Consider the following 70,631-nt stretch of genomic DNA (forward strand, 5'->3'; position numbering starts at 1 on the left):
CTTTTGATGACGTAGGACGTAGCTCGGTAATCTTCGCAGAGTGCAGACACTATTAATCGATATCGAACGTTAATCGATACATTTCTATTTTATGTACATACACGGTCCCAAAAGCCATGTTTGTCGGTAGTTCATGTAATTGTATCAGCAATAGATAGTCCTGGAATATTTCGTCAACGTTGTATCTTCATAGATACTGACAGACTAGTGTCCCGCGCTCTATAAGCGATTAACATGCCTGCTCCTTGCTGTAACCTCGCCATGGCGTCGTGTCTCTACTCTCTCAGTAACAGAAAGTGGCCGCCTCTCTGCTGTTGCTGCCGACTCAAAGCTCACAGACTCGCTCGGCGCCTCAAACCGCCATTTTGGAGTCAGAGAACCGAGAGTCGGCAGCAGCGCCGAGAGAGACTGAAAGGGGCACACGGGGCCGAGGTGAGAGACTCCACAGTGGTTGTTATGGCGAAGGAGCAATGGGGAAGATGGCCAGAAGGGAGAAAGAATTAAAAGATGGGGATCACTCATTCACCAGGCTACCAAGCCTTTGCTTTTGCCCGCTACAGGGGTACGAAAGGCGCAGGCGGAGGGCCTCGCTGTTGCTGCATCGCAACGGCAAGCAAACTGAATTGCTATTAAACTGATATATAATACATTGTTTAGGCAAGGGAGGTGGTGGCCTTAAAGAGACAGAGCCGATTTCAATACCTTATATTTATGGCGTGAGACGACGTCTCTGTCAGAGCACCTTAGTGTTTGATAAGCTAACTGGCTAACAGTAATAATTAAAAAGCTATATTGAAGAAGATATTGCTAAGTAAGTCGTTCCGTAAAAAAGGCGGCATGTCTAATAAACCACCATTGTTACAGGACATAACCCGGGTGGTTAACGTAAACCAGACAGTTGTCAGTGCATGAGTGTACCAGCACCATGACCCCTTTTAACCACTATCTGTGATCGGAGGCAGCTAACGGTCGTTAGCTTGTATGCCGCAAGCAGGTTAGCTAGCAACCACTCACCAACATTAGCTTGGATTAGCTAGCTCGCTAATCATAATATAGTTACGAAGAACGACATGAAAATACATTTTATCCCTTAAAAAGTACTTTTCGGCTTTTATTCGTTATACAAAAAAATATGGGTAAACTCTTGTTTTCGTTCATTTTTAGTTTTTGGTATCTTTCCACAAGTAAAGCATAAAACTCCAATATAATCAATGGAATACATGTAACGATTATTTATTAGTAAATACTGTGATTTATTTCAGATTTACCATTAACTGACACAGTCAAAGTCAGCTTATATACGCCTAAATATGAAATGATGAGTATACAACAAGCAGGGCATTAGGTTCACAGGTAGCACAGTCCTGGCATCCCTGCATTGTTAAAACCATTTTGAATACAAATACTGTATAATGTATACATTTCAAGGAAATTAGGAAAGTTATTGAAAAGCAGCAGCACAAATAAACATAAAATGTGCCCTGAAAACAAAATGCACTCTGAATGGACAGGTGGTCAAAATGTGCCCCCTTTAAAAAAAAAAACTAAAAAAAAAACTGTGTTCCCCACACTTCTAGAAAGTGACTTGGAGAAGAAAACCATAGAAGTCTGCTGAGACTGGTGCAAACTGTGTAAATGTGCCACGACAATTTAGTTTCATGCTGACCTGGATCAGTCTGAAGAGGTGCTTTCGGCCTGTATCATATACTGCACACTTAACCACTGGAGCGCTGTGGTTCAAGGCCAAGAACATTTGAAACAAAAGCACAGAAAAACTCCATACAGTCTTTCTAGGAAAAATTTCTGTTGGCAAAGAGAAACCATAGTAGAGCTCTTTGGAAATGCAGTGGATCCGTTCATTTGTAAAAGACTCACCTGCCTATTGTAAAACACGGTTACGACTCTGTCATGCTGGCACAGCAGGTGTTGAATGTATGAAAGGAATAACGCCTTTGAAATATCAGACCATCACATTGCCAAGGCATTTTTCAGCTTTGTGTGCCATTAAATGTCAGAAAGTTACATTTTAGGTGACGGCTTTAGGCCTTTCGGCAGAACGCCGACATCCCACATTTACACTGAAAAACAAACCAAAAAATATTTTTAAAAAAGTGGAAAAAGGGAAGATGAGTGGTTTTAAACCTGGCCAGCAATGATTCCTGACCTAAATCCCATTCAAAAGCCTTTTTGAAGAGCTTAACATTTTGATTGCAAAAATATCTTTAGAGCTAGCTTTGATTAAATAGCAATGAAACACTGGTAGGGACAACTTTTAGACAGGAAGAAGGCTGCAAGAAGGCTCTTGATGGCTACAAGAAACACTGATGGGCTGCTAGTGGCGCCATATGTTCCAAATCTCAGTAACAAATGCAAAACAAATGTGTCCAGGTTACATTTTGTGCTTGTTTTTAATTTTATAAAGTGATTGTTGTTCAATAAATACATTTTACAAAAACATTTAGATCATACAAAATTGGCAAATAGGCATTTATTTCTTAAGACATTTTAAATTTTGCGTTAACAGTTCAGGGATGTTCAGTCGTTTGTAGAATCTAACCATTTTGAATTATACTGTTACATTCTAATATGTTGACTAACTAAAATAAGTTTTGTGAAACCAATATGTAGCATCGTCTCTCAACATAACTGTGTGGGGAAACGGAGAGGGCAATAGGTACAATTCCCTTAATGAAGTCTTTGCCCTAATAACACAGAAAATATGTGTGATTTAGATACATCTTGATGTACAGAAAGCTGCCTTTTCCTTTAATTGTTTACATTTTTGTGATATTTGTGAAGAAAATGCCCCATAAAACATGTTATTGTCCTTTAACATGAAAGTCGAATACTGTAAATCGAATGTTTCAAAAGTGACTTGTATTATTTCTTTTGCAGGCTCTTTCACTGTTGTCCGATCATTAATCTTGGAATACAGAACAATGCCATCTCTTACTGAGGAGGTAAGCATATAATGTGCTCAACAGTACTTTATACCTTGGTGGTGTTAAGAGTTGGATGGTTATGTGGACTAAATGGACATTTTGTTACCATGACAAATTTTTCAGTTATTTAGAGGCATTTTATGTTTTTTTTTTTTCAGTGGCAGAAATCATCATACCTCCAGTTTTTGGTAGGTAAATTACATTAAAACCGTAGTGCTGCACCTATTCCATCATTTCCTGTGCTGCTTATTCTGACCTCATCTTAATTTGCCCCTCCATTTCGTCCTATTCCTTTCATATCTCGTCCTCTGCAGTGAAAGATCCTGCTCTGCTGGACAGAGGAGTCTGTGTTGCATGGCGTCAGGGCAGGGTGGGCGGCTGGAGGTGGGGGCATCGGGGGCCTCTGGCCTGGCCAAACCTCTGTATCTGCAGCGCTTGGAAAGATCCCTGAAGCTGGACAGTTTTCTGCGCCAGACGGCTGCTATCTTTAATAGAGACACAACCAGGTACAGACAAAGGGGAGCTCAATGTGCAAGATCCGAAAAGTTAGCTTACAGCTACATGATTCTTTTTTCTTTTGTAGTGATGATAGTGATGACAGTGATGGTGCATTGGGACCAGGGCTTTCCTTGGATCTCTCCGCTCAACACACAGCTTTGACAGTGAAGAGTGAGCCATGTGAACCAGGGGACGGGCTCCCAGACGTCAAACCCCTTAACGGAGTGCTACTGCAAGGAAAAGGTACGGCAGACATTAGAAATGCCATTTTTTTATTTTATTTATGTTATTCACATGTTCTTGTTCAAGCACAACTTGACTGACATCATTTTCCCATTGATAGATTACTTAGTTCATACTCATTTATAAAGCGATCTCTTCCTCTCTGTTTCAATTCAACAGACCAAAAGGCAGACAAAACAAGCCTCTACAATTTTTCCAAGCTGAAGAAGAACAGGAAGTGGCTCAAGGTATTTACAATGATCAATTCTCCACTGTATCACGAGTTGGAGCAGTCTGTCGGACCACAGATTAAACAACCGAGTCAGATCTGCTTCCTGTTTGGACCATTTCAATGCTGTGTTTTACCTATTTCCTTACACACCCTCAGCCCCTCCTGGTTACGCTTTTTCCTCTGTCTCCCGCAGAATATCCTGTTGAGTGACGACACCACAGACTCGGACACAGACTCCGATGATGCCGACTTCAGCTTGTCTCGAGAGGAGCTGCACAACATGCTTAGGCTACATCGCTACACACGGCAGCATCAGAGCAAGTTCTACTCCGACCGAGAGGTACAAACACACTGACATGCAAAGGCATTCCCGACTGACATTCAGAGTACTCGTGACGTATGTTTTCCTGATGGAATCATTGTGTTTACTGTGTACATCTCTCCTTGCAGCTTTATCAGTATCAGTACTATAGCACCGGGCTCCTGTCCACTCACGACCCGTTCTATGAGCAACAGCGTCACCTACTGGGTCCAAAGAAAAAGAAAATTAAAGATGAAAAGAAATTTAAGGGTAAGCACATAAGAGGTCAAGATCGTGTCGATGCAGCAGTGGATAAAATGGTAAAAAAAATATATATATATGTATATATTTTATTTTTCTTCAGCCAAACTGAAAAAAGTGAAGAAGAAGAAGAAAAGGGGAGAAGGAGATTTTCTGGATGAAGAGCGTCCTTATGTCACCAAGGTCTTTGCTAAGTTCTCCCATGACGCCCCGCAGCCCGTGGTGAAAAAAAAGCATCTCACTGTTGAACAGCTGAACGCACGGCGACGCAAATTGTGGCTCACAATCGCCAAAAAGGAAATCCCGAAGGTTCGTACGCATATAGAAATGGACAAAAGTGGACATTCTGTTATGTTTTTCTTTAAAGGTTACATGGTATATGGTTGGCTTTATGTTTGATGGCATTCCCCAAGGTTTATTAACCGTTTTTTTTTTTAATTGCAGTCTGTCAAGCAGAAGACCTCGGCCAAGAACCTAGTGCTAACCAATGCTAAAAAGGTGAGTAAAACAATGAGACTACCGTACGATTTAAAAATTAGCTTTTACAAACATTGAGAAAATAGCTTCGTCAAACCAGCTCTTCGGGTCTGTCTTAAAGATTGCGATTGCCACTTCTGTTTGGTTTTCTCCAGCTGGCTCACCAGTGCATGCGAGAGGTCCGGCGTGCCGCTATTCAGGCTCAGAAAAACTGCAAAGAGACGCTGCCCCGTGCTCGGCGCCTCACGAAGGAGATGATGCTCTACTGGAAGAAATACGACAAAGTGGAAAAAGAGCACAGAAAGAGGGCAGAGAAGGAAGCTCTGGAGCAACGAAAACTAGATGAAGAGATGAGAGAGGTAGGTGATGATTGAGTTTACTACCTATGGAGAAAAAACCCTAAGTGGTGATACATTTGACCCATTGGCCTCTTTCTCTCTCTCTCTCTCTCTCTCTCTCTCTCTCTCTCTGTCTCTCTGTCTCTCTCTGTCTCTCAGGCCAAGCGTCAGCAACGGAAACTGAATTTCCTAATCACCCAGACGGAGCTGTATGCTCATTTTATGGGTGGCAAAGCCAGCATTGGGGGCCCGGTAGGAGACCCAGCTCAGGAGGAAATTCTGAGAAAGCTCGAAGACAATGCAGCCCAGAGACAAATAGACATTGGAGGAGGAGTTATGGTCAACATGGGACAGGAAGACTATGGTATGAATTGTATTATCAGAGCTAACTTGTTATTGATGACTGACATTTGTATAATTTGATTCCCCATTGAGGAATTGTTGGCCTAGTCTCCCAAACTGCGTCAGTATCTGCAGCTCATTCAATAAATATTCGTTAATACCTTCGTACAAATCTAGTCTTTCTCGTTTTGCTCTGGTTCGGCCATGCACTCTTGCCTCTGGCAAACAAAATGTCAGGATGAATTTGATTCACATGTTTTTTTTACGCACCAAATGATTGTATGTGATTACAGATAGTGAATACTACAAATCTCAGGCTTTGAGGAATGCCAAAGAGGCCTATGAGATTCATCAAGAGAGAGTAAGCTGATGGAAGATGCATGAATTCGACACACAGACCCTGCTATACTTTGCTAACCTCCAAATCTCTCTCTGTAGACGCGAATGTTTGATGAAGAGGCTAAAGACAGTCGCAGCGCCTCTCTGAATGCGGCCGGTAGTTTGTCCTCGGGCTCTGGGTTCGGAGAAAGCTACAGCCTCTCGAACCCCTCCATCCAAGCAGGAGATGACATTCCTCAGCCCACCATCTTCAACGGAAAACTCAAGGGTTACCAACTCAAAGGCATGAACTGGCTGGCCAACCTCTACGAACAGGTACCTTTGTTTGGCTCTGAAATGAAGGACTTTAAGGAACTATTTTGGAATCTTTGTGTTTAAAATGTACAGATCTTGGTGGCTAATGGCCAGCATTGCTAAAAAATGTTCATGTTTTCATTAGAGGATGAATGAAACAGCAGGGTAAAGCCACTAAGACAATGCAGTGGTCATGATGTGTGTGTTAAAGATCCTATGGCATGAAAATAAATGGAGGCTTTTATGTATTTTTATAGGCTTTAGTGGTCCACTAATACTGTATCTGAGTTTTTTTCCCCAAAATTCTGCCTTGGTGCAGAATTACAGCCAGTCCCAAAAATGAGCTTTCCTTAGGATCCTCAGAATGAGCTGTTTTGTGGGGGTGTGGCCTTACTTACGCCCTTGGTACCTTGCGCAAATGTTTTGTGAATCGCTATGGCACGTAGATGGCACGGCAGCCCTATGCCGTAAAACTAGCGAAACCTGTTGAAATGAGCTTACTTTAACAATATGACGAACTAGTTAGTGAACAACTCTCCTAACACAGTCAAACATCTAGCAAGTGCTACACAAGACACAGCAAAAAAGGCGTGCGTGAAGGGGAAAGCAGGAGTGAGGATTTTGACATTCTCAGCTGATTGCTCTGGTTTGCAAAGATGCACATAGCGCGAGTTATTTCAATCAGGGGAAAGGCAGATATCGTGCGCGCCATAACACCAACAGCTATTAGCTGCAGAGCTAACGACACAGACAGACTGACCGTTTTGACTCTGGAACCATGAATGAATCATTATCCTGATGAAATGCACTGAATTTGCGGATTCATTCTTCTTCAGGAAGCTTGAAGTAGGGTGTTTTGGTCTAAAATGAGCGAGCTAACCATCTCATGGGCATGCAAACACCTCCAACAGCCCAGTTGGCAGAGATACGAGCTTGCAGATGCTATTAGCTGCATAGCTAACCGTTAGCTAACATTAGCTGCTAACGATACAAACCCTTTCCTGTGGTAACAAGCTATGTAACTATACTGTACATACAGGAAAGCAACACAATAATAGAGCGTTAAATTACTTACTCTCGGGAATGAGATCCTTCCCCAAGTGAGGGGGCGAATGGAGCAGGAGATTGACAGGCGGATCGGTGCAGCGTCTGCAGTGATGCGGGCTCTGCACCGGCCCGTCGTGGTGAAGAAGGAGCTGAGCCAGAAGGCGAAGCTCTCGATTTACCGGTCAGTCTATTTTCCTACCCTCACCTATGGTCACGAGCTGTGGGTAGTGACCGAGAGAACGAGATCGCGAATACAAGCGGCTGAAATGAGTTTCCTCCGCAGGGTGTCTGGGCTCTCCCTTGGGCTCGGTATTGGCCCAAATTCTGGAAACATTCGTTGGAGAAATATTTGGCGCACACACAAATCTCTTCGGTTCTGTCGTCACTTTCCCAGAAAAAAACAAAATCTGTCCACTGGCTCTTTAGAGGTTCTGATGCAGGAGCTCTAAACAGATTTTTTACATCCATGTCCAGCGCAATGAGCTGGCCAAAGAGCTGTGGGCGGGGAAAGGCAGTTTATTGGCTCTGGGGGGAAACAACCTCCACGTCATAAGAGGCCCCACGTCATAAGAGATGTCTTTCCCGATCAGGCCATCTGCATGGTCACATTTCCAAAGGCGGAGAATAATTTCCAGTGCATGGTTTAGGTCTATCGTCATTTTTAGCCACTGGGGGACCGCAGGCAGGCTAGAGGAACTCATATTAATGTTAAACAACCTTAAAAAGTGAAAATTTCATGCCATGGGACCTTTAAGCATCAGTCGAAACATGCAACATCGTCTTTTTCTTTTTTTTTTTGTATTACTTTTAAAATCCTTGCTGAGTGTTTTTTTGGCAATCCGTGATGTTATGTGATTATTCATCCACATGGAATCATTTACTTTGTTTTGCTTTGTTTTCTTCCCATTTCTACAGGGGATTAATGGAATCTTGGCAGATGAAATGGGACTGGGGAAGACGGTTCAGAGTATCGCCCTGTTGGCCCACCTAGCTGAGGTGAGATAGAGGGCTGGGTCAAAAGGGTCTCATCCACCGCTCTTCTCCAAAACACGGGGGAATTTTCAATTGTCTCTGCTATTGTGTTTGACTCATGAAAACAGCTTCTTTGTGCACCTGCATCCTTTAAATAGTCCCTCGTTTCTGGCAGTTTTATTTTGCAGGTGCTGGAACGTTTCATTGCATGAGTAAGATGACAAATTTCATTGATGTTAATAGCTGATTTCCCAGCGTTTTAGGTCTTTCAGAGCACCAAACTGACCTTGTTTAGTGGTTTAAAGTGGAAATCAGTGGAAATAGGAGCTTTTCAGCCCACCGTCGCTGACAGAAAGATGCATGGCCTGTTCCTCCAGGGCTTCCTGTTATTGGGTGCTGCTCACACGGTCTTTGCTCACACATGAACAAAGACCACCTGTTGCATCGGCTGATGGTTTGTTCCCTCTTGTCTGTTCCTGCACAGCGAGACAACATCTGGGGCCCGTTCCTGATCATCTCTCCGGCGTCCACGCTCAACAACTGGCATCAGGAGTTCACCCGTTTCGTGCCCAAATTCAAGGTGAGGATCCCCAACACTGCTGAGTGAGCACACCAACGGAAACATCTGCCAAAGCATAAAGGAATCTTCACATCTTTTTTTCTTTTCTTCTACTGTTGTCTTTTGCTTGTTATTCCTGAGCTGTTTTACACCAGAAAACAGAGATAAAAACATGTCCAGAACTCTCCATTAGGGGGCAGTATTGCAGCATTGCATGTTTAAAACATGAGTACATGGCTGTTTCTGGTCTTTTGTTGAGAGGCTGTTTTCTGAAAATCTATTTGCATCCCCTAACTAGCATCTGACAGGCTTTGTGTGAGCTTCTAATCATTTATCAAGCACATCAATATGCCGGCTATGCTTGAGTGCACACATCCACATAGACCGTAGTATGTGCAACTAATTGTTGTGCTCAACATTCAACTATGTCCACTTTCTCAGCTAGTTTGGAAATAAATCAGTTCCAGTTTGTTTTGCTAATGAGGTGTGAAAAGACCCTATTACACAATTCGAAGATAAGCTTCCTGAGCACTCAAAGCAAGACTGACCGAAAACAATGGAATGCCAGCTTGTGTCGAGAGATATATTAATGCGATGTAGGTTTTTGTTTTTTTTACATCGGATTCTACATCAGTGAGCAACGAAGTGATTCATACGAGATGCTATGCCGAAATGTTTCCGCTGAGAACATCGCTGCGGTTCTGTTTTTCCTCACACTGATCAGTGGAACTGTGTGGGGGATTTTAGGAAAGTTTAGTCGGAATGCTCGGAGGCTTTAAGCGAATTAGGTTCCCACGGTGATGATTTCGGTGAAGTCACCGACAGAGCCGATACACTTTCTAACTCAATGTTTCTGACCCCGCCCATCAGGTGTTACCGTACTGGGGGAACCCTCACGATCGCAAAGTGATTCGGAAATTTTGGAGTCAGGTAAAGACGAGATAGTTTTCCTTGAAGATGTGTCACACTGTATTGTTTGATGAATGAGTGCTGCCCTGTTATCTTTTTTTCTTGGTCTGTAATCCTCCATCTTGTTCCCTTTGTTCTTTTTTCATAGAAAACCCTTTACACGCAAAATGCACCATTCCACGTGGTGATCACGAGCTACCAGCTCGTGGTCCAAGATGTCAAGTACTTCCAGAGGGTCAAGTGGCAGTACATGGTTTTAGATGAGGCTCAGGCACTGAAAAGCAGCACCAGGTAAAGCAGAAACACGACCGTCATGTCAGGCTGCATTCTCAAACACCGAGCATTACAATTCTATCCTATTATACAATTATGCTGACGTTACTCAAAGAGTTTCTTGCTCATAACATAGCTCTTTAACAATTAATAATGATTGATTTACTTTCCTACCGAATTTTGCCCAAACAAAACAGAGGAGAAATACACAGCATGATTTTCTAATCGCCGCCAGCCTCTACATGGCGCAAACGTGGGCGGCCTCCAGTAGCTCCTGTAGCGAAAAGTGTTATCAGAAACGCTAAACTGAACGCAGCTCGCGATAAATCAGCTTGGGATATGAAGAACAGTTAGACCGTTCTTAAACTCGTTTTAAAAAACAGCACAAAAAAAAAAAAAAAGGGTCTGGAAAAATGTTGTGGTCTGCCTCGGCAGCTGTATGACCATGTGTCATTTCTTAGTTGCTTTTGGAGACCGGCCAAAATCTACATATCCACCCGAAAAATGTTTTGAAAGATGTTTAATCTCGAAAACTCACATGGGTCAGTTTCAAACTGTCCTGGTAAGTCGTGCGATTGCCTCGCATCAAATGTTTGGGGCGGTGGTGATTAATGCTTGTAGCTGTCAGATGAGATCACAGTCTCACTTTGTGCCTTTTATTCAGTGTTCGATGGAAAATCCTCCTGCAGTTTCAGTGTCGAAACAGACTCCTGCTGACCGGGACGCCCATCCAGAACACGATGGCTGAGGTGAGCGCTGTGTATGTGTGTGTGTGTATTTTCAAATGTAAATGTGCAAATCAAAGCTGTTAACAGCTGTATGTTGTTGCTGTCTCTCAGCTGTGGGCCCTGCTGCACTTCATCATGCCTACGTTGTTTGATTCCCATGAAGAGTTCAACGAGTGGTTCTCTAAGGACATCGAGAGCCACGCCGAAAACAAGTCTGCCATCGACGAGAGTAAGTGCAACAGACGCGTTCCCCTCGGACGCCTTTTCTCACCCCCCCCCCCCCCCCCCCCCCCCCCACCCCCCTGTTTTCCAGCTGACAACACTCCATTTTGTATTTTTAATTTCCGTGCCAACACAGTTGTTTGATTTGTGCTCACTGTTGCATGTGATGTGTTTTGTCGCTGAACACGACGTATTGTTTTTCAGATCAGCTTTCCAGGCTGCACATGATCCTCAAGCCTTTCATGCTGCGCAGAATCAAGAAGGATGTGGAAAACGAGCTCTCGGACAAGGTAGAGGAGCAACTCCCTTCTTTGCATTTATTGAGCCGAGCCTCTTTATCAGAGTTGTATCTTTAAAATGGAACAAACTTTGAATGACTCACAAAGTGGTGTCCTAAAGCAAGGAATTTGGAATTTTTCTTGCACAACCTCACCCAATAATTTGAGCAAACGTATTATCATTTTAATTACTTTGATCCAACAAGCCTCAGTTGAAAATGAGATGTGATTATGTAAACTAGAAGCTATTTATTTCCTCTCTCCACTTGTGTTAAACCTGCACTCCTCCATCTTTCTGCTCGCACACCACACTGAGACAGAAAGTGTTGCAATAAGCCTGTGAGTGATGCTTGTGCTGGCAGATCCTCCTGACAGATGTTGGACCCGGGGTCCGCTGCTGTCACAGCCACCACACACACACTCGCTCATACACTGTGGGAGTCTCTATATGTTGAGGCAGAGGAATGGCAGAGTTCACCACTCCCCCACATCTGTCTTTTTCACTTTCCTCTGCACCCACATGTTATCCTGGCAGCCCCGCTTCCTTTGCTTCTTCACACTCGTTGGGTTTCTCGTGTTTTGCCAGCATACCAAAGCCAGCACTAACCGGTGAAGTTCACACACACACGGTTCAGCGTTGGTTTGGATTGTGTGGACTGCTGCTGTTCAGTTTCAGCACGTTTTTTAAAGCGGGACACTATATGCAGGGTTCCTAAACGTCTTGAAAAGGACGGGTTTGGTCTGAAAATGTTTGAAGCAAACATCATCTAACTGTTATAACAACAGTTAAAATGAATATTCTGCAGTCCCAAACCATGGACCTTATAGATACTTTTGGACTACAGAAACATTTCATTCTACAGTCTGCCTTCTTATAGCAAATCAGAGATGTCAGTCCCTGCTATCTGTTTGCATTGGCTTCATTTTTCAGACCTGGAAGCAGGCTGTTGTTACTTGAATTAAATGCTGTTTACTGGTTTGGTCGAAATTGATTTGTAAGCGCTGCAGACCCTTAAACTACACACCCTGGCATATTTTTGGCAAGAATGGTAAATCATAAATACCGAGAATGCTACATCTTCACAGTTGGGTTTCTAAACCATTTGATGTTCATCATTGTGATGTTTGTACTCGGATGTCAAAAACAGCCTGAAGAAATGACTGAGAATTCAGGAAAAGTCTGAACTGTAGGAACCCTGTAGATAACGCTGTAGTTCCTGTGTATTTAACAAATGCTGTCTGTGTGAAAACACACTTGAGTTTTATTCAACCCAGGTGAACGATTTTTAAAAGGAAATTGCTTTCGTTGCACGTTTTAATTACTCACCCACTGTGAGTGGCTGAAAAATCTTTTCAAAAAGTCGCTCCTGTCCACCTCTGCAGATTGAAATCTTGACCTACTGCCAGGTGACGTCCCGTCAGAGGTTGCTCTACCAGGCTCTGAGGAACAAGATCTCCATCGAGGACCTGCTGCAGTCCTCCATGGGCACCGCTCAGCAGTCCCACACCACCACCTCCTCTCTCATGAACCTGGTCATGCAGTTCAGGAAGGTATAAGCTTTGGCAGATATTTTGTTCGTCGGCGGCTACAAAGAGTTATGGCTTTTTTGCTCCATTTTTTTTTCAACCCTATATTTGATCAGTCGATTCTCTAATGGTATTGTCACGCTATATTTCGTTCGTAAAGATTTGAAAACATGTCAATTTTTACAATAATTTTGTACACCGAGTCCAACAAACTGGAGTCGCATTTTCGCGCATTTGGTTGACCGCGTGTGCGTTCGTGTACAGGTTTGCAACCACCCCGACTTGTTTGAGCGCCAGGAGACCCGCTCTCCGTTCCACATGTCCCTCAAGCCTTACATCATGTCAAAGTTTCTGTACCGTCACGGCCTCATCCGCACATACAGCCAGGCCAAGGACAAGTAAGTCGTTCCAGACTGCAACGATCACAGACACACTCGATCTTCACAAATATACCCGTAATCCATTTAAAGCAGGTCTGCTAACATTGTTTGAATAGGATGAGGTTCAAATATGAAATGACTGGGGAAAGGCAGTATGACTTCTTTTTCTCCAGCAAATCTTTGTCCTTGTGGACGTTTGCTGATTCTAGGCTCACTAAAGGCTATTATGCCAATTATAGCCATAACCGCAGGAATTCTGTCGGTTGAGCTGGGATCAGGTTATCGTCCCAGCTTCACTGCTGTCTGTTACATTTTGGAGCGTAACCTGATCTATCTCTCAACATCTTCTTCAGATCACTGCGGGTGCTCATGTCTCCCTTCTCTCCAGATCACATCCAGCAGTCTCTTTTTCACAGGAAAGGTAAGCACACATCCAGAACACTCTAAAGCTTTTCCCAGCTGATTTCACCAGTTCATCCCTTCCTCAGCTGATCTTTCCATCAACTGTCCCCTCGTGTAGTCTCATATTCTCTTTCGGCGCTCTGTTTTCAATGTTTCAGGGGATGACAATGGAAGCTGCTTCTCCTTCTTGCGCTTTATTGACGTGTCACCAGCAGAGATGTCCAATATGATGCTGCAAGGCACCTTAGCGAGGTGTTTTTTTTTTTTTCATCTTTAGATCGCTTGCACTTTTTCTGTTTGAAATATATAAAAAGGATTTAGGAGAAGATCAACCTCACACTGCCTATTATGGAAATGAGACATTTGATATGCAACAGTTTAGGCTTTGTTATGGCATAGTCAACTATTCTGTCTTTCCTGTAGAAAAATTCAAACAACAACATTTCCAGTGGCCGACTTTATTCGGTACTCATGGTGATGGTTATTCCATGATAATTGTTTTCTTGTAATTTGAGTTTCTCTCTCCTGCCTGTTGCAATTCTGTTTGGCAGATGGTTAGCCCTTTTTCTGTCCCTGAAAGCTGCATACCGGCTCCACTTTCAGCGCCTATTTGACTACGATGAAGAGGGCCCGAAAGATCCTGGAGATGGGGATGGAGACCAAGCGAAGTTATCGCCCAGGTGTCTGTCTCGCAAGGACTTGATTCTGTGGCTCAACAGACCCACTGCCTTCCCCAACACGCAAACCAGCCCCGTCCTGCAGGTGAGAAACATTCAGACCCGCCCGAGAAAGTCTGGAGTAGCCATCTGCAGCATACATTAATGCGTGACGGAAACGTGAAACACCAGCAGGGAGGCATGTGCTGCTGATGATACTGCAATTTTCCCCTGAGCATCCGTCAGTGTTTGGCCACACACAGTGCTCTCTGGCCCAGGCTTCGTCTGCCTCCTCTGGGATAAAGTGTGGAACCTAATCCCCTTGCAGCCCTTTGCAACCAATCATGCTGACTTCTCTCTCCGAGTCTGTATCTAGGGTCTGTGCAGAGCAGCAATTGTCTCCCCTCTGTTGTGAGTCGCAGAGGAGAGCCTCAGTAGCCAATAAAACACATTTAGCTTCTTTTAAAAGGATTAAAAATGCTGAAAAACAGCCACACATTTTTTTCCAGTTAGGATGGGATGATTTTGGTTTTTGTGTGCTATTGTAGTCTTTTTTTTTTTTTTTTTTTCCCCGAGCGCACACATATTATATAGCCCAATAAACAGCTTTCTGACTTCTCCTAAAAAAACTCCTATTAAATACAAACGTTTAGATTTTGAATGCAATTACAGTGCAAAGTGTTGAAGCTGCATTCAGTCTTGTGTAAATTGACTGCAAAAAATATGTAAAAAATATATTCAATCTTTCCAAACAGGAGTGGTTGCAACCCGTTTTTTTTTTTTTTCTGTACAGAATTGCGTCTGTGCAATTTCACTGCAGACGTAGTCTTTAAGTTACTTGAATAGGGACTCTTGTCAGATGATGCCGCAGTTAGAAAAATCAGGATTTTATTCGGACAGAGGGACAGTTTTGAAAAGCTTAAAGTGACGCTGAGTCAACATATACACAAAGGAGTGATTCGTGCCCCTACCACATTTTCTGGGTGCTAGTCTGGTTTTGAGAAGCTCGATGTCATCAGATTTCGCTCGGACTAACACGTTGACATCAATCTGTCCATCCGTTGTGCTCCCCTTATCCGGAGCAACTGGTTCAGGAGAGGAACCCAGACACCCCTTTCCCCACGTCGACATGCATTTTAAAAGTCCGTTTTTTGTTGGGCTTACACAATAATTAGTTGTTTTTGGGTTTATTTTTTGTGTAAACATGCTTTTACTGATCATGACAGTAACAACGTGCAGACCAAAAGAGACCGAATTCGTCAGTTACTTGGCAGCTTACTTGTTATCCCAATGTGTGTGGGCTGACATTAACAGTCCGCTTAAAAACAAAATAACCTAATTTCGTGTTTATCGGAAACTGCTTCACAGCCCCCGAGAGACAGTTTATCGCCATCCTTTCATGTTCTTGTACCTCACAGGCTTTTCCCCTGGGCTTTTCCCCTGGGAGAAATCGGTAGTTGCCACTCGAGTTCTCAAGGGTAAACACGCTGCTACTGGCAGTGGGAAAGGATTTAATCTGCTTGTTTTAGCTTCTACTTCTGGTGTAAAAACTGTATCGCTGTTTTTTTTTTTAGCAGTCTAGGGGACAAAAAATGTAGAACACCGCAGTACTTTTCAGACGCACTCGATTGGTTTCATATGTGTGGGATTCTGCAGCCGAGAGTCACGGTGTTACATTACGACAACGCGTATTCCTTTCTTTTTTGTCTTATTTAACAATGTGGGAATCTTATTCCACCGTCTCTTGTGCACTGCTAATATGTAGCTGCCGGTTCAAATGTACGGGCCACCTGGAAAAACACAACAGCATGCATCTGTTCTGTTATTCTGCTTGGCTCAAAAGCATTAAAACACATCTGATCAAATTCGCTCTAACAGTTAAGCGTGACACGATCTGTGTCACATGACCGCCCTCCATTAGTTCGGTCTAAACTTGGTATGTGGAAAATAATCAATCCCCCCCAACCCCCACCCCGGAGCGGCTCAAGGACCAGAAGAAAAATATAAAAAGCACACTCCAATATGAGCAAGAAACACAAACTAGTGGACACCTGGAGAGCCGGTACTGTATGTGTGCCGTGCTGACCTCAGGCTACTTGAGCTGCTAGAAATCACTCACTCCTACAGTTTTTCGTCGACTTCTTTCAGCTCCTCGTTTCTCTTTTTGAAGCCGTTTTTTAGCTGGCGCACGGTGGCACTGGTTGTGAGCCTAAAAGTGTGGTCAGTGTTGCAACTCAGCTTTCTTGGTTCCCCTGTTGAGAAATGGAAATAACAAGGGAACTGTGAATATAACACCCTGGATTTTACACGCATTTCTGTCCCGTGGTATCTGTTCCCAGTATGAAAGTACTGGGACCAGCTGCACTATGCAAATTAGGCGGTGTATATTGTTTATGTATTAAACCGATTAGGATCAGATGTTTGCTTGTATCCCCCTTTACAAAGTATAGTGCATAGCTTGCAATGGAAAACAAAGGTTTCAGGTTATAAGAGGCTGTTTTAAGCTCGTATTAAATCTAGTATTGTCACTGTTGCACAAGGTTTGCCATTCAACAAAGAAGAGCCTTTGATATTAAAGTTTTTGTTTGTCAACTTGCCATTAGAGGGCACTGTGTAACCACATTGACACTTTAGCCTACACGTCGCCGTACTTCTTTGAAACCTACCAAAGTGTGCATCTGTGTTTTTGCCCACATGCAAGATTATTTGACCAGGCAACCGGTTTTCCTCTGACATTTACAATTTAAGTCGTGGAAGCCGCAGTAATGATACATTTTATATAACTATTTAGGCATTTAGCTGGCATGTTATGTCATGCTTCAGGAATATAGCCAGTTGAACCTAAATGTCCTGGCAAAGCAATTTCCCAGAACATTCAGTTACCTCGGCATGATCTAATTTGTTTTCTCTTGTTTAGCCTTGCTTCTTTTTGCAACTCATAACATTTCCCATCATTTGTGGCTTTTTATTTTCACTCTTCGGCCTACGTTGTGGCAACTCAAAGGAAAAATGAGTCCGGGGGGGGGGGGGGGGGGGTCGGCAGTGTTTTTCCTCGCTCACCATTTGAACGGTTTTGTCCTAACTGAAACAGATGGCGTGGTTTATTTGCGTATGTCTTTGTCAGGATTTGGTGTTCACAGCCTTGAGGCCTGGCACGTTGGGACACACAGATGTGAAGATCCACAGCCGAAACTCCACATCGGCGCTCCGGCCCTGCCAACCCACGCTGCCTCCCAAGTTCCTGCTCGCCGCCACACCCAAGGTAAATGCGTGACATCAAGAACGGGTCCGAGGAAGACACCGCTGCAAGTTCTCCGAGTGCTTGTGTGGTCAGTCGGTGTGGTCCGTTTGACCGCGTAAGACAGGCACGCATTTGGGTGGTCGTGGCAGTTGACGAGGGAAGCGCTGCGAACTTTGCTTTTGTTGGTTTTAACAATGAGACGCTCTTATCTGTGAATTGTGTGGCTGGGGTTTGAGGGTGACCACGGTGCCTTCCAGCTGCACTTAAAACAAACAGGGCCTCTAAAAAAGAGCTCTTTGCACAGGTTGTTCGCCAGTTGTAAAGCTTCCTGTCGCCTTCCCCAGACACACACAGATGCAGAAAATGCTGATTCAGTCAAACCAGCCTGCATGTAGTGACCGCCCTCAATCTAGCGGCATAGATCTCTCACTGGTAAAGTTATCAGCCGCTGTTTTTTTAGCGTCATAACGCAGAGCCGATCTTTTAAATGTCAGCCGATTTGTTTAGATTACACTCATGAAAGAAAGTAACAAAAACCCTTGTCAACACACGGTGCTTATCTCTCCATCACGCAAGTTATCTTCTGTTTCCAAGGTGACAGCAGTTCCCATGGAGCGTTATTGTGATGACCGCAGTGCCGAGTACGAGTGGCGGGTGACACGCAGTGGAGGGGGCATGATCTTCAAGCAGTGTTTTCTGTACGGATCCCCCGAACTGGCCTCAGAATGGCGTATGAAGACCAATGTGTTCCACCCAGAAAGCCCCGGGGGCGTGATGGCCCTTTACCCTCGCCACGGATGGTCCTTCATACGCATACCCGGTAAGGCCTGTGTTTATGTGCAAGTTTGGTATTCTTTTGTCATTGCTTTTCCCTTTTCTCTTTCCAAGTCCATTCAAAAGCACCTTCAGTTGTGATTATCCACAGCAGCGGTTTGCATTGCCTCGAAAAACGAACTTCTCTTTTTTTTTTTTTTAAAAAACAATAATTTTAACCCCATTTTAACTGTTTCATCTACTGCAGATGCCCAGTTTTGTAGTGAAGGAAAAATAGAGACCCCCTCTCTACCTGCGTGTCTGCCAGGATAACAACCCCTTAAAATCTCACGTTAACTTCAGAGATAAAGGGCTTCTGGAGAAGCTCACTCTCACAAACACACTCGGCTTATTTCCACCGAGGTGCAAATACAGGATTGTGTCAGTTTGTGGGCTTTCCAGCCAATTTCTGGCTTACCGGCACTTTATCAGAAGAGCTGGGTTTGTTGAGGGAAGGGTCAGCTGGAGTGAAGTGGAAGGTGATTTGCTGGCAAGTTTCAGATGACTGATGGATGCCTAAGGTTAGCGAGGCCACTGCCTTCTTACAGACAACATGTCCGTTCTCACTGACCCGCTCAACCTCTCTTGCTCTGATAAAACTGTCTGTGTCGTGGATTCTGATGACCGCGCTCTTTTTGTTTTGCATGTGTCCTCAGCTGATAAGCCCCTGAACTCATTTTATGACCTTTAGTACTTTAAGGCACACCTTAACATGGTATAACAGTACATTTACGATCAATTGATTGACTCAATGGTGTCTTACAGATCATATTAAGTTCCTCTTATCATATCAGACTGCGCCTTACACGGCTTCTTTATTTACATTTACCCATCTGTGCATGCATGTACTGGTGAGAGCGTTTGTGTGCAAAAGTGCGAAACAAAACAAGTATTTTTGTGTCTGTGTGAGAACAGTCTGAAAGCTCTTGTGAAGTTATACGCAGGCAGACAAAGCGAGGAAGTTTAGCCACTGCTCATTGTTCAAGTGCTTAGTTAGGTAACACTAATAGATGGTCTGTCTGTGTGCGAGTGAGTGTGTACAAGTGTGTTGTTTTTGTACCATCGAAGCCCATTCAGGGAATTCTGCACAGCTCACACGAGGCCTGAGGTGTCTCTCAGCTCGCAGCACACACTCTCCCACGCTCGTTGGCGTTGCCCGTCCTCGCACACACACCGCGGGCGGGCCTCACCCCTGTCTCTCTGGCTAACGGACAGCACTGTGCGCTGCTCTGAAATCAGTATCTGGCTGCAGCCTCTGTCCGTCTGGCCTCCCACTTCTTTCTCAGCCTCAGTAGGAAGGAAGTGACCCAACACTCCGGCACCCGTCCTGCGCTGAACGCATTGTTGCCACATCAAGGCTCAGATATGTACAGTAGCTCAGCTGAAGTTTCCCACCCTCATGCTCCTCCGTACTCCCAGCCCCACACCTTAGGAACAAATGGCAGAGCTGAATAACTGTTTGTTTGGAGCGCCATGGCGTGAGTAGCGCTGCCCACTGGTATCGATGGTGGAATCTAATCAGAGGACTTATTAGGAATCAGGCCATGGAGGAGGAAAAAACAATTGAAGCTGTAATGTTTTGGGCCGCAGATTTGTTTGTTTTTGATGTCATTGTGTGGACAGGATTTCCCTGAAGGAAAGATGTGTTCCATGAAGAAAAAGAACGAATTATCTGTATTATTTAAAAAATTTGAACACCGCTGACGAGGATAAGATGCTGCTCCACCTCTCAGAGACACATCAATGGTAGTGAGAGAGAAAAGAAGCTTTCAGATATTATCAGCCATGCATTGAACCCATGCAGCCACCCATTCTTAACCACAGTTTGAGACGGAGGCATAAAAAAGAAGAAGCTTTTGTTGTGAACCCAAAACATGCAGCTAAAGGAAACCTCTGTTTTAAGTGAAACAAACAAACAAAACGAATGAGATGGTTAATGTGAGAGAACAAGAATTCACATGAGAGCTCTGCAACTTAAATCAGCCTGAATATCCTTTATATAACGACAGCAGTAATGGATGATCATCGGATCCCTTCCACAGTAAAGAAAAACCTCTTCCCAAGACCCACCCGAGGTAGGAAGTCTCTCCAGGAGGTAGACGCTTCATTATCCAAGTTTACCATAGATGGAAGTTCTCATGAGGGCAAATACAGAAGATTCCCCACAAGCTGTAAACCACTCAAAAGATTCGAGAATACGAAGGGCAGATTAGATTTGCCCAAAAACATCTGGTGAAGGTTGGACAGACTTAAACAATGTAAACAAAAAGTCAGTGAGACAAGTCAGTGCGCAGGAACACTATTATTATTTTCCCAAAAAACAAACAACAACTTAAAAAAGCCAGAGCTGCAATGGAAGAGAATTTTTCTGACTGATGAGATTAGGATCGGCCTGTACGAGAAAGACATACGGACGAGGCTCAGAATCCAAATGATACATCACCGATTGTAAGTCACGTGTGGGTGATGGCATGGGAATGCATGGCTTCCGATGGCTCTGGGCCACATGCGTGTGTTGGTGGAAAAAAAAAAAATGCAAAAAAACCCCAAAACATAAGAAAGCTTCCCAAAGAAGGAACCTAATTATCAGGCAAGGTCCATGTGTTCCAGACTTCGGTTGCTGCTTTCACAGGATTACCTACAATTATTATTATTTTTTATGCCGTCTTTATTCGTCCAGTTACATTTGAGCACCGAGAAAATGGGGTTCGGCATAAAAAGTTCAACACAAAAAGAAAGAGAGCTGTTATTTCTCAGCCCTTGCTCCTCCTTCGATGTCAACACCCTTGTATCAAAGCCCTCGTATATTAAAGTCCCTTCATTGAACGTCGGTAGCCTTCAATAAATGGCGAAGATAACAACTTTAGTGAAAGCGTGCAAATATTTCCAGACCTGACGAGTTTCTTTACTTTGCTCTCCTTTGGTCTCTGGAAATGTTGCACATGTCAACACCCGAATCACTTTAAATTCGTATGGAAGCGAACGTCAAGTTAAACATAAAAAAATCAGCACAAAAGGAAATTCTTTCAATTGGCATGGAAAAGGAATACTTGTAGAATGTTACATAGTGTGACTCAGGAATAACTTTCCTCGCTGCCTGTGTGGCCTCAGTCTCACAGTAATTAGAAGGAACCTCCCTACGAAATGATGGGCTTCTCACTATAGAACCAGCTCCTGACTCTTTTTCAAGCTTTATTGTGAACTGTGATTTGAGTGTGACCACAGCGAAGCGGCGTGTCTGTGAAAGACATGGTACAGATCGTGGTATTTCTGTGCAGAGCAGCCTTCTTTTTTTTTTTTTTTTTTTTTTTTTTTTTTAAATATGGCACTTGAATGCATATTTGTGTGCGAGTCCGTGTATCAATCAGACTACGAGAGGGAGAGAGAGGCATGTCGGTTCTGTCCCGGCAGCTCACATTAGACTGTGGGAAATGCAGTTCTGCCTTCCTGTCCCTTCAAAGAAACCCTGCTCTCCAGCAAAATGGCAGGAAGCTTCCCCCGGCCCTCTGATAGACGGGCACAAAACAACACAGACGGCCAGCCTCACCACATCACCCGTCTGACTCTGCCCTTCTCGATCTGCATTAAACTGGCTGTGGTATTTGGCTTTTTTTTTTCTTTTTTTTTTTTTTTTTCACCAGCGAAGAAAAAAACAAAACAGAACAGCCGGCCAAGTGTGCACAGGGACAGAGATTTCCTAGTCTAAATTTACGGCTATTAACGTGACCACAAGAAGGGGAAAAAATGAATTCACTCAAACTTCTAATGTAGACTGAAGGGGGAGACATTAGCCGCATTATTCTTCTCCTAATGTCTGGTTCACTCTGTTCTGATCCAGCAAGCTTTCGTCTGTGGCGTGTGTGTGTGTGTGTGTGTGTGTGTGTGTGTGTGTGTGTGTGTGTGTGTGTGTGTGTGTCGAGTCAGTGGAGGCCATGGGTAACTACCAGTGATCAGTCTCAATGATAGAGTTCGGAGTGGGTCGCTGTGGTGTGGTGAGGCTCCCCGACCAAACTCGGCGTCCTTATCAGACTGTCTGTCTCTTCCCTTGCGGAACAACTTTGAGGAAAAACCAGGAGAAGTGCTCCTCTTGCATGTTTGAGCATTGATGCAAGCGCAAACATGTCCCGTATGTGTACATCTCAGTGCAGCAACAAGACCTACTTCGGGAACTTTTTGGAATGCGCAATCTTTAATTTAGTTCCCCTCCAGAGATTCGGAAGGCCGAATTGTGGCTGGTCTCTGTAAAACTTCACTAGGTTCTAAGAAGACTTTTAATTTCTCCTATTTTCTTTCTTTTTTCTTCTGTCAGTCACTCGACTACCAGCTTCCAAAACCTCCCACTGGCATCTGGCTCTTAACTATCCTGATGCTGTTGCTGTTAGAAAATTAAGTTTAGATCTGATTTTGTCAATATGCACAGAAGCAGCAAAGTAGTGTCAGGCTAATATTTCCCTCATCAGCAGAGATGAACAAGTGTTGCCCATTGACTTATTGATTGCACAGTGTAATGTATCATTATACAGTGAGAGGCTGATGCCTGGTTCGATCGTTGATTCGACCTGTTCTGTGGCCCCCCATCTGTCTCTCTTTCTCACATAACCATCCATCCGTCTTGCTTAACCAAGCTCTTGCGCTGCAGTCACGCTGTTGTATGTCTCCTCTCTTTTGGTCGCATCTGTCTCGCCTCGCTCTGCTTGTGGCTTTGGCAGCAGAAGCGGAGGGGAAGGGGACAGGACAGGGCAGAAGACTGTAGCGGCGTATTAATGAAATTAGCACTGCGCTTGGTTGGGGAGTATCAGGCGCCAGGCACCAGGGCTGGGTTAGGGTTAATTAGCTGGCAGCACGCCTTTAATTGGGTCAGGACCATGTCAGGCCCCTGGCTCTGGCCCTACAGGGATTGAATTACAATATCAGGGGACAGACAGCAGGGGGGAAGGAGAGAGGGTGTGTGTTTGGGGGAGTGGGAGGGAGGGTCTGCAGTAGTGGAGGAGGGAAGGATGGAGAGGGTGCTGGAGGGTGTAGTAGGAGGAGGGACAGGGGAGTGTATCTTAATCTGCCAGCAGGCGCAGAGGATCGGAGGAGATGGGGAGGGCTGGCTGGGTGAGGACCACTGTTAGACTGGATTGGACTGAAGCGGAGGGGTGGGGAGTGTTATGAAAAGGGGGACGGGGCAGGTGGTGAAGCCTGATATGTGTATCCATAGCAACGGCAGAGTGGTGTGACACTGCATGCGTTTTGGTTGTGTTTCGGGGTGTGGTCTTAACACAGTCCTCATCTGTGGCAGTCCATGATTCTCAAAGTAGTTTTGTGTCTTTCTGAGGGCATATAAGTTATAAATCGCAGTTTAATGAAAAGGGGGAGCCAGGTGTGTCCTCCCGTGTTGTTTTACTGTCGGCTACTTAATGATGCCATCGCCATCGTGAGCTCATTTCAACTGAAGCACAAAGGCCAATGAACTACATTCATCGAATGTATAGAACTGTTCAATTTCTTATCCCTCTGAGCCTCTCTGAGCCTCCCTGAGTTCATTTTACATGCATGTTACTACATTTAGCGTGCTCACTTTTAGAAGCAGTGGTCATGCATTTCTCTGCAGCCACATGTCGCTCATAATGTAAGCCATAAGTGTTACATTGGAATGTCACAGGCCACCAAAGCCCTCCCAAATCGCAATTATTCATTTCCTTGGCCTGTCTTTACGGTGTATGGCAGCAATATTCAGAGAGCATACAGCCCTAAATGTTTTTGAACTCGGCCACCTCTCTCTCTAAGCCACATTGCTGGTATTTAGGGAGTCTGGATGGTTGCAGGGGTGTTTTTATTTTATTTAATTTTTTTTGGAACACCGCGTGATTGAATCTGTTTCCATTTGACTACTTCATATTTTCCCTTGTGCTTGTTTTTTCCTTGTTGCTTGAAGGCCTCTGACTATCATATATGTTGCTGATCAGATGATGTCGGTGCAAAAAGATGCAAACAAAATGACTACTAGTGTAGTCACCATCCGATTGGTGTTTTAAAAATCACAGTTTTATACCCTACAAAAATAAGTTTGGATTCATGCAACATTCAGTTCTGCTCAGCCGCTAAAGTACTCAGATAAGGGATCAGAGTCTGGAGGCTTAAATATAATCTGCTAAACAGAAACAGATGAATGGCAGTGGGTTGAGCCGTATTGCCTTATATGAGCATTTGCATATATGCCAAGTTGTGGTTTGCAGCTGGGTGCCTGTCGGTGCGGTCCGCGGGGTTAGCGGTTGCCCTTGACTGAGCAGCGACCATGGTTAGACTGGCACCTGCGGTGAGGAGGCCCTGTCTGATCCACACCGCGACATCACCGCCGCCACCACCGGTCTTCATACTGCCTCATTGCAGCCGGAGCCACCACAGACCCCCTTCTCCCTCTGTCTGGCCCCCTTTTTTTATTTTCTTGCGTGTCTAAACTGTTGCACGTCTCACTCTTTCCTCCTTCTCATCCTTTTTATTTTTCAAGTCATTCCGTTTCTTGATCCCAAGACTGGTTTGATAGAGAGGTACTAAAGGAGCGCACTGGGTGCACTGGGCTCTTTGTACACACAAACTTTTAGCCACAGCAATGAGTAACCGCATACCTTAGAGTAACTCTAGCGCTGTGCTGGATCTGCTTTAGATTCAGTTTATTGTCTCTTGTCATTAGTACACTGATTATTTTTTTATTATCGTCCTTAAACTGTTTTCCGTCTTCTTGTCCATCATCAGTATTTTTTGGCCGGTTTTAGACCTTTTTATTCCCTTTTAGAATGTAGTAAACATTCAATGTTCCTCACTACAAACGCTTCAGCTTGTCACGTGACATTCAAAATGACAGCCTTGCACTCAGTTTAGTCATTTCCAGGGTTTTTTTTTCATTTGGTGTTAGCCCATAGAGAACGCTCCATTCCACTGAATGGAACAGAGCTCGTCTCACCTGCAGCACGTGAGCTGTCGACAAGTGAAGTTAAAGTCGGAGCTAATCCTGTTTTTAATGAGCTTTGCCTGTGTGGCGGGGACTGAAAGCATTTGACGGGCTGACATCACTCCACAGTGACCTGTCAGTGAGCCCGTCGGTACCTCCCCAGAGTATTTTGCCTATTCATCTCTTCTATTAGTTCCTCTTTAACACTTCTACAGGACCTGACCTTGTTAAAAGGGCGATAATGACGAGGTCACAGGTCAGGGTTCAGCCTGAGTACAGATTAGCATACAATAATGCGGCTTAAAAGTCGAAAAGAAAGGCCCATTTACATTTGTGTGTCTTGTCGGATCATCAAGGGCATTGTAGTGCAGATGTTTATTTTATAGGAGTATTTTACAAATATGTGGCAGGACGTTGTCATATGAATGCAACATCGCAGCTCCCGTTTACATTTTTCTGGCCATGTGTTTTGAATTAATGAAACATGGTTATAACTTGCTTGGTTACGTTACATTGACAAAGCAAGGAAATAAGACTGGGAAATATTTATAAGCCCAGGTTTTCACTGCACAAAAGGCCTCGTGAGTAAGTGTCCAACTTGAGTGCAAGATGGCCAAGGCGGCCTCTCCCATGGGGACTTGCTAGTAACCCTGGCCCGACCCTGTCACCTGACCCCGGCCTGAGGTTCTTCCCACTCAGGGCCGTGACCTCGTGGTCAAACACCATAGTGTGCCTGTCACTGGGTCGATGGCAGCCCCGTCCTTTTTCCTCATTCTACCATTGTGACAGATGATGTTAATCCCTCATCAGCTGGACACGGAGAGAACCACTTCAGCGACAGACTCGGCGTCAGATTTCCCCCCGAAACTGCTCTCATTGGTCAATCGCGTGAAGGCCAGCGAACACCTAATGCGGCGTCAGCTGCAACCGACTGCCAGGCCTGTTTGCGCATCTTTTGTGCCATTGTGTGAAAAGGAGTGTAAATAACTTTTTCTCACAGTTTCTCTTTCTGCCTTGTTCCCTCCGGCATGTTCACTCTCTCGCACACTCTCTCTGCTCTCTGCAGTGCCGTCAATAAAGGCGCATGCTTTCTTTAAATAATCAGCAGACCAGGGGTAGATTTAGGAGGATAAATCCCCGGGCTGACCCACTCCAGTAACAGTGCCTTATCAGGGAGTTTTATTTCTTCAGTAAGGGCTGATAACTGTTCCATTTATTGGGCTGTTTTCTGTATTTCTGGGTGAGCATGTGTATTGCATTATCATGGTATTGTTAACTCTGAAAGAATTCACAAAAAGAAAAAAAAAATTCTTCATGGAAGCGCACATATTTGGTTTAAAATCCCCTACAAACCTGGTTTTGGGTTTGAATTATTTGCCTTTTCCTCTTCCAGATAAGGAAAGCCTGATCACTGAAAGTGGCAAGCTCCACACCTTGGATATCCTGCTGAATCGGCTAAAGGCCCAGGGACACAGAGTCCTCATCTACTCCCAGATGACACGCATGATAGACCTGCTTGAGGTACAAATACACACCCGACACACACACATTTCAGGCACATCTTATTCACACATTCCCTCCTTCATTAGCTCATGGATGTTTTTTTTATGGAAAGAAGGCTTGTTTATAAATTTTTCATTTATCAGCTTTGTTCAAAATTAGTTGTTTTACCGGGTCCACTCCCACTGGTGGGGTATTGTGCTCCAGTACCTGTAACAAGCCCGCCTGTCCCTCGTTAGTACAACCATTAGATGGCTTATTAACAGGTCAGGACTAATTAGAGGGGTCTCATCTGCAGCGGAGGCAGCCAGATGGAAGGGCTGACTTGGAAGTAGTCACGAACGAGAGGAGGTGGAGGGTAGAGGAGGAGAGAGGGGTGGCAAGGGGCTTGAGGTTAAAGAAGGAAGAAGCAAGACTGAAGACAAAAGCTGCTCAGAGGGAAAAAATTGGGAGCAAACAAAGGAAGATGTACACAAGTTGTGTTTTATTCCCACACTGAGGTCAAAGCCAGAAAGAAGGGTGACTGGGGTCAACAGCAACTGACCTGTGACTTTTATCAGCCAGGGATAAGTACCCTGAGCTGCTTAGTTGGGCACAGAGTCAGCACAGTTATGCTATTTTCCAATCTTGGTGAAGCAAGAGCTGTTTAGATTTAATTTGGAGGAAAGAAAAAAATGAAAGCGTTTTTTGTTTTTTTTCTCTCTCTCTCAGATTTTAAGCCTCTTAGTTAGCCGTAATCGGATTGCAGAACGGAGGCTATCAGGGTCAAAATTAAAATAAAGCTAAAAATGTGAAATCTGTACAACTGTTTTCTCAGTTGGGAGGGGAAAAATGGTGCAAAGCGGTTTTGACGGCAACAACCTTGATGCAGCGCTCTATTGTTGCCTCCATATTTTTTGCAAACATCACTATGGAGCCAAAGGCCTCTGGGATGATGTCATTGGGAATTCCTTCCCCTCTCACACAGCGCAGCGCTGCTTCCACTGCCAAATCTTTTGATGGCAGATAGACTCGACCCAGGTGGTTACGGACTGTCTTCCTGTGTGTCTGGAAAACGGTGGGAATGCCTTGTGTTTAAGGCCGTAGGAAGACGGCAGTGGCAAGAATGGCTGAGCTCATGCCGCCAGGCCATTCTGTTTTAATATTCTTCTCTGGTTGTCCCACCTATAGTTGTCCCCTTTAGCCATGGTTTCTTCGTCTAATGAGGCAATTTGACTGCGCCTTGTGTTTCACAGAAGTCATTGTTTATAAACTGCCTCATAATGTGATGGAAGGGAGCGCAGGGTGTGGAGGTATGTGACAGCATCTCCTCTACTAATGGAATGAAATCATGCCCAATCTGGCTTTAGTTTCCCTAAAAAAAAACTCTAGCAGATGAAGTGGATTTCCTTAAAACGGGACTTTGACGAAGAGACAGCAAAAGAGAAGCCGATGTTAATCTCCGTCATTAGCGTTGTTGTTTTCGCCGCCTGTCGCCTGCTGGTTGTCCTGGTGACGTCGCACCTTTGGGTGATGGATCGTTGACATCAGGATGGCCTGAAGACAAATTACGCTGTTTGCTTTCTTTGGCTGCAGCCAACAGTGGAGCGTGACTGCCAAGTCACTGCCCCTCCAACTTCGGCTGCGTGTCTGCTGCTGCTGAGAAGACGTTTTACTGCAGCTTTGATTGCAGGGGTGATATGCTTGCGCTCACTTTTTGCCACCCAGGAGGAGATTTTGTGAGGGATTTAAGGAATTAAGTTTGCCTTTCAGCTTTTCCGTTATCAACCAACATCAAGCGGGATACAGTTGTGCATACATTTCAACTTGCACACACGTATGTTACCCAGGGGAGTATTTAAGGCAGACAGATCAGGCAGGAAACAGGAAATTTTAACTTTTTTCTGTCTGTTTTTCCAACCGCTTCTCCTCCCAAGTATCACCTGAAACAGTTTTTCGGCTGAATTTTATTCGTAACGAGCTGTTGACAGTTGGATAAAAAAGATAAACACGGCATTCACTCAGGTCAACTCAAACGTGTACGTTGATTTATAATATTTGAAATGGAGTTGATTAGAAAACGAGTGAAACTTTACAGAAATATAGTCCGGTCACTTATGGCCTGCACAATCTGAAACAGGCTATTAGAGAAAACTGCCAGCTGTTTGGGCTTAGATTTCAGTGTGGCAGTACTCTTGGTGGAAGGCCACAGCTACACGTCTGGTGTGTGGCTCATAGACTAAAGCACATTAAGGTAGCAGGGGTTGTGACATCGCAGGTGATCCTTTCCTGAAACGTTTTATTCCGCTGATTTGGGTGCAGAATTGAAAGACCGAGTAACAATATCTGCAGTATCATGCTGGAGAGGTATCAGGACCCAATTCAAACAAGGTTAGCAGCATTTTGGAGAGCTCTGGCCTAATGGTCCCTAATGCAGTGTTCACTCGGAGCAGATGGGGTTGTTGGGAACCGAGCCAGACAGACAGAGGAGGGCAGGTCCTGGCGGGACTGAGGCCCCACGTGTCATGACAGGGGTGTGGGAGGGGTCATCGCAAACACGGTGTCAAATTATTGATATCGCTGGTAATGATTGCGTGAGGTGAGTTGTGATGTGCGTCAGTGATTGCGACTGCTTCCTTGGATTGGGGGCACCGAGATGCTTAATAGCTAAGGTCGCAAGTTCGGGGTAGTACTTAAAAAGAGATCAGGATGTCACACCCCCCACATATCAAGCCCACCACCCCCACACAAACACACACAGCAGCTTTGCAGACTTTGGGGGGGATAGAGTATCAACGTCTGAATTTCTCAGTGTCTCTCTGGGTTTGGATTGAGGTTTCAACTCCAGTAAATGCACATAAGAAATGTGGGATTGCGATATTTTGGACGAAAAGTTGTTATCGCAGAGATGTTCTCTCATTAGAGATCAATGTTTCTTTACTCTTGGAACTCAACAAACAGACCTGTAGGGTTTATTTGCTCCTCAGAGGAGAAAACTAAATCGGACTTGCATATTTGAAGACTTATTGAATTCAGTGTGTATAGCCGCTGTGACTGTTCCCTGTGGCTGAAAATGCTGAAAAACAGTTTTAAAAAAACTTTTCTTTTTTTTCTTTTTCTTTTTTTTTTTTGTGACTTGAATTTCAACAAGTTTGGATCCCAAAAGTTTGTAAGGTTCAAAATCAGCTTTAGATGTGATCCAGAAATGTTCAGTAGTTCGGCCACGTGAATGTGAGCTACTGTAAATTAAATGCAGGACTCCCATTTTATTCCCGAAGGTTTGAGAAGTAAAACCAAATGCAGTCCCCTTGGTTACCAGCAGACACTCAGCAATTTTTTCCCAGATTCTACTTGACATCTTTGCTCTGGCGAACATTTGCTACCACTTAGATTCCTGGACGTAGTCCTCCTAACGGGAACTGCACAAATCGTTTGTTCTGACAAACACTGCAATTACTGGGAAGCTACCCGCATTAGTTATAATGACTTCCTCCTTGAATCATTTTTTTTTCGTCCCCTCTTCCCAGGAGTACATGGTTTATCGCAAACACACCTACATTCGCCTCGATGGATCCTCCAAGATTTCTGAGCGTAGAGACATGGTGGCTGACTTCCAGAGCCGGTGGGTAAAGTTTGAATAAGATCCAGAGTGTGTGTGTGTGTGTGTGTGTGTGTGTGTGTGTGTGTGTGTGCTACAGAGAGGGAGAATATAAAATCCAAGCATCCGTTTTTGCTAATAATTTAATGTAAATCTGCCCTTTTTGTATATTGTAGCAATCAGTGAACAGTTTAATCTGACGTCCAAATATTGTAAGCATGTGTGCGCGTCAGAGTGTTTGTAATTCTTAGCGAGTCCCCTGCTCTGGATTGCATTATTGCATAGCTCTCAGGCGCCAGCGCTTCTCCAGTTTTTGTTGCAGGGCAGTGGTTCTCAAATTTGTGGTGGTGGTGTGGGGGGGGTGGGCGACCAGAGGAAAATGCTGAGCAGAATTAATGTGGAGAAAATAAACAAAACACGAGCTCACTCGCGCTAATGCGATGATTTTATGTCACTAAAATTCAGCTCGTTTCCCTTGGAGACGGTTGCTTCTCCTGTTTCTGTTAATGACTGGTAAATATTGTGGGGTGGGGGGGTCTTTTTCTTTTTTCTTCCCGTGTCCTGAGGGAAAACATGCCAGCCAAAGTTTAAGAGTTTCTCGAAGCAGCTTTATTGTTCAGGACTTTAATTTCCCGAAGCATTTCCTCTCTTTAAGTTTAAACTGGCTGTCTTAACTTACATTCTAACCTAATTTCATACCACGGACACAGCATATAGATATTTGTATTGTAACTGAAGTTGTAAATATAACTTCTCTCTCGGCCTTCCCATCTGCCTCACTCCTCCTCTCCTCCCCCTCTACCCTCCACAGAACGGATATCTTTGTGTTTCTGCTGAGCACAAGAGCGGGAGGACTTGGCATTAACCTCACTGCTGCGGACACCGTGAGTAACGTAGACTCGCTGGAAAAACACAAAGCTGATACAATATCAGAGTTTAAACAGCGCTAACATTTCCTGAATAGATCAAACGCCAGTGTGGCGCGCACACACTCTCAGAAAAGGAGTCCAAAAACCGTCTACATGATACGGGATGGCCAGGGTTTCAGCATTAATTACGTGTTGACATAGTGATTGATTAGTCTGAATTTGTGTGTAATAAATGGGGCTAAGCATCGATGCAAAAATGATATCTCTGTTTATGAACATGTTTCAGTATAATCGCCCTTTCTGTTCCTGTAGCCCTGTTCAAGCGAGATTAGGTTTAATAGCATTGAGTTAACCCAGGACATCTGTCATGTTAAAAGGCAGCTCACTTGGGATAACACTTGGCCGTAATTAGACTCAGAAGTAACAGAGAAAGGAGTGTCTGCTTCCCATTTTAGCTGTCGTCACATCAATTTGCACAATATGGTTAGGCAGATACTCAGGGTTTAAAAGTTGAACGGGGCATCTCGGCTTCATTAGGTGGAACGTGAATGTTATTTTCTTTTCTCCCCCCAGGTTATCTTCTACGACAGCGACTGGAACCCCACAGTGGACCAGCAGGCCATGGACAGGGCTCACAGGCTGGGTCAGACCAAGCAGGTCACCGTGTATCGCCTCATCTGTCAGGGCACGATCGAGGAGAGGATCCTGCAACGCGCCAAGGAGAAGAGCGAGGTCTGAAACGCAAGCACTTCCTCATTCGTGACATAAGATCAAACGGAAGAGAAAAAGCACTGAATTTAATTTAAAAAAAAAATGTTTGTGTGTTGTTAGGAGTAAAGGGATGATGTAATGTGTGTCCGTGAGAAAGAATTGAAGCGCTTCATGGAGCTCTGCAGTTGTAGATTTTACCACTTTGGCTTGTAAATAATATGTGAGTGGTTTGCTAAATATATTTGAGGATCTAGAATTTGTGACCGCTAATTTACCAAGACAAGGTTTGGTCTGGTCCATTCTCATGTAACACAGGGCTGCAGCTTTATTGGGCAGCACACAGTAATTGAGGAAAACTGTGAGAACCCTTGTGGAGTAAAAAACACTTCTCATTTACCCAAGATGTTGCTAAATGTAAGGGTAGTTGCTTTTTTATCAGTAATAAAACCTTTAAGTTGGCAACAATCAGAAAAAAAAAAAAAAAAAAAAAAAAAAATGTTTGTGCGATCTTTAAAAGGAAGATCTGTTTAGCACATTAACTGTGAAACAGTTTAGTTTTCAGCTGCTACGATATTCTTTCTCCTTGAAATTCACTGGCCATTTACGTCGGAGGATTAATGCTTCACTGTTCCCGTGTAACCAGATCCAAAGGGTGGTAATCTCCGGAGGCAACTTTAAACCAGACACGCTCAAACCTAAAGAGGTGGTCAGCCTGCTTTTGGACGACGACGAGCTGGAGAAGAAGCGTGAGTGCAGACCGTCCAGTTTTGCTGAGCGCATTGTTAATACAACTGTAGGTAGGGAGGGAAACCTGAAAGCATTGTGTCTCTTTCTGTAGTGCGTCAGAGACAGGAGGAGAAGCGGCAGCAGGAGGAGTGCAGCAAAGTGAAGGACCGCAAGAGGAAGAGGGAGAAGTACGCCGAGAAGGTAGAGTGCAACGTGTTGAGCGGAAGATTGAGCTGTCACCTGGGTTTGCAGAGCAAAGCAAAAGGAAAAAGGGAAGCGAGACTAAAGGAATTTAATTAAGATGAGAAAGAAAGAAATTATATGAGGGAAGAAAAGGAGATGTTGAAGAGGATGCAGGGAAAAACAGACATTTTGGAAGCCTTAGTCTTAAATGAGTAATTCATCCAGTCTTCAGAAAGTTGCTACTTCCACCAAACAGTTGTTCTCACCAGTTATCCACACCGTCGGCTCGTCTGCAGCGCACTATTAAGCCTGGCTTTTTCTGTGTCCAACCTGCAGAAGAAGAACGAGGAGTCGGAGAACAAGAAGAAGAAGGAGGTGAACCTGGTCATCTCGCACGCACCCTCAGCGGACAACTCGAACCTGTCTGCAGATGGAGACGACTCCTTCATCAGCGTTGAGATGGACTCAGCCATGCCCAGTCCCTTCAGCGAGGTGAGGAAATCCAGCGGGAAGCCGAAGTGATGAAGCTCAGAGTGAAAATTGTCAGTTTGTTAACGTGACAGATTTCTGTCACAGGTGACTGTGGCTTCTTTTAAATTCTCTCTTTTTTTCCAACCCGTATTCTCCTTTGTTGAACTTTTCCATAATTTTCCCACCCTTTCCTTTATATTTGCCTCCCTTCAACCCTCTGTCACCTCGTACTTACTATTATCCCGTCTTTTTTCTTTTTCTTTTCTTTCTTTCTTTACTTCCTTTCTTCACTCTTTGTCCCTTGCACTGGCCCCCTCTTGTTGCCCCATACTGTACTGACCCGGCTCCTGATCCCCTGTGGTGCTCAGACTGTGTATGTGTCTGTGTGTGCTCCTGTGCACGGGCAGATCTCGCTGAGCAGCGAGCTGCAGCCTGGTTCGTTGCCCCCGGACGCCGATGCGGATGAGAGCAGCAGCGACATGCTGGTCATCGTGGATGATCCGGTCTCGTCTGCTCATGCATCCCGTGCCACTAACTCCCCGGCATCCGTGTCGGGATCGGTCTCTGACAACATGAACGGTGAGGAAAAACATTAAGGAAGTGGATGGATGTTGCTTTAGAATGGCAGTTTGTTGGTATTACTCCTTCCTTACTCAAGATGTGGTCTTCTTATCAAAGCCTTAGAAGATCCTAAACGTCACTAATATTTGGTTTTAGGAATACATTGTCTATAAATCAGGCTACGACTGATACCTGAGTGCTGATGAACTGCAGGGAAATTTGATAAACAAATAGATTTCACAGTTAAACCTCCCCAGATGATTTTATTTTATTTTTTTGCCCAGTTTTTGGACACGTTAAGTTTAAATATGCAAATAAGGCATTATTGACTATTAAAATGTGCTGATTTGCACACATGTCCAGCTGAAAGTGTGTACTATGTGTGCATCTTAGACGTTTGTTTTTCACTGGTCTGAAAGAAGACACTTACGGGAGGAAAATCATCAAAAATCGTCACATTGTAAAACAGTGGTTTTGTCTGCTGCGGCTCACCTGAAATGCTGTGTGGTAATAATTGGAATAGAAAGGGAAAACGAAGTATCTGAAAGTATCTACGCCTCCCCGAACTAACGCCGTTTGGTCAGTTCACTCTTGAACTTTTAACCCACCTGGCCACTTTTCTGAGTCCCTGTACACACCAACAGGGGTATTTTCTCAACTCTGTGTGTGTGCGTGTGTTCAGCCTATCGTCCACGTGCAAAAAACACTGTTCTTTCCCCAGAAAATGTCATGTCTCCTTGGTTTGCCGTCAGCGCTGTCAGAAAACACAAAGCTGTCGACAGCTGAGGAAAGGTCACGTATGACCCTGAACGCCTTTGGATTGTCGAGACAAGTGGTTTGGACAGTAATGAGGCCTGCGCGACCAATGTGAACCCCGAGTACAGCTTTCTGTCCCCTGCTGAACTCGTGCAGTTCTGGCCGATCGTTGTGCATCCCTATGGAGTGACATTTTTGTGGGAAACTATACTAAGACAGAGGATTATAGCCCGTGTTCACGTGTACTGTGTCCGTGTCGTCTGTGAGATGGACTTTGCTGGAAAAGGATTTCATTCAGTCTGTTTACATGACGCCAATTGTTGTATCAGTCACCCTAAAACCAGACTTTAAAAACAGATGTTAACATCTCATGCGAAATCAGATTTCTTAAAAATTGTATTTACAGACGCAGAGAATATGGTTTGGACTCAAATCACTCCTGCGTGTATACATCTATCCATAGTTCCCGCACTGGGCTTCGACTCAAAAGTAAACAGAAGAAGCCAGTCCACAGAAAAAAGAAGCCAGTCACACAGCCAAAAAAATGAATCAGTGACGTTTACCAACTGTTTGTCAGTTGTAGGTCGACCCGAACAAGCCCAATTATAACAAGCTGAAAAGGGGCACGTCTCCACCTATCGTAATGGAGTCGGACGTGTTTTGGTTGATGAATTGATTTCTCTGCTGTGCTTTATTACTGGGACAAGGTCCATTTAAAATGGCCGGGTTAAGCGAGAACTGTAGCTCACTGTGCAGTAAACAGTACTGCACATAGAAGTCTTGCATTTCTGTTTACTTATTTATTTATTCATTCCTTTTTGCTATCATTCCTTATTCGAATCGGTTGGAGCCAGTTGAGGCAAGAATAAGTTTTAATGCAGCTGGGTTGTTTTTATTTTTTTTTATGAGGATTTAATGTAGCCTTGGCTGCAACACATCAGTATGTTCTGTACCCTGGAATCCAGATAGATGAGGACTATATGATGCTTCTGCCTCTATATCTGTCCTTTTGGATTTGCTCCTAAATCCCTCCTAAATATGTGGCGACTCGTTGAAACCCATTTGGGATTTTTTTGCTGCTGTGCTAAGAGGCTCCTGCCAGTAAGATTATTGATGCCCTCTGATAGCCGGCCCCAGTGAGCTGGGAGAAGGTCGGTGCCTTCAGAGAGCAGATGATGCTTTAATGAAAGCTTTGGAAGACTAAATGAGAGGCTATGAATGAATCGATCGGTGAACTCGGACAAATGAGTGAAAAAGCGGGGGGGGGGGGATTGAGGAAAGATGGCAGGGTAAGAAAGGAAGATTTTTTTTTATTTGTCAGGATAGTTCTGTGTACCGCAGCATTTGAGGCGAAACGACCTTCGGGGAGATGTGGGCAGTCGGAGAGACAAGAAGCTACTTGGGCATTAGGCACATTTACCACTGAGGGAAGCGCTGGCTCCAATTCTGCAGACAGTATGGAAAATGGGAGTAGTGTTCCCGTAATTGCTTGAGCCTATATTTATGCTAATGTTGAGTCATGTTAATGTTTAATACTTCTTTAAAGCAGTGAATTGACCTCAGTATCTTGAACAGAATTGATTCAAACAAGTCAGACAGACCCATCTCTCATACTGTGCAGTGTATTCTGGGTATCCTGGGTCTGTATTTCTTTCCAATCTGACCATAAAGTGAGACTGAGTATATGTACAGGTGAACCAGCCTGCCCAAGTCATTACTATTAAAAAAAAAAATCAAATATTGTTTCTGACTGGTTCTGCTCCTTTTGCTGCTTGCCGTCTTCAGGTGTTTCAGCCTCTGACGCAATCAGTCCCGGCAGAGGCAGGTCCGGGCGGAGTCGCGGGCGTCCTAAAGGATCGGGAGGTGGGGCCAAGTCTGGCGGGAAGGGACGCGGGCGCAAGTCCACGGCGGGGAGCGCAGCAGCTATGGCTGGAGCGATGGCGGGGGCAGCAGCCGCTTCAGCGGCGGCTTATGCCGCTTATGGCTACAGCGTTTCCAAAGGTGAGTAGATCTAGTGAAAATGTAAACGCACCGGCAGAGGCTCAAAGAATATTTGATTTTGTTTTTATGTTTGTACATTTGTTGATAGAAAAGTGTCCATTGCGATGGCTGATGTTGGGTACCACTACTGAGTGTTTGCTTCAAAGAAAAAACCCTGTTTTTGTGTCAACTACATCTGCGCTTTCGTTTTTTTGTTGTCGTTTTTTGTCAGGCACTTGCGACCTCACATCCGTGCAGCTATAATCTGATTCTAGAAAAAGAGACAAAATGAAGTGAGTAATTTAAAAAAAAGCAGAAATTGGCTAAAACGAATATTTCAAAGTCAGACAAACACATCCAGATAATTCTAATGTGATTCTAGTGATGATGCTAGTTCAGTTAAACGGTCTAGTCAGGCGGTAACTGTGACTTAACCCACCGGTTGGACTCTGGATCTTTGGGTGTGCTGTTGACACCATTTAGCAGCAATGCATTTAAAAGCAAAAGTTGCCAACTCTTGTTGTTCCCATGCAATGCCGACTGTAGAAGCGGAGATGTAACCGCGCTCTCTTCGTCTCTGCTTTCAGCCGGCCTTCCTGCGTCCACCCCCCTGCAGCCCTCCCTGGGCCGGTCGGGTACCAGCCCTGCCTTCAACACCAGCAGAAGCTCCTCTCCCCAGGCCAAAGGAGGCGCCGCCACCCCGAGCCCCCACAAACAGCTGGCCCACAGCCACCACCACAGCGGTCACGGCACAGTTAGGAAGGGCAAGGGCCCCGGCGGTCCTGGCGCTCGATGACGTACCCGTGCGTGTGGCGCCCTCACACACAGCAGAGTCTCAGTGCAGAACACATACAGACTAGTGACTTGCTCCTCACTGTGAAGCCCGCAGATGCCCTAAGCTCAAGCTATAGAGAGAGTTCCGTAGCTACAGTCGCTACCAGCCTTCCCCACTTGTTGTTTCGGTTTTATTTTGCCGCGTCCTCGGCCGGCGGACAAAATCAGCCTCGAGAGTTTTTGTTTGCGTTACTGCAGGAGTGTTTCCAAGTGCTTTTCGAGGGGACAGACTTTTCCTCCGGGCCACAGGAATCTCCTTTTGACTCGCTGCCCGGCAAGCGGCATGGACACGGATTTGAAACGGCACGCGTACCTTCAAAGGGCTTTTTTTCACAATTTTTGCGACAGGGTAGCGAGGCAAAGGAGTTTCTATCAGATGCACTGAGCCACGTCTTCCGTTTTCTGGTGTCACCGAGTCCCATAGATGTACGCTAGGTTATTTAATTGTTCCGTAGATGCGCTCAGTGCAAACTGGTGGATTATTCTGCATTTCACAGAGCTTAAATGTGAACCCTTACTTTTCCTACCCACACTTTACCAAACAATACGTCTACAGCTTTTGTACTAAAGCTCTTATTTTTCTAACAGAAGATTTAAGTGCACAGACCAACATGGCAAGTGTTAACAGTCTGACAGAAATGTGTCCATAAATATATTCAGATACAGAAGAAAATGGGAGTCAGTTGTATTTTTGCCCACTGGCGAAATGATGTAAAAATGATATTCCAAATTGCGGGTTTTCCGGTCGACACAGCAGTGCTGCTAACATAAATTGACTTCTGTTTCTAAGTTATTTGAGTTGTGTTTAAAAAACGGGCAGTCTATTATAATTGTGATCGTATTCACCTGTAAAAGTGTAAATTGTGAATTCTGAAGCTGGTTTTTATTTTTTCGGAAGTTGTTTTTCTGTGACGAGACGTCGGCGGTTCTCCTTGATGTCATTGATGTTTTAGAATAAGAACAAAAGCTCGCATCAGTGTCCTGAGTTGAGCACTACATCTGAGTTTGTTTTTGTGTTTATAGTGTGATTAAGAATATGAAGTTCTATATCGATGTACATAATGATGAGAGCCACGTTTCCTCTGGCTTTTTCCCCCTCACTTGCCCGTCTATTTTTATAGGACACCTGTACATACGAAGAAATGCATCTGTCGTTTTACTAACAGGAGGAGTCGAACGAGAATAAAAGTGCTTCATCGGAGTCAATTTGCCTGTATTGCTTTTTTGTCTTTTTTTTTCTTTTTTTTTTATGTCGTCGATGGCAACACCCACTTGATTTTAGTGGGTGTTTGAATGTAAATGTATTTTATTTATACAGCCCTTTACAGACAATCCTTACGGTGTACCAAAGTGCTTTACAGCAGGTAATAAATAAAGAGAAGAATAAGTTAAAACAATAAAAGAACAGTGAAAGCAATAAAATACAACAAAATCGAATAAGATAAAAGTGCCATCATACTGCTGGGTATTAAAAAAGTTTAAAATCAATTCTATAAAGGACAGGAAGCCAATGGAGGGAGTTAAGAACAGGAGTGATGTGCACACGTCTGTTGGTGTTAGTTAAAAGACGGGCAGCAGCGTTTTGCACAAGTTGAAGGCGACTGAGAGAAGACTGGGAGACGCCGACATAAAGTGCATTGCAATAGTCTAACCTTGAACTTATTAGGGCATGGATGGCTTTCTCAAGGTCATGACGACTTAAAAACATTTTAACTTTGGCCAGGAGACGCAACTGGAAAAAACTAGTCCTGACAACATTGTTAATTTGTTTGTCCAACCTCAGATCAAAGGTCAAAGGACAAAGGTCACTCCCAGATTTCTGACAATTGAACTAAGCTTTGAAGGCAAGTCTTAGTTGTTTTGGCTGCTGCTCGCATATTCCAGCTGAAAACCTCGGTTTGAATGCTAAGCCAATTATAAAATCTGGTGCCCTTCCAACCACTTGTCCAGAAGACACTGATACGAGCGGACATGTCCAGCAACAGGTCAGTTTATTTATTCATTTTATGTTGTTTTTTTTTTGGCCTTTCCAGCTCACATTTGCAATCAGGCCGAAAAAAGTGGTAGCTTTGTCTCAAACATACGACAGACTCACACCGTGGTGAAGTTGGTTTGATATAGGATATTCAACAGATATTCACAATAAGGAAATAAGGTGTCTTTTTTTTCCAATACCTCCCAAGCCATGTGACCTAGTGACTCCAAACCCATGCAGAATAGTTCTCCTATGTAGCACACTATTTTATATGATTTTTTTTAAAGGAAAAGGAAATAATTGCTTTTCACGGTTGGAGTTGGACTTTTGCTCTTAAGTTTCATGGAGCTGCCGTGTCTGTTCATTAAGAAGAGTCACAGAGTTGGTGTCCTCTGCAAAAGACTGCTTTATATATCACAGGACAACGCTGGGCAGTTCGAGGAGCTGGCTCTCCCAGGTCAAAATAAGTCCGCCTCCAAGCAGAGCAAAGGGGAGACTAAACTTTCAATAAGAACGTATTACTTTCAACAGTTTCTCTCAGGGGAATCAGTTTGTTCCAGCTGCTCTAAATCCATGATCTTGATATGCAATTCAGCAGTAACTCCTGACAACGAAACAACCAAAACTATTGCTTTTACAGTCCATACCTTGAAATGGATAGCCGAACCAGCAATTTGTCCCATATAAGTGGAGCAGAGTTCAACGCGTTAATAATATCGCAGAGGAAAACTGTTTTCCTGTAACTTTCCCTGCAAAGCCTCCATTCCGCCCACTCAATTTAATTCACGCCGTTGGACCACTTGTTGCAAAATACTGTGCAAAGTTTTCCAAATCAGACAATTGTCCATGTTTTGTTTTTCTGCAAAATTCAGCTGGTGTCTCTCCAGAAGTAATGTCCCTTGTCAATCAAAATGATTCACAGACCTCGCTGTGGTCAGTTTGTATTGGAACCACTTTCTGTTGAAAAAGCAAAAAAAAAAAACACACTACAGTTCTCCAAGATTAAGTATTTCGTGCCATGAGCGGCTCAAACAAACTTGTTGTTGCATCGGGGAGGAAACACAAACCTTAAAGAAATATTCAAAACCACTCTGAACAGAAACTATCAGATTTAGGTTACCGACCCTTTGGCAAAAAAAACCATTTTAACTTCTTAAACTTCGACGCAATTGAGCCACTGAAACGAGACAGTTCTTCCTGGTGCTCAGCGGTTTCAACCATGGAGCAGACTTATAAACACAGGACTTCCACGTCTGGATTTATCCCCGGCCAGCAGTTATACAAGCCTGTGCACTGAGATAGACTCTTGACTTGAATCTGATCCAAGGTACAATCTGCTCCGGTCAGTATTTGGGAGTGTCCTGATGCATGTTTGCATAGGTGTCCTCCTGCGGTCGGCTGTGAAAAACAACTTCACATGCTGCCGAGCCCAGTGTTCAACTGGCTCAAATCTGAAGGGACTGCGTTCCATAGAGGGCTCTTAGAACAAGCCACAGGTCACGTGGTGCCATTTTCTTGAGGTACATGAAGACAGCCTAGGATTTGACTTGTCATTTGTGGAAATGCTTCATCCAAAGCTCATTTCTGTCAACATTGCTTAATTCTGATACATTTAATGCTCCATGCGTGAAAATGTTCAGCATTACAATAAAACTGTCAATGCTCCTGGCTTTCAGCTCATGCCTCAATTTCTGGTTCCCATCAGGGGATTTAAGCCATGCGATGTATTTATAAGTTGTCTTCTAGACAGAAGACTTGAGCTCTGATGTCAGCCCATAAATGTGGTCTTAGATTTGAGCGGGACTTTGTTTACCATCACAGGAACACTGAAGACACCAAAACAAAATCAAATTTTTCAGCTTTTTATTAGCATTTTTACTTTAAACTGGACACAGTAGGAGAAACATCAAAGTAGCAGTTGGCTGGAAAACTAATTGCAATACCCTTTTTAATGGACTGGACGGAATCAGAACTGATCACATCTACAGTAGTGTGCATTTAAAAAATGTTTTAAAAAAAAAACAATGCAGTTTTTACAGTTAACAGTAACTGAACCTCTTGTAATGGTGTTAAAACACATGCAACAGGTTTATCATGCTTCCCTTTTTGTCACTTTAGTGGCTCTCATTAGATTCACACACACTGGATGGAAGTGTGAATTTACAGAACAGATTACAGGAGGACTGGAATTACAGAAAAGCCTGTGATGAATAGTGTATCAACTAGAAGGCAAGTGAAACTAAGGGTACGAGCTACTGAGCTGCCAACAGATAAACCACAGTCAGTGCCGCGGCCTCGATGGCGTACAGGTGATCGTCTTCCACATGTGGGCAGCTGCTCCTCATGAACTGTGCCAGCCGGAGCAGGTACTCCAGGTTGTGGCCCGTCTTCCCACTGCGCACAGCGATCTGGGCGCCGATTACCTCCGGGCTCGCCCGTCCCAGGTACAGGGGGTTTTCAGAGGTGGCGATGTACACCAACGCTTGAACAGGAGCTTGCTTCTCCCCGTTGGGAAAGAACTCCACCATCTTGGTGACGTAGCCGCCGCAGACAGTCTCACGAACGTTGAGGTACTTGAGGGACTCTTCCACCTGTGTGCCCGACACCTCGAAAGCTACACCCCAAGTGGTTGACTGTTTGGAGGGAAGAAAAAAAGTTTTAAAAAAGGGCATGTAAAGTCAGAAATTCGTGGGGACATGTTCCTCACGCCTGGAAACTCTACTACATCGCTAAACCAATAGGAAGTAGAGCTTTCCACTTACGTCATCGTCTTCGATCAGCGTCACGACTCTTCCGGGCTGAGGAGAGGAAGACAAGTAGGTCATCTTAAGGAACACACCTGATGCAATCTGAGCCAGGCAGTTACAAGCACAGCAGCTAATAAGCAATGTACAAATAAAATTCATCATCTTACCGACTCGTCGCTTCCACGGTGGAAGTTGTCCCCGTGCCAGAAACGTCTCTTGTAGCCTTGAATGTAACCGACCTCGCTCCTCTTGTACTTGAAGTCAGGCTTCCACACCAGTGACCCGTACCCGAAGATCCACAGGCTGGTCTTCCCGGCGATTATGTCTTGAGGCTTCATGTTGATCGGTAGTGTTGACGTTCAGATGAATTGATGGATAACTTGTTTCCCCTTTTTCAGTCGAGGCTACTGGTTAAGATGACTAGGTAGCTAGCGTTAGCTTCCTCCGGTCCAGGAGTAGCGGTACCGGTTGGCTCGCTGGTATACCGCGGACGGTATTTGAGCCCAACTGCTTGGCAGTTGCGAAGATGGAATTTCGCGGTTGATTTTGCCTTGCACTATGCATTGCCATTGCATTAGAGGTGCCGCATTATGCCTTAAAAATCCATGGCAGCCGCTTCGGCCTCCGACTCGACTGGAAGAAAAAAAGACAAAAACCGTTGTGGCCAGCTGCTATGCCGACCGATATTAGTCTGAATTTAGGTTAGTCGAATTGATCGAGGTTTTAGAGATATTACTGTTACAAACACGCCGTTGTTTGTCGTGTCCCCGTGAGGTTGTTAATGTCGTGTCTGACGCGTTTCCTCGATAACATGGCGCCGCCTTGTTCAAGGCTTTATAGAGTACAGGTTGATAAGGCGGGTCCCTGCAAGCGGCTTCTACCAATGATATTCGAGAAAGACTTGCCCTCGGTCACATTTTATCCAAACAGCTTTCGGTGCGCCGAATAAGGCGGGACTTAAGACAACAGTCTATCTACAATTGGCCCAAACATGATTTATGACGTAGTTCTATTTTTGAACGCGATTGGTTGCTTAACTGTCATTCCAAATGGCTCAATTCATGATTGGTCGTTCACATTGTCATTCTCTTGATGTTATCTGGCTGATGCAACGCACCACAGTATTTCGAGGCCCTGAAAACAACACAGCAAGATGCCAAGACATTGCATCAGCCTTCGGTTAAGATAGAGTCTTAAATGGGATGGATACATTTTTATCTAACTGCAAATGTCACGCTGAAAGCAAACGAATGTTTAACAGTAATACCAAAGTTAATCAAAGTGCCAAAAGTTATTTCAGTGTAAACAGATAATGTAAAATAACCCACGAATAAGGGAAATCAAAGCACACATGTTGGGAGCTAATCAGCGCTGGATATGGATGTTTACATGAGACCAAACATGTTAGACCTGTAAAGAAGTTTGACAGCTATGTTCATGGTAACAATCATGAACCTTGAGAGAAATTTATGAAAGCATAGGTAGTAGGCTATATCGCAGTTTGTGTATTTGTCAAATCTTTAAATCAGCAACGAGGGTCACCATGACACAGCACATGTGGCTGTGGCTATCCAGTGGGTCAGATTGTTATAAACAGGAAGGCTCTGGCAAAATTATTCTAGCTCTGTAAACACACACAGACATACAAACAGGCCCCTTTCCACATGCTGTACTCAACAGCCATTTGTAACTTGTCGCCAGGCCGCTGGATCAGTGGGTGATTTAGTAGTTTATGCCAGGTTTCAGCAGTATTTGGACAAATCAAACGCCTTTATGAAATACCAAATACTCAAAAACCCAAAGCTGCAAAAGTAACATATAAGTAGAGGTATTCTTTTTTTCTTCTTTTTTTTAAAAAAAAAAAAACCCAGAATTGATCACAATCTAGATACTGTTACACAGAGAGATGATTGGAGAGACGAAGAACCTGAGAAATGTGCGACCACCACCACTGGCAGATCTTATATGCAGCGATAAGCAGAGGCTCATTTGCGCTCAATAAATAGATTATCTATAAATAGCTGGCATTATCTGTCTTGATAAGAGGCCAGACAACTGTATCAGCGCCTCATAAATTTAAAGCAGCAAACAATCTAGGCATTTGAGTGACCCTCTGTCAGGGACAAGCTCTCCTCCCACTATTCATGTCCATCTACTTCTCAAGCCCTCTGCTTTATCGGTCTGTCTCAGAGAAGTTCTCACTAAAGCCGGTCAAAGGCTTCACTGACACCGACTGCTTTTGTCCTTTGACTGTTAAACATTGTTTTTTCCGTGCGCCCCAACCAATGTGAGATCATAGGCCGACCCCTGGATATGCAAGAAAACTACTTTGGCCAAAGAGCGAGGCAGCGCTCCTGCAGCAGTAAAAGTGGTGGTTGTTTTTAAGCTATGATGCACACATTCCTTTGTAGGCCAGCAGCTTCAGGTCAGGTTACCGAGACATGTCACTTGGATCTAAAAGTTGACTGCACTTACAGGGTAATGTCAACTAAATGCCAAAATACTCTAATCTTCCAGTGGGTTTGTGTCGTAAAGGAGGTATCGTGTTCTGATTTAAGCTCAGTTCAGTGTAATACAAAAATGTGCTCCGTTAGATTACAGTAAGTCAAACTTGTGAATGCACAAGGTTTCATTTTGGCATCTTATCACTTACTTCCTGTGTGTGGGTTTCTTACTGACACCTAGTGTTAATTAATGAGACGACTGCAAATGCAGGAAGGGCTGCTGCAGATCAGACGGTAGTGGACTTTTATCCACGACCGAGGCACACGTCAATCAGAAAACTCAGCGTTTAACAAAATGCAGCAACCAACAGGCCAAGATTTGCTTCCACCGAGGCTAATGCTGAATTTTGCAGTTTTGACGAGAGCGATTCCAGTCTGCACCGAAAATGAGACAGATTCCTTCTTTAACTACACTCTGATTCTCCACCAAGTTTCATGAAAAAACATGCAGTTTTGGCGTAACATTGCAATCAAAGACACAAACAAACAAATCAGTCGTCACGCATTTCTGTTTTGCCTTTCCCTTTGGTGGACAGGAATCACAACATTTCCAAAAACGACACAAACAACACAAAAGTGACCAACATTTTAGAAGACACAACAATAAAATAAAGTGTTGCGCTGTCTGAAATTTTGCAGTGCTTTATAAAATGTTGTGTTTGAATGACTTGTTGTGGGTCACTGCATTCGCAGATTGTTTTGAATCTACTACTTTGGATGCTGTTGTCGTGTCTTTGGATGCTGTTGAATTTTGCTGCGTTTTCTGATTTGTGGTTTATTTTTCCAGAATACTGTGTTTTGTTTTATTTTTTTCAATCGTTTGAGCTATTTTTTTTAATTTTCTTGTTGTGTTTTGCTAAAATCTCATCTTTTTGTGGTTTTTTTTCTGGTTTTGTTGTTGAGTTTAGCTGCGTTTGTTTTTTTCTGTTTTGCCCCTCATGGCCACTGTACTTTACACATGCATATTCAAAAGCCACCGTCGCTTTATTTGAATCCAGCAAAGCCTGGGCCAAGGACAAGTTTTAGACTCCTAATTGCAATTGAACAAGAATTTTAGAAAAGGTCAACAAAAACAGGTGGCAGAGAGGAGCTTCCACATTCCTCGATTGCATAGAAAATAGACTGGAGGTGGACATTTGCTTTGCCGACGGCAGAAAAATCACGAATTTCCTCAGCACAAATAGTGCTGATTAGGGTGCTCGTCTGTGCCCTCGCTTGTTTTGAGGCTGTTTCCTGAAAACCCAAATCATCTGTGTGAGTGAGCGCGGAATGAAGAAAGCGATGCGTGAGAAAAACTGTTGGCCCGCACCGGCATGTTCTGCATTTTTTAATCAGAGAGGAAACAGGAACTGATGTCACTGGGTCACAAACAGGATGCTGTGATTATAACACAATGAAAATGCCTGGCTATGTTATGGACACCCAGAGGCCAAAGAGCAGAGCCCTAGCATGCGCGATCAAGTGTGAATGAGGGTGTGTGTCTGCTGTTAGGTGTGACTATGATGACGGTGGGAAGAAACTCTTAAGTGCTATCGGACTGGGTCAGGTAACAGACCAAAGCACGAGGGGCTTCAACTGGATGATTAATCATTGTGGTAACATGTATGTTTTTCCTGAGCTTGGCCGGAAGCGTCCTTTCCCAAACTTTTTTCCCCAGTTTTTTTTCCAAATACACACACACACACACACACACACACACACACACACGTACACAAGCTTTTAGATGAGGATGCCCAGGTCAAGCAGCTGACAGGATGTGTGTGAGGGGAAAAAGGCATCCAGATTCTCTGCCGACTGTTGATTGCTGCTGATTAGGGGGTGTTGACTGTTGCAGGATTTCTGTTAATTGGAGGCATGAGACATTTTGATAATATGGATGACACATTGCCGCGAGTAAAAAAAAAAAAGAAAAGAAAAACAAGATTGGGATCTATTAAAACACAGATCCATGGGCGCTTTCTATTGTATGGAACCGTGAAGAAGGGCAGGGGGGCGGCGAGAGATTCACCAGCCTGTTCTGACAAGACAACTTTTCCGTGGTGAGGATCTTTTTAGGTTTATGTGGATTCCTTGCAGATCCACTTGCTCCCATCTGGTTTCGCCCTCCCCTCTAGTGACAGCCCCACTAGTGCCAGGTCCTCTCTGCAGCTTTGTTCGCTGGAGTGGGTGGTACAGAACCGGGCATTGAAATATTGCTCCTAACCCTGAGGGGGAGGCAGGCAGGCAGTTGGGGAGCTTGCGAGAGCCTGAGTGTATTTTTTTTTTTATGGGAGGAGGTCTGTGCACTCTGTGGGTCATGCACACAGGGTGAGAGGCCTGGCATATGCTGCTGTTTTTATGGCACCGCAGACTCACTCCGCGCTCCCCCACGGCATCTGTTTGGCTGGCTGTGTGTGTGCGCACGGATGCGTGTGCGAGCATTATGAGGGGTGAGGGGCTGAGGTTCCCCTTTGCCCTGCGCCTGGCTTTGTTTCACCATTTCCAGCTTGAGGGGGTGGTTTCCCTGGAAACGGATTTGAATTTCAAGCCAATTTAGGGCCGGAGAGAGAACAAGGGGTGGGTGAGCGGGGAGGGAGCCAACAGCGTTTCCAGGAATTACTCGAGGTGGTGATGCTACAAGCAAGGGAGCTTCATGTCTCAAAGTATACCATCCAAAACAAGACAGATGATGAAGTGCGAATGCAGGAGAGCGGCTGAATTTCACCCGCAAAAACCTACTCACAATCCAACCGAGCGCAGAGGATTTAAGCACAGAGGTCTAATTTGAGCTTGAAACCAGATGAAAATAAACACAGGACACACTTGATCACCATTCATCGTCGATGTCATCAGTCAGAAAACACCTCGAAAAAAATTTTCCTTTCCCATTTACCGACAAACAGTTTTCAAGGAAGTTTTATTCTTCAGAAGTTTGGTCCTTATAAATATGCATTATATACAAAATAATATTATAAAACATATAAAGAGCAGTGTGTCATATTTAAATTAAACTCTGGAAATAATCATTTAAAAAATTACATTATTGGTTCTGTACTTTTGAAATGTATTATAGGCAGGCAGTGGTGTGACAGTCTTTTCTCCTTGTTTGAGTCTCTTTGTTTTTCTCAGTTGGGTTGCATAAAAAAAACAAAACAAAACAAAAAACACTTTTCTATGCACACTTTCTCTTGGATCTTGCTGGCACTCCACTGACTATTGGGCTCCTGTGGTTTTCTCTTCAAATCCCTGTTGATTGAAAAGTATTTTCCCCCGCTGCTTTTTTTTTTTCTTTTTTTCTTTTTTTCCTCCCGCTTCTTCTTCTTCTTCTTTTAGTGCAAATGATCCAAGAACACACAAGGGCACAAATTTAGCATTTAAACCCCCTCTTTTAAGGCTTCTAGTGAATTTTGGGCTGCATACAATCTCCACCCTGGCGCTGACAAGTCCAACCAGTCTTTTTCACATGATTGACCGTTGAAGATTAGTTTCAGACATTCATATCTTTCAGTGTTGGTGAGGCTGGATTGCGACAGCGGGTGAGTTCACTCATCTCGACCCTGAGTCTTGCATAGCAGGCAAAGCTGGCAGGAGTGAGTGTTTGAGAGGGGGGGCGATTTGGAGGGATCAAATCTTAGGCACCTTTTTTCACCGATTGGTTGGCTGTCAGAGTCATTATGATTATCAAACAAGGCCGGGCCAGGTACGAAGGGCAACGATCCACCTTCGCCTCCTTTTACTGTCCAGGATGGCCGTGATTATAAATGAGCGTTTCACTGACGCCCTGTCAGTCTTCACACCTCGTGCAGTCATTGTATTCGCCAGTCTGTTTCAACTGAGAGAGGTCCTTCACTGTACAGGCTTTGCATACAAACACTCGGTCAACACAAAGTTCCTCAGTTCTGTTGGTTTGTTTCAATCTTCAGAGCAGAGGTCTGTGCCCTCTCCAGTTCTTAAGTGTTCCAGAGCAGCAGTGAGCATCGAAAACGATCTCCAGCCTCTTCTCAGCATTTGTAAACAATCCAGAATATCATATTCTGCCTCGATTGTGTCTCCGTTATCCTTCCCTTGCTTGCTGACCTCTCACAGTTTACACCTGTGGGAAAAACAAGAGGAGGGGGAGGGTAAAAAAAAATTGGGGTTACCAACTCAGCCCGTTGTTTGAACCATGTAAATAAAGCAGAAGCAACACGTTTTCCAAAGGGCGGTTCAGCTGTAACAGCTCATGAGCTCCAGTATCGCCGTTACATTTAGCTTGGAAACAAACGTCTTGAAAATTGCCACAGCAGTAAAACATAGCACCTCTGAGACCGAGCAGAGCCAAACATGTGTGAGGAATCAGTATAAGTTAGGATTTAGGTCATCATATGGCCAAGATAAAGAATAGCCAGCATAATTTATCGAATCCAATAATGCATAAAAACCGGTCAGTCTCCATCTTAGGTCTGAATACCAGACTACAACTTTTTTACAAATAGCCCCATCCCCAGTCGTAAATGTTGGTGCACTACTGAGGGACAACCCACTTGGGACAATATAATGCATGAGAAATCGAGCATCTGAGGAAATGCTGATGAAGATGTGTGTGTGAGTGCTTTTTCTTCTTTAATGTTGGCTTACCTCAGTTGCTATGACGCATTCCCTCCTCTCTTCTGCTATAACAAATACCGACTGGTACATGGAGTCTCTCGAGGAACATATTGTAGATATCCTACACTCTGGCTTTTCGCTGCAAACACAAATCACACATTGTGTTAATGCAAACAAGAAGCACATGGCAGAGCCATGCATCATATGCAACACAGGGGGCGAGCTGTTAAGCACGCACTCGATGGAAAGCATGCGGGTTCAAACAAACAATTCATTCACTGAGAGGGAACTCTTATTAACATTTTTACCCAGCTGGGCTCCATATATGTGCTCATGCATGCCAAAAATAAATAGCAGGAGATTTATGGAAAACACACGTGATCACAGCATGGCTAAATTGAGTGCAAGTGTGGTTCCGCTTACCTGTACATTCTACTCAAAGGCATTTTATCTTCTAAACACTTGTCATAAATAAGACTTTTATCCCCTTGTGATTTTTCATCCTTGAACTCTTTCGATTTAGAGTTGTAAGAGTCCAAGTGATAGTTTTTATGGATAAAGTTCGATTTCTCTGAGTCACAGTCCACCTCCAGGCTCACTTTCTGGTTGGTGTTTTTCAGCTGGGACGCTGGGATCAGGTTGTCCCTCTGAACGCTGGAAAAGTTGTTCATAGTCTCCGTTTCTGCCTCCTGTCTTCGCGACTGCCTGTGGATGTGCCTCAAAGCCAAGCCCACCATGCACAGCAGCACAAGCAGCGCAACCAGCCCCACGGCCAGAGAAACTGCCGCCCACTGGAAGCCGTCTTCGCACCGAGGCCCGCTGAAGCCAGAGGGACAGATGCAGGCCGGCGGAGGCTTGCCTGGCCCGCCGCCTCCAGTGCAAAGGCCCCCGTTGAGGCAGGGCCGAAGGGAACACTCATCTAAGACTCTGTCGCAGTTGCGCCCGCCGTAGCCCACTGGACAAGTGCAGGTGTAGTCGTTGATTCGGTCTTGACAGGTGCCTCCGTTGAGGCAGGGGCTACCAGCACATTCATTGATGTTGATTTCGCAGCGCTGGCCGGTGAATCCCGCGCGGCAGCTACACATGCGCATGCCGCCTTGGAGGAGACATAGACCACCTACAGGGGAAGAGGACACTGAATATCAACAAATGCAGATTCTGAAAGTGAGAAACATTTCAACATGGAGGCATTTCAAAACGAGAGAAAACGCAATCATAATAAAACCCTCCTGCGAGGGCCCTTGAGTTCACACATCTTCATCAGATCCAGTGTAACCACAGCACTGCGTATTGTTCTCCACACACAGAACAATCCCGGAGCCCTCCATGTTTACAAGAAGACAGAAACTGAACTGTGCTTGGATATTTGTCCCCTTTCATCAACAACTGCAGCAAGCTGTGGTGACATTTACAAGCCGCTACTCTGAGCTGCCGAATGTTTATATGGAGGACAATAGACACCAAGTTCCCACCAATTCCTGTTGTTCCACACTGCTTCCAGTTGCAGGAATTTAAGGGGCGGGGGGGGGTTTCAAAAAAGGGGGGGGGCAAAGAGGAGAGGAAGACCGTACCATTAGCGCAGGGAAGCGACGTGCACTTGTCCACTCTCTTCTCGCAGTTGAGTCCAGTGTAGCCGCGGGGACACTCGCACATATAGCTGCGGCCATTGTCCTTCTCCCAGCATTTGCCGCCGTGGAAGCACGGGGAGTCGGCACATGTCAGCAAACTGTGCTCGCAGTGGGAGCCCTCGAAACCTTGGAGACACGTGCACATGTAGCCGCTTTCCAGATTCTTAGGAAATGAACAGAGAGAGCGAAAAATGAGCCCGCATATAAGAAAGGAAAAGAAGAAAGAATTCAACAAGTACCGTTTGCTTTTCCTACTTACCGTGCATATCCCTCCATTCCTGCAGGGGTTGCTGTCACACTCCTGCATCTCCAGCTCACAGTTAACCCCTGTGAATCCAGGCAAGCAAGTACACGTATAGCTCCCTTGGCCCGTGTTCATACAGGTGGCGCCGTTGGCACAGGGACGGTGATGGGTGCAGAAGTTCAGGTCTGTGGGGTAGAGGAGAGTGTTTGTTTACAGGGTGCCTGCGGGAGGAAAAAAAGAGCCATCTACCCCGGATGTGTGTGTAAAGCTATGAATACACTTCAGAGGAAACCTAATTTACTAATGCTTTGAAGTTAATTCCAACAAAAACAGCGGGTAAGTAATACGAGAGAATCTTTTGAAAAGGAACAGGAGCAGTGGTCCAAGTTGTGTGGCGTACCTTGGTCACAGAAGAGGCCTCCCCAGCCCTCCTGGCAGTTGCACTGCCACGGCAGCTGGCAGGTGCCGTGCTTACAGGCCGGGTACTTCTTACACTCGTCACAGAACGCGCCTTGCCAGCCTTCTCTGCAACTGAAAAACGACAACATATTTTTTCACGATTACTCACTTTTTCCTCTTATCTCGCAGGTCTCGTGGTAACAACTGAACATGACAAACTCAAACCGGTTGCGTTTTCAGCTCTCACCTCGGACTGTGGCTAATTGAGAGCAACAGCTCACAGAAACACAAAGAGTTGCAAGGCGAGCTATTCATTAGGAAGTGAACCTTTATTGTACATAATCAAGATTCATATTTGTTTTTCTATAAACATGGTGCAACATAATGTAAGCACTTGAAATGAATACTGACAGTAATCCTTGCCATAAAGATGTTTTTTCTAATATTTGTCATCAATCTGTTTCCCTGCACCCTGATGAAAACGTGAGACTGCCGGATTTAGCGGAGCACGACCGAGGTTCCAACATGGAGAGGATCTGTGGAAGCAGCTTTACCGTGTTTGGTATCTCAAGGATTTATCCCCAATTTGGGTCAGTTTTCGTGCCGTGAGTGATGGTTTTAAGTCTTAAACGAGGGCAAACTAGACTTCAGGAGGAATTTCTCCCAGCGAGTGGATGAGTGTGTGTGTGAGTTATACCCGCTGGTGAGTGAGTGAATGAGACTGGGTAGTGACAGGAAGGGAACATGGGAAGCAGAGAAGTCAGTGAGTGATGCAGGGAAACCAGAGAGGGCACGGACTCTCTATTTTTGTGGATTTAGTCCACTTCAGTCTGTCTTAATGACTCATATAGGCACAAAATAGCAACTTTACAAAAAAAAAAAATTCAGCTGATTAAGCTGCAATTAGGTGTGTGTCATCGCCTTTTTGCAGAGGACCGAGTTCCTGTTGTTGAAATATACATTTAGAAAAACAAGCGAGGCTTTTCACAGGAAAGTAACCAACACCGTTCCCATATGCGTTCCCAACACTTATTTCAACACTTCATAATTACTGATACTTACACACACTCCCCAGGTTTGGAGCAGTTTCCATTTCTCTCGCTGCAACCCTCAAGGCAGATAGCTGCAGCAAAAAGAAAAAACACGGAGACACAATGAGTCAGTTTGCTGGCTGTTGGAACTGAACAGTCTCTTTAAACGCGGTCTCTAAGACGCGTGACAATTTCAGAAATTTCAAATGGTTAAAAATAACTGTAAACTGGCAAAAATGTCTGCTAATCCCCTCGCACCCCCAAAATAAGAGCCAAGGCTAAAGAGCTGTTGTTTTCTTGAAATAGCCAACTATGAGCGTGCCGTGTAAGTAGGGAGTGCAAAGAGGCTTCAGTCTGTCTCAACTTTCGTCATTTGATCTGAACCTGTCCGCCACACCCCCCAGATGCCCGTTGAGGGGACGCGAGGGGAGGGCAGCGTTGAGAGTTTGTTTGTCCTGTTTTAAGTGTACCGGTCTTGCATGACACTGATTCGCGGGGCAACATATCAGGCGGCTGACAGTAAGCGACCGCTTTAGTCCAGAACAGATGCTTGCTCTCAATAGCAGACAGCTGTCACTATTGTTGTTTGTGGTCTGCCAGAACCATATTTGCAGCTGCTACTACCGCGCGCCCAACAATGGAAGGGGCTAAACATCGGTGGCGCGTGGCGGATAATAATGCCGCGATTAACCTTGGCGCGTGCAGTCGCCCGGGCTCCTCCTATCGATTGCCGCGTACCCGCCCACCCCCAATCCCCCCACCCCCACCCCCCCCCCCATGCCTCCGGATTATGCTACCGGGCACGCGCGTACAGTGCTCCCTGAAGACGCAAAATATGGTTTAATTAAGCACAAATTGGTTGTCCACACTTGACTGTGACCTTCCTTGGACACAAACGGCACCAGTGGCAGGTAAATGCTCACCTGTGTAAACTAACTGCAACATGCAAGAAGTGGTTATTTGTCTCACATTTAATTGGCACTACGTTCGCTGCTCCAGTCGTTGCGTGTTTTTGCATTAAAAAAAAAAAAAAGTTAACAACAACTCACGCCGTCTTCTTAAATGTTTACTGAACCCAAATGACCTCGTTCAGATTTATGTATGGGAGTGTGAGAGTGGAGGGAAATTATGGTGTCTGAAAGATGCTCAATCTGTCTCTCTCATGTATATTTTCTGGAGTCACCAGCGATTGATGTGTGTGTAATTGCAACACGTGAGCCCATCTGGTTAGAATTTGGCGCCACAGTCAAAATAGCACATGCCAATTTCTCTTTCACCACCATGTGACGTGGATGACAGATCCGCTGTCATCCATGTGGTCGCATATCCAGCACATGGTAACTATTACTCTCTTGGTGCCTCCTTCCAATCTACTCTTTGATTAATTTGTTTTTGGTGAGAGGGGCCCTTTGGTATTGAGGAGCCAAATGGCATCGGCCTCCCTATTGGCTTACGGAGAGCTTTCCAAATCATGGGAGTGTTGGTTTATGATTTTGCCAAGTGGGTTCACACAGCTATAATGTTGTCATTCTAAACTGTCTTACTGTTCACAAACCCACAACCAATTACACGTCAGAATCATTTAACTTCAAATTACATGAGGGGATATGTCTGCGCATTCTATACCAAAACTGCCTGTCAGACTTGTGCTAAGTCACGTCTGGTTCATGTACCCAATATCCTGCAGCTTTGATGATGATGACGACTTACGGGTTGCATCTTAAAAACTGCTGATATCTGTAACCTTTCTATTTAGACACAAGTCATGACAATGATGGGCAAAGGCCGCACGCAATAACGGAGACTGACTCGTCTCGGAAGGCTAACAAGTGTTTCAAGGTCAGTAGTATCCACTAACACCTGGACATTGCACGCTTAAAACAAGAGTGGTCCACAGTGACAAAAGCTCATGCAACTATGGGCCTCATGAGTAACAAGAAAAGAAAAAAAACCCCGCATGAACTGGCTGCTAACAGAAAGTCAACCAGCCGGGCAAGAAAAATCACGTTTCTTCAGTATATTGCTTACGTTCTTCACAGTATTTTCCCTTCCAGCCAGGCAGACAGGATAAATCCCCATTTCGGGTGCAGGTGTAGTGGCCAAACCGGTCATCCCTGGGCGAGCATTTTTTGGAACAACTTTCTCCATAGTAACTGTCGTTGCAGATGAACCGGTAGGCATATCTCAGCTCAGTTTGTTGTACACTCAGTGTATCCTGCAGCCAGTCATTTCCTGCACCCAGCTGTCTTTGGATGGCAAACATGCTAATCAGAAGGTCTTGGTTGGTATCTGAAAGCAAAAAAAGAAGGGGAAAAAAAAACAGGAGTAGGAAGTTAGTTAAAAAACTTGCTTCTGTCTTTGGATGATTGTGGGTTTTTTATCTCAAGAACTGCACCATAAATGGCTTGCGGGTTCAAAAGTTATCCACTTTCACTTTAATAATCTGCCCAGTACCAAGCTGCATCCCTTATCAAATCCCATACAGCTGAGATGAAAGATAAACTCAGGTTGAAATTTCCTCTTTCTTTCCGTCAGCAAAAACATTCCCAGGCCCAGTCCCCTCTTCCAAAGGGCAGAACAGAGTAAGGTGTAAAATACAGGAAGATGCAGTCAGGGGTTTTTTGGCAGGCACTGTGTATTCTCACCAAAGCCCACAGCTCTTTCCCACGCCAAAAATAAACGAGAGGAAGTTCAATTGTATTGGGTATAAGAATGAGAAAGGTGTTCTGAAGTTCATAACAAAGGAATGAATAGGCGTGAAAATTGTCTGAAATTATGAACAATTAACAGGAGGCGAAGAGGGAAAAATATTTAGTGTCTGAGCTGTGTTAAAGAGCCCAAAGTTGGCTTTTTGTGTAACTGTGCAAAAGACGGAGCTCAATGCCTGTTACATGTACAGACAGAGCTCCCTCCTGTGGTTATATATGTTGCACTTACCTACAGGTAGATTTCCATAAGGTGAATGCCAGGCTTCAATTATTAATGAAAATGACCCCTGAGGAGAAAACACACCGCAGTTAATAAAAACCAGCAGCTGCAGCTTATATTTTTGACACAGAGCTCGTCGTTTTTGCGGGTGGAACTCCTGCGTGTTTGCCTGGTGTATTTATTGGGCTGCTGCTTCTTGCAAGGATGCACGAGGAGACGTGAGTTACAGTGAGTGCATGGCCCCTCTGGACTTTGAAGTGAACGACGTCGCAGCAGCCCAATCTGTTTGTCGGCAGAGCATTACCTAATGATATGGATTATGGGAGCTGACCAATAACCTGTGCGCTCCCAAAATGCACAGCAGTTCTCCCCGCAAAAACAACATAATAAATAGCCGTGTTCTGCAATAAGAGAAAAAATCAAGTGGATGTGGTGCTCCACGCCCTTACCGGCCATCCAAACTTGAAGGGGATTTGAATCGGTCTAGGAAAAGTGCCACTGTCCTTGGCGCTGAAAGAGTTTGTCCCCAGCACTGGTGTCATTGTACTCCCAAAGATGCAGTCACCTGGCGAGACCACAGCCTGATAGTTCTTCAAGCAAATACTGAAATAAGTCCTGCAGTTGGGTTTGCAGGCGTTTCCGTTTGCCAGCAAACCCTTGTGGTTTTTAAATTCGTGGAGATCCACCTCAAAAACTCCCCACCCGAATACCTAAAAGAGAAGGAAATATTATTTAAGATTGTGCCGCATAGCTTACAGCTTATTCTGTGAAAAGGAAAAAAAAGAGAGAGGGGGGGGGGGGGGGGCATAAAAGAATAAAAGAAGCGGCTCTCCATCTGTTTTCACCGAGGTCTCAGGACCACCGTGGAGATGTACAGTATATCCTCCTTCATACCTGTGATATCAACGTGGTGCTGAATGCGATGGTAAAGGTGAACCAGGCTGCCATCCTTCTCGTTTCTCCAGGGCAGCCGCGTCACCAGCCAATAAAATTGCAAAACCTTCTTATTCCGAAGTGTTTACACCGGGGGAAACAAACGGCCAGAAAACAGATCTAAAACACAAATAAATCCTCCACTCCGAGTGAGTTCTCAGTAGCTCCTTGTTGCCGTGCGTCAAAACCGTCCGGATGAAGCGTTCCCAATCTCCAAGTTATCCAAAGGTGAGGGAAGACCCAATATCCACAGCCGCGCGTCTTTCTGTCAGCAGGCGTCCTCTCCTTGCATGGCACTGTACTCCACAATATGTCACTCCGCTGACTGTGTAAGGCTCAGAGCTTGTTTTGGTGCTGAACTCTGTGCGTCAGTGCGCCACGGATGTTCATCACTCTCCTTATTACTAGTGAATGAACCGTGGTGTGTCTCCTCCCAGATATATAGACTTGCACTGCGCCGCTCATTACATAAACTGTCACTCACCCAGCCGACACCGCCCACTTTACATATTCAACCCCCTTCCCTTCCACCCCAACAACAATTATCCAGATTTAATACCCACTGGCACTGAGATGACTGACCACCATGGATACTGGGCGATTATTAACAAGCCCTAACATCTGTTGGCTTATTTTTAGCGCACAATATGCCGGACGCACATTTGAGCACAATGATAGGAGACAATGTATGAGCCGAAACTTAGAGAGCAGAAATTCAATTACTGCCTTACTCCATGCACCCTTTTGCCCTCGGTTCCGCTCAATTGCACGCCTAATTAGCCCTCACTCCAGCGTTGGAGCCCATGCTCTCAGAGCCTCCGCTCTCTGTGGGGTCACACGTGTGTCTCCCACGGGATGGACCTCAAACAATGACGGCAGAGATGCGATTAAAGAAATGTATATTTTGTTAGGCCTATTTAAACTGCTGTCGGCGTCGAACATCACCAGATTTGAATGGTTTCCTTTTTTATGCCTGGATAGGCGAATGAGACAGCAAAGCAAAAATACCCTCCTGAATGCTTTACAAAAGAAAATGTATTTTGGTTTCTTTTACGCACGAATACACAGCATCGTGCCCCCCCCCCCCCCCCCCCCCCCCAATTTCCAACGTGTAATTTTGAGCGTGTTTCATCTCGTTGGTGGCGTGTGCCCCTCCATGCCCACCCATGTATTTTACGGTTAATGGCAGCGTGCCTCCTATTGTTGCGGCGCGTGTCCCTCTCTCGCCCTCATGCGGGTGTAATGTGCGGAACGGGAGATACAGGCCCAACTATTCAGCTGTATGCAAATCAGCTCTCGCGGCCTCTCTGTCTCACACGCGTAGCCTTTAAGAGAATTTAGGCTGTAACAGGGGCCGGGCTTCCCGGGATGGAGATAAAACACTCGTTTTTTTTAATGTCCTCATTTAAAGACGAGGAAACCATTTTTTTAATGTGGAAAGGTCAATTCCCCCCTATAGCTCATGTGTTCTTTCCGTTTAACTTATAAATAGGTGACCGAAGAAGAAAAGATAATGGATTATTTAGTGATTAAATTCACCCCTTAAGGGTTTCCTGAGCACAGATCTTGTTTTTGAAACTGTGATTGGTTGTATTTGTTACTCGGTCGTTCGTGTCTCTCTCATTTACCATCTGGTGGGAGACTGGCAGCCCGATGCACCGTTTTCCAATCGTCTGTTCACGGAGGGGACAAGCCAGTTTTTTCCTCCAACCTGTTCATCTTAACGCTGTTTGGCATCAGTTGTGCGCGTGAGAAAAGGAACTACAATCATCATGTAACAGCATTATCTCGCCGTGTCGTCAACACTGCGCACATGACGACCGGGAAAGCAGCAGCACCATTTGCACATATTAGGAAATGCTTAACACTTCAGTGATGATCAGGTTATCATATATAAATACACTGTGGAATGGTGCATTTTTTTTCAAAAACAAGATAACACCCAAAAAGCTAGAAGCTTTCATAAATGTATGGTTTGAATTGCTATTCGTTTGACCTAAAGACAGATATTAAACCCCCGGTTGCCATGTCCCCTGAACTCTGCTTGATCTTAGCCTGTTTATGTTTCATCTGTCATTTTCCTACGGTCACTGTGCACTACTGAGAGTGAAAATGGAGAGCGTCTATATTTATTGTTCGTGAGGCAGATGTGGCGGATTGGCTGAATGCTTGTCATATTGACACACCTGTTGTGTCTGCAATGGGTCCACAGAGACACAATGGCATTGTTGGCGATCTGCGCGCCGCGCAGCTCCCCTCTGTGTCCATATGCCCTCAGCTGCTCATTCTGCTACTTGTTGACATAACATGCTTGATGATTCTTTGTGATTGTGATTTGTTTCTCCAAAGAAGGAATCTGTTGCTGTTTGTGTGCTTTACAGGAGGGTTATTCGATTGCACTTACATTTTCTTCTGGCTGCAATTCCAGCCTGGTGCTCGTTATTGCCTCAAATCTCCTGCCAGTAATGGGTTCTAATCATGAATATTACTTTCCTTATCTCCCTTTATAGCCATATGTTTTCAGCCCAGCTAAAATGAAGCGGCCATAAAATGTGTGACAATTGCTGTTTATGGCAGGTTTAACAGGTGAGCACAGCTGTCAACACAAAGCTCTCCTAGCTATGAGGCGAGGAAGATGACATGGGGCCGTATGTTCTTTTTCACATGGCTTAAACAAACCTTTATTATAATGTGAGATGGCTTGCTTTTATTGTAGTGCTTGCACTAGGCACACAGTGATTTACTTGCAAATTTACCTTGGCATTGTTAGTAGACAATGCATTCTACAGCAAAAAAAATGAAGGACTTACGGGAGAATAGTTTAGAATAAACCAAATTTACAACAGTGGGGTCACATGTTGCTTGATGTCTACAGTCACAAACGCACTGAGGCAGTTAAACCTTTGTCAGCCAATACTCTGCAGTTTTATTTATAACATGCCTATCTGAAAAGCATTGTATTCTTCCACTCTTATGCAATGACAGGCAGCAACTTGAGCCTGCAACAAACCAACTGCTCTGGCTGAGGCTCACACCGAAACTATTTGGACCCACTCTCCGAACCGCAAGCCGGGACCCTGCATTTATTAAGATGTTGCATCAAAGTCATTTGCTTTCCATTAACTCAGCGAGGGTCTGACTGACCAGACTTTAGTTTATGTTCAAAACTTCATCCAGACGCTTTGATGTTTTCAAGTGCATGTGCGACTGCAAGCTTGCATGTGGGCGTCATGGAAGTTGAGCGAAACACATAAGCTCGTGCCCCCTTTCCGTTCCTTCGCTCCTCACTCGCACACGTCGTGGGTTTGCTTGTCCGCCTCAGATTGTTCCGTCTGTCGCTCGGATTCTTTCCAGTTGTTTGCAGATTCGAGGGACAGTGTGGAGAACGCCACAGTTCCTGTTCTCACCACTCTGGCCAGCTCTCATGAATAAACCATGATCTGACAAGGAAGCGTAAACAGGTTGATTGGCCAGAGAGCGGATGCGAGAATATCTATTGTTGTCGGTGGAATGTGAAGAATGCTGTATTAAAAATGAAGCAAGAATGCGGCCATGATGTCAGCCACATGCTTTTTATGAGTGATCTGAAAATGAGTTTGCTTCTCTATGTGTGAATTCCACTGTAATGAAACTTGAATTTAGTAACACAAAGATGGTTCCTCGTGTTCTTCCTCTTTGTCTGGATAAGTCAACTTTATTTATATTGCCACGAATTTGCCTCAAAAGGCACTCTGTGCAGCAGGCAGCTTTGTCAGTCCTCTGGCCCTGGATTACAAAATACCGAGGTGACATTAAACCACAGCAGGCTTGAAACTAGTGAAAACCAATATGAAGGGATAAATATTCCGAATAATTCCCCAGAAATGGCTGGAGATTTGGGGAAGCAGGTTGTAGGTTTCGAGGCCAACGGCAGCCTCGATGGTGTTTGATGTTTGATACGGCTCCTAAATTTAAGATAACATGAATTATGTAGGAAAAAAACATATGGATACGACAGCACATAGTCTGTCGAATCAAGAAAAGGAAGGAAAAACTGGCATATTTGGGTTTTAATATAATTCATTTTTCTGCAAAAGGAAATCTAATCTCCTGTGCAACAAGTCTTGACTGGTTGTCTGGTTGAAATCCAACAGCTGTCAAAGAGATTTCAGCATTCACTTAAACTATAGTTTCTTGCATTACTCCTCATTTGTAATGCAAAATTAAATTTGCAACACAAATTCTACTGTTTCTGACACGGCCAGAAAGCGAAAAAATGTCCAGTTTTACTCTTGTAGGCAGCATAGAGTGAGGAGAAGAACAGAACAGACCCTGTTGGTATAAAATATCACACACGTTTATCTAAGGCTTTGGCAGTTGTGATTTTATGCATGCAGAAAAGTAACAGTATCAGCAGAAATCACAATATCTGTATATGACGGCAGACTGAGTAGGTTTTATACACTACATGTGTATGAGTTGGGTCATATTAATATGAGCCTGTTAAGCGGGCTGATGGGACAGCTGTTTTATTGATCCTGAGGCCCTGGCCATATTTGATGTCCTCAGTGCTGCTCATGTTTGAAGCCCAGCTGGGCTGTATCGTAAATGTGTTATAAATCTTGATTTAAGTGAAAAGAGGCCAATATGTTGCAGCAGATTGACAGTGACGTCGGCAGTAAGACCAGAGGAGGGAGGCAGATTTATGACCCGCTCTTTAGAGGCGCAGGTTCAGTGCCCGGTTGGATGCTCGAGCTGTCTGAGCCACACCTGAAAGAGCTCCTTTAAGGAAGTGGCTGGTGACGTGCGTAAAAAGAAAGTCAGGCATTCGAGTTGTTCCTCGCTGGATTTCTCGTTTTCTCCGGTTGCAGGTGAAGGAAGTGCCCTGCAGCAGTCCAGAGGTGAAGATTTGATGGATTCTTTGATGATAGGCTAATAAGTTTGGAACTTTTTTGGATATTAGCCTGTAAAAAGCATGGTTTTTCAACTTTCTTTTGCACAGACTGAAAAAATAAAATAGTGTTTGTTTTATTTTTTTTTATTTGAGAAATGTAAGCCATGCATTATAAGGCTAAAACAAATACATAGTTGTATGGCCACGCATCAGTACAGACAACGGAACTGTTGTCAAGTTCATCAGTTTCCTTTTGACATTTGGACTTCACAGGAGTACAATTACTTTCCTTTCTCTGACTTTTCGGTGTTTACTACAAACAGCGCTGTACCAGCACTGACCTGGCCTTTTGATGAGTACAGTGGCAACACGAACCAGCTGGCTTCTTCAGCTGTGTTGCAGAGTATACAGGGAGAGTTTCGTCATCATCCTCAGAGCTCGCCTCCTTCTGAGAACATCATGATCTGAGATAGAGGAGCTGGGGTCAACTTCAACCGCTTCACACGTAGATGAAGTTTTGTGGTTAGCTTTCAGGTTGATAATGGAAATGACGGAAAGAAAAACCGAGCACTTGCATTATTATAGGGATTACATTTGATATTCAGTGTTTAGGGGTTTCGATTAAACAGCGCTTAGATCAAACAAACTTTTCTTTTTTTTCCTGAAAACTGTTAAAAGTCGACTCACAGTGTTTTGGAAAGTGTTCTTTAAATGAGATGCAGGCAGGAGGTGGGTGGAAATCTATTATGGGACGCGGGTGGATATAATTCTTTAGTCTGACACATACTGACAAGGTTTCACAGTATGTAGATTGTATAGGTTTGCGGTCTTCACCACACTTTAACTGATGTAGCCATGGAAACACAGGCTTTATAGGCTAAATATAGTGACAGCAGCTCCTGAAGTTGATAAAAACACTGGATATCATTCAGAGCGATACAGAGAGCATTCATTTATCATTCAGATGAGTGGAGGGACTCGTACCTCTCAAAATGAATTCATGAAATTGTGTTCCAGTTTGGAGGCCCATAGTTTTGTAAGAAATCCTGCAGTAAAGTTACATTGTAAATACGCTACCACAGCAACAAGTTAAATGGGTTAAATTTAGTTTTTCAGGGATTCATAAATCAGCTGTTTGAAATCCAATCAAACCACCCATGAGATGAGCAATGAGCGAGAGAATGAGCTTCACAAATCCCTCCTCGGATATGAACGTCCCAGCGGATTGGTGCCACAAATGCGAGTGTTTGGGAGTGAGAGTGAAGTGGGTACACACGGAGTCTCTCCAAAGCCTTAACCACAATCAGATTAGTGTCAGTCTGCAGCATTAATCCCAATACTCTCCCAACAGCGGCATCAAGCTTTCCCACCTTCTGCTGAGGAAAACACCAGGGGGAGACTGAAGGGAGTGGGATGTAGCGACTTAACCGAATAATGGATTAATCAGATACAGCGAGAGGAGGAGATGTCATTCTGCATAATATGTAAGGGCAGGATGTCAGTGGTACAATGGTGTCAAATGGAGCACAATGAGTGATATCACTGGGGAAGAAGATTTGATAAAATGTTTTGTAATTTTAGGGTGTGACCCTAAAATAGGCTTAGCAAACCCAGAAATAGGGGCTTTGAGATGTGGGTCTGACCTGTGGCTTTTTCTTTTTGTTTGAGGGCTTTTTCTGTTCTGCATCCTACAATAATCTGATGTATCATCTCCCTGCCTTCCCCGATTATAAATCAGAAACTTACAGCTTGATTTCCGAAAAATCGTGGGAAATGTACATGAAAACAGAATTTACTGATTTGCACATTTTTTTACACTCATTGTTTAACTGAGTAATGTTCTTTTTCTCTTAATTTAATTTTTGAAAAACATCAAACCGGTCATTTTGAATTCGATGTCAGCGGCAGTGGCGTGGTGGCTTTCATCTCTCTGTGAAAGGCTGTATGGGCAAATAGTTCAACAACAATTTGGAATAATGTTTGAACTTGTTTAGGGATATCATCATCTGCAGTACACGATATCCTGAAAAAAGATATTCAGTTTTTGAAGGTGGGGTTGTGTAAAGTGCTTATAACTAGTGTTGGATAATTAGTGCAGTGGACAGCAGTCAGAACACTTATGGGGCTCATGGACTTAGTTTGTATCACTGTCGATACCTCGGCACAGTGTTGCAACTAGGGATAGCAATCATTTTCAAATGGTCAAGTAGTCATTAATTTAATAGTGTATACACCTGCCATGTTGATATGAGATTATCTTCTTTTACTCCTTCAAGTTATCACTTTGAATAAGCATTAGCTTAGTTCAGTCATCAGGGATCCTTCCCAATTCTCTAAACTGATAGCTCACTGACTCGCTGTCTACAGAAGATAAAATTCAGCATATCCAGAGATATGTCTTTCTGCGATGCACACATATGAAAAACAATCTGTAATCACGTAAAAACAGACAAGATTGTGTGGCAGGCGTCACTCAGTTCATCACTGCATCCTTAAATACAACTTCAAACTATTATGTAGAAAAAGCAAAACTGTAATCGAGATCCTGACACACTGAGGTGATGTGGAAAACTCTCTCTTTCTCTGACAAATCTAAATCTAAATTTAGATTCTTTGGAAATGATAGATTCTTGGTCTTTCAAGCAAAGAGAAAGCCAGCATCCCTTAAGACATGGCAGTGCATCAAAGCACATGGCATGGGTAACCTGCACACTTATGAAGGCACCATTAGAGCTAAACTATAAATATATAAATATGGGGTTTGGAGTGACATTTGCTGTCATCCAGACGAAGGCCTGACTTGTTTCACCAAGACAATTTCAAACCACATTCTTTTGTATACATGTCCTTGAGCTGGAGATGTGTTGTATTTTTTTTTCCCATTTCTGAGTTTTTACAGACAAGGGGGTTAATTGCTTAGATAGAAAATGATTAATAGAATAATCAACAGTTGAGATAAATGGTGCCGTCCAGTTGCTTTGCTTTGAAAAGCACAATGCAGCATTTAAGAAACATGTGTTTCCTGAAGAGGACTGTAGCATGAGGCTCAAAGTGCAACAAAGCAAGAGGCTGGGCTATTGTTCCAGTATTGTTCCCGAACAGATCGTAATATAGATCTACTTTAAATTCGAAGCAATACTTTGAATTGTCGTAAGATGTATGACTGACTCCTTGAGGAAAATATTGCTTTAGCTGTTGTCTTGCAGCTTATTAACACACAATGTATTTTACAGACATTAAACACAGGCTACTCTTTTGGCAAAGCAGTGACTCTTTGCCTTTCTTTGCTGCAGAAACTGTGTTCTACCCACTGATTCCCCACCAGAGACATCTCCTGGCTCCTGTCCCCTCCCTTCCCCTCCGACGTTGGTACGATCCAAAAGCCGGTGGTTTGTTTGCTTGGGAAAGGAGAATATCCTCTGAGGTCAAGTCAAACAGGATGTGCTAGAGTGTGGTCCTTCGCTCCTATTGGCTCTTTGTAATAACGCTCTCGATGGGGCTAACACACACACACACTCGCATGCTTACGAACACACACATGCGTACATACACATCTGAAATGCTATATCTAGTAAATACAAACTGAGTTTTGTGAAAATGCCTGTCTGACAAGCTGACAGTTGTATTTACCTTAAGAGAGGAGTTTGTGATTAAAGCAGCGTGCTCAGAGCAGGCTTGTTTGAATAAGACATTGCGTTGGAAAAATGTCAAACACTTGAACTAATAAACAGAAACTTCTGCAGATGAAGACACCACTTAGTGAAAGCAGGAGAGCCACAGCCTGAGTCAGAGGAACTGCTGCATCAGCAACTGGTCATGCTTTACTTAAAGTCGCAGATTTCTTTTTTTTTTCTTTTTTCCTTTTGCTCTGACCTGCAAACACAATTAGTCCACACCCTGTAAATGTTTGCAAGTTTAACAAATCTAAGCAAACACAAGCTTTAGTATTTTATGAAGCTTCTTCTATAATTGTTATGCATGATTTCACCACTTCAGACTGAGTGCCAGCAAGAGAAAGAAAGAACAAACAAACAGGGATTTTTGCTTGTTCTTGGCAACATAATGGTCTGCAGCTTTTTTTTTTTTTTTTAAAAACTACTGCACAAAGTTCTTAAGTTTTGCTAAAGAATATATATAAATATTTATAGAGGATTATCGGAGTGAATGCGAGTCCCTACTTTTAAAAATCAAATTGTGCAAAAATGAGCTAGAAATGTAGTTTATATATGAAATGTATGTATGAAATTAAGCATAGTTTTGGGTTATATTATGCAGTTATTGATTGCACCAGTTAGTTATTTCATCTTCATATATAGACATTTACAGACAGTGGAGTAATTAAACAACGTAGTGTCTTCAGGCAGAGGCTTCTTCAGCTTATTACAGAACCTCATACCTCCCCACTGCATTTATTTATTTATTGTAAATCATCAGGGCTATCGATTAATCTGATATCACCTTGAAGTTGTGTGGCGCTCAAAATAACTGACAGGATAGAGAACGTACCTGTTTTGGCATGGATAATGAAGAAATACATCTTCACAAAGTCTCTTGATATTCAGCAACATATTTCTTGATAGAAGCAATAATCACATGTACATGTCACAGTGCGGTCATCTGTGGGACCACCAGCCTGGAGCCGAGCATGTAGTCTGCACCTGAGGGCAAAATAGTGGTCACATGGTGCTTGTCACTGGACTGTGTGCTGCTTATGACACATGTTTTGGTGGACTAGATGTTTAATTAATCAAATCTAAGTTTACAGACATCTGATTACCTACAGTACATAAGAAAGTATGCACGATAGATCATGTGTGCTGGTCCTGCAGTTTTATCAGGTAAAGGTATATTATTAATGTTAGGTATATTGTATGTAGTTCATGTAATAATTGGCATTACCTGCACATGAAACATTACGACAAATTATCCCATTTTAAAGTTAAAAATAGCTTTGAAGGAAGAGGTGCCACACACCATATGAAAATGACACCCACAGGGTCTATTTGCCCATTCAACTCTGCTTTGTTAATTCAGCTGCAGAGATGGAGATTTCCAGGTGTCAACACAAAGCAGCAGGATATCAGGCAAGCATGACAGCTATGGGAGGCTTGAGTGTAGCTGTGGGTTAAGATGTTCCCGCATGCTGCCATTTATATGCGGTAAACTGGAGTTGCACTGTCTCCTTTGTTTTTCCCTTTGCATTCCCACATCTACTGCGCACCGCTTCACTTCAGCAGCTGATGTCACGATGTCACTGAAAGGTTAATTATGTCATTTAAAGGTTATGGGTATTTTTGCAGAGCAGAATTATAAGGAGGGAGGTATCCATTTAACTGGCATCACATGTTGACGGATTGACAAAGTTTAGCACCACAAAGTAAGGTCTCCAAAGCGGACAGCGTGAAATGTGTCCTTTTTTGGAGACAAAAGGAAGGGATGTTGAAAATGAGGTATGGGTCAATTAGAACATCCTAATAGGAGACCAATGGCTTGGAAATTGAATCAATTAGGAAGAGGAGGTCAGAGGAAATGACCTCAGGGTCAGTGAACTCCACCTCTCTGCCACAGGAAGGGCTCTGTCACAAAGCTGTCCACTGGACTGGCAACTCGCCTCACTTATATCTCCTGACAGACATATATTGGCTTACAATTAGAAGGGTATCGATATTTAATCCTTTATGATAAAGGTTTCTATCCATCCACCACTTGTTTGCGCACATTTATTTGAATGAGCTGCAGGTTGTACCACTTTTCCTTAGGAGACATGCTTGTGTCTGTAATGCAGTTCAAACCCTTTCCACATAACTTCATTTGAAGCTGCTCTGGCTGGGAGTCTGATCTGCTTTTCAGGGTGTGAGCATCTCTAATGAGCACAGAATGAGGAGAGCTGGGCACAGGGCAAATCACAGAATCCCTGCTACAGCGGGGTGGGGGCTGAGTGGCCACAAGCATGAGGAGCAGAGGATGAGATAAAGGAAGTATGTGAGGCAAACTCCTGAGCTGAAGGATGAGAGTAATGATATTTCTGTTTATCTGCGGAGATGGTTGAGGGGTATTTTTGGATGGCTGCTGTTTTTTCCTCCGTAAATTCCAGGTTCCGGCTGTTTTTCCTTCTCCTTGTTCCCAGCCTGTGAATGCAGAGCCGCTTCCTCTCCCTCCTTCCTATTCTGAGCCTCTGATTGCATGGAGGTGGGGGTTGTTATAGTGTATATATATGTGTCTGTCTGTCTGTGTGTGTGTATGAATGTGTGTGTTTCAAATCTGGAGGGAAGAATGTTGCAATATGCATTTTTTTTTTCCCAGTTTGGTTTAAACTAATGAAAACGTGTGTGTCTGAGTGTCTCAGGCGTTGGGTGTGGAGGATGTAACCATTAAAGAGATCAGCGTGTCAACTGTTCCCCAAGTGCTGCTTTCTCCGATCCAGCTGGCGACGGGAGGTGTGAGCGTGTGCGTGCGTGTGTGTACGTGCACTCTATGCCCTACACGCCCCTCTCAGCGAGGAACAGACAGATGGATCATTGCTTTGGCTGATGTTGTCTGAGTCTTGCTTCTGATTTAATTGTACTGACAAATTGCTCTGCATCTCTCCCTACTAAACAACACCCGAGGGGAAAGAATAAACACTTGCAAATACAAGGCTTGCATTTACAGTAAATGTTATATATGATCAACATCAAATGTCTGGAGAGTAATGACAGGTTGTTTATTTTATGCAGGTGCATGTCAAGCAGTAAATAACACGATGAGTTCTTCACCTTTTGTTGCTTTGGACTGATATATTATCAACACTAATGCTGATAAAGCATCTCATTTGACCACTTGAAACTGGAGTCTGGCGTCTCGTCTGCCGACTTGTTCATGTAGCCCTTTTTTATTGGTTACAAAAAGCAAATACCTGCGTGTGGCTCTAAAAAAATCCATTTGGAGATGTTTACATATTTGAATATGATACTTCACCCAGCTGGTGCTGTGTGATCTTTTTCTTGTAAACACTGGAAAGAAGTAAAAAGTCAAATCCTGCACAGACTAAAACTGCAAGCTGGCTGAGATTCTTGAAGCTACTAGCTGTAAGAGCAGTCCCTCTCTGTCAATCTTTTCACAGCATTTAGGCAGACAGTGATACATTTCTGCTTTGCACGGCCCAAACATAGGGATCCGTAACTCCCAATGTATAACACAGGGGACGAAGTACAGCAGAATTTGTGTTTGAGTTTCAGGGAAATAAACCTGAAGTGAAAGTGAATGAGGGGTAAGTGCACACAAGTGTACTCATTTACATCCCCTCCAAACTGGTCTTTTGAGTGAGTTCATTTAAATAAAAAAATGAAAAAAAGTTTGTTCTTAATGTGTTAAATGTTGTCGTGCTTAATTCTTTCCTTGCATTGCTCCTTAAAATCTATCTTTATTTCACTGTGTGTAGCTGATCGGAAACAGCTGAACAAATTTAGATGTAAGGATTGATACCAATCAGATGTCAACGCTGAATGTGAATTACTTTAGCTTGTTTGACATCACATAATGACAGAAAGCTTGTTGTTTATTGTTGGTTTACATTTGTCACCTCTGGACAGAGCCAGACTAGTCGTCCCTGCCAGAAAACTTTGCATTAAATTACATGAAGTTTGACTAAAGTGTCTGCATTCAGTCTACAACTGTGCACCCCGTGTTACATAAATCAACTCTCTGTGGTATTCTGTGGTGGCTTTGCATTTCCGTCTTTGTGGCTATGTCGACCATTTTTTACCGTTTGTGAAATGCCCACTTTCTTTCATAGAGTTGATTATGAGTACAAAAGCTGGCAAAGGTCAAAAGAAAAAGATGATATGTGTGTTTGTGTGTGTGTGTTTGTCCTCAGGATGAACAGCTCAGTGTTGATATAAAAACAAAGACACACTGCAGCCCGCTCCCCTGTTTATTGCACAACAAGCCACTTAAACCACAGCCTTATTGCATTTTTTTCTGGCCCTGTAGTTTCTAGCCTCAAGACCAAGCTGTGCCATTAAGTATGGAGTGTAAACACACTGACAAGAGTATGAATACACACACAAACACACAAGGTGTGTAAAGCGCTATGTCAGGCTGAATTCACTGTGAGGTTGTTCTCCTCGTGTCCAGCGAGGGTTTTATCCCAAAATGATCAGATTCGTGGTTTGATGAAACTCCAGGGCTTCCAAAGAGGATGGTTTCCCTGAAGACTTGTGACTTTAACATCATGACGCTGTTTCCCCAGTTCTGTTTTTACTATCATTTGGAACTCATGTTCAGGAAAGGGCATGTTGAATTTGTAAAACTATTGTTTTTATCTTTACCTAGTATCTAGCACAGTACGGTAAATCTTATATTGTGCTCTTTGTCTGCTTCCTCTCAGGGACTTTCGGGGATGTTTGGGGACGACAGCTGAGATATTTGAACTCTTTCGGTCCAGTTATATCTAAAGGGGAGATAAACGCTATAGCATTTTCTGGAGATTATGAAAAATGTTTCTTCCCCAGGAGGGCAGGAGCTTCAAAACATATGCCTGTCCTCTTTCCCCATAGGAGAGTTGTCTGGAATTTCCAGCTGAAAGCAAAGTGATAGGGGTGGTGTTATCTGTGTTTAGACTATAAATGTTTATGAGAGATACATTTTGGAGTGTTGCAAAAAGCAGACTTTAGCGCAAGTGTGCTTGGAATGCCATGAGTTACACTGTCGGGTTAGAAATGGATAAATAGGCAGCTCATCACTGCAGCGGCTTGTTTTACAGGGATAGAAGGAATTTGTCTTTTCCTGGACTCATACATCAATATGGCAGATGTTTCCTAAAGGATGGATCACAAGGCCTTTCAAACGGATTCACAAACTACCTTAATTGCTGTTTGTTTTGTCTCCCTCCACCCCCTCTACTCTCGGCCTTGCGTCAAACATCTGAGGAGTATTTTCAAGAACAAAAAGGAACTCATATTGCCGCTGCGAATTTGGCTCTCAGACACACGGGGAACTGGGTATTGTTTCCAGGCTTTCATCCATCCACATTTGATCTCCGCTCCCATCCACAGTCCAAAATGCGCTCAGCCTGCTCGAGCTAACTGAATTACGAACCCACTCATGGTACTCTTGGTGTTTTTCCATGCCTGAGATGGGTATTGGGCGCTGATAGGATATCAAGCACACCTAAGTGCTTCCCTTTCCTTTCTCTCTTTATTTTCTTTCCTTTTCTCATCGGCCTCTGACTCTCTATCAGGCCCCCCACACATGCTCTGTGTCACGTCCTGTAGCGAACAACAGCCCTACCTTCCCCGGGAGGTGCGATGATCCCTGCCATAGATCAGTCGTCTGCATGTGCGCAGAACCGATTTAAAGCTTGGAGAAAGATTTACTTTGGACATCTTTTACAAGAAAGAGCAGCTGGTCACGTCTGATCCCTTTTCTCTCCACGTTCCCTCCCTCTAAGCCCTTCTCAATCTTTCCC

The 70,631-nt window shown here is 44.1% G+C and overlaps 3 protein-coding genes across 4 annotated transcripts; 1 reads left to right on the top strand and 2 right to left on the bottom strand.

The window, feature by feature from the left end:
* Positions 1-274: 274 nt before the first annotated feature.
* Positions 275-38,556, top strand: ino80 (INO80 complex ATPase subunit). Of its 2 annotated transcripts, XM_075458633.1 has the most exons (39): positions 275-432; positions 2,896-2,960; positions 3,101-3,130; positions 3,257-3,448; positions 3,526-3,683; positions 3,843-3,910; positions 4,088-4,234; positions 4,345-4,465; positions 4,560-4,765; positions 4,901-4,954; positions 5,089-5,292; positions 5,431-5,635; positions 5,907-5,974; positions 6,052-6,267; positions 8,209-8,289; positions 8,750-8,845; positions 9,695-9,754; positions 9,882-10,024; positions 10,671-10,755; positions 10,846-10,963; positions 11,161-11,246; positions 12,618-12,785; positions 13,026-13,159; positions 13,495-13,562; positions 13,702-13,795; positions 14,095-14,305; positions 17,324-17,461; positions 18,035-18,260; positions 26,581-26,708; positions 30,194-30,288; positions 31,076-31,148; positions 31,707-31,865; positions 32,488-32,590; positions 32,683-32,771; positions 33,090-33,245; positions 33,632-33,803; positions 36,327-36,542; positions 36,754-36,814; positions 37,109-37,197. In XM_075458633.1, exons 4-38 carry the CDS (start codon positions 3,297-3,299, stop codon positions 36,783-36,785), a joined length of 4,530 nt encoding a protein of 1,509 aa, XP_075314748.1. In that variant the 5' UTR covers positions 275-432; positions 2,896-2,960; positions 3,101-3,130; positions 3,257-3,296; the 3' UTR covers positions 36,786-36,814; positions 37,109-37,197. The 2 variants fall into 2 exon arrangements, with proteins under 2 accessions (XP_075314748.1, XP_075314747.1); XM_075458632.1 differs by lacking the exon at positions 36,754-36,814 and having other exon boundaries at positions 37,109-38,556.
* A 2,620-nt stretch (positions 38,557-41,176) lies between these two features.
* Positions 41,177-42,902, bottom strand: chac1 (ChaC, cation transport regulator homolog 1 (E. coli)). Its single transcript, XM_075458624.1, has 3 exons — positions 42,245-42,902; positions 42,093-42,128; positions 41,177-41,963 (listed from the first exon to the last, which is right to left on the bottom strand). The coding sequence occupies exons 1-3, from the start codon at positions 42,413-42,415 to the stop codon at positions 41,583-41,585; spliced, it is 588 nt and encodes a 195-aa protein (XP_075314739.1). The 5' UTR covers positions 42,416-42,902; the 3' UTR covers positions 41,177-41,582.
* Positions 42,903-47,460: 4,558 nt separating this feature from the next.
* Positions 47,461-56,717, bottom strand: dll4 (delta-like 4 (Drosophila)). Its single transcript, XM_075459185.1, has 11 exons — positions 56,272-56,717; positions 55,827-56,087; positions 55,387-55,444; positions 54,478-54,738; positions 52,481-52,541; positions 51,420-51,550; positions 51,035-51,204; positions 50,719-50,938; positions 49,571-50,264; positions 49,178-49,286; positions 47,461-48,653 (listed from the first exon to the last, which is right to left on the bottom strand). The coding sequence occupies exons 1-11, from the start codon at positions 56,323-56,325 to the stop codon at positions 48,648-48,650; spliced, it is 2,025 nt and encodes a 674-aa protein (XP_075315300.1). The 5' UTR covers positions 56,326-56,717; the 3' UTR covers positions 47,461-48,647.
* Positions 56,718-70,631: the final 13,914 nt, after the last annotated feature.

Source organism: Odontesthes bonariensis, chromosome 24 (genome assembly GCF_027942865.1).
Source record: "Odontesthes bonariensis isolate fOdoBon6 chromosome 24, fOdoBon6.hap1, whole genome shotgun sequence".
NCBI lineage: Eukaryota > Metazoa > Chordata > Actinopteri > Atheriniformes > Atherinopsidae > Odontesthes > Odontesthes bonariensis.

Coding starts and splice junctions, on each gene's coding strand:
- ino80 (XM_075458632.1), top strand. CDS start 3,297: ATGGCGTCAGGGCAGGGTGGGCGGCTGGAGGTGGGGGCATCGGGGGCC. Junction 3,684..3,842: donor AGTGCTACTGCAAGGAAAAG/GTACGGCAGACA, acceptor TCAATTCAACAG/ACCAAAAGGCAGACAAAACA. Junction 5,293..5,430: donor TAGATGAAGAGATGAGAGAG/GTAGGTGATGAT, acceptor TCTGTCTCTCAG/GCCAAGCGTCAGCAACGGAA.
- chac1 (XM_075458624.1), bottom strand. CDS start 42,415: ATGAAGCCTCAAGACATAATCGCCGGGAAGACCAGCCTGTGGATCTTC. Junction 42,129..42,244: donor ACCGTGGAAGCGACGAGTCG/GTAAGATGATGA, acceptor TCCTCTCCTCAG/CCCGGAAGAGTCGTGACGCT. Junction 41,964..42,092: donor CGCTGATCGAAGACGATGAC/GTAAGTGGAAAG, acceptor CCCTCCAAACAG/TCAACCACTTGGGGTGTAGC.
- dll4 (XM_075459185.1), bottom strand. CDS start 56,325: ATGGCAGCCTGGTTCACCTTTACCATCGCATTCAGCACCACGTTGATA. Junction 56,088..56,271: donor GCACCACGTTGATATCACAG/GTATGAAGGAGG, acceptor CTTCTCTTTTAG/GTATTCGGGTGGGGAGTTTT. Junction 52,542..54,477: donor GGGAAAATACTGTGAAGAAC/GTAAGCAATATA, acceptor TTTTTGCTGCAG/CTATCTGCCTTGAGGGTTGC.